Source organism: Aptenodytes patagonicus, chromosome 1 (assembly GCF_965638725.1).
Source record: "Aptenodytes patagonicus chromosome 1, bAptPat1.pri.cur, whole genome shotgun sequence".
In the NCBI taxonomy this organism is placed as follows: Eukaryota; Metazoa; Chordata; class Aves; order Sphenisciformes; family Spheniscidae; genus Aptenodytes; species Aptenodytes patagonicus.
Genome location: NC_134949.1, coordinates 122021528 through 122093003, shown reverse-complemented (window position 1 = coordinate 122093003; position 71476 = coordinate 122021528). Strand labels below are relative to the sequence as shown.

At 42.6% G+C, this 71476-nt stretch overlaps 2 protein-coding genes across 2 annotated transcripts; both read left to right on the top strand.

The window, feature by feature from the left end:
• The first annotated feature begins 21465 nt into the window (after window positions 1-21465).
• On the top strand, window positions 21466-35498 carry EPCIP (exosomal polycystin 1 interacting protein). The gene is made up of 2 exons (XM_076353160.1): window positions 21466-21545; window positions 34232-35498. The coding sequence occupies exon 2, from the start codon at window positions 34302-34304 to the stop codon at window positions 34974-34976; it is 675 nt and encodes a 224-aa protein (XP_076209275.1). The 5' UTR covers window positions 21466-21545; window positions 34232-34301; the 3' UTR covers window positions 34977-35498.
• A 3950-nt stretch (window positions 35499-39448) lies between these two features.
• On the top strand, window positions 39449-68718 carry PAXBP1 (PAX3 and PAX7 binding protein 1). The gene is made up of 18 exons (XM_076353154.1): window positions 39449-39945; window positions 41728-41856; window positions 43525-43701; window positions 44877-45098; window positions 46274-46377; window positions 47226-47446; window positions 48388-48577; window positions 53458-53581; window positions 55886-55985; window positions 56443-56558; window positions 58891-59090; window positions 61101-61245; window positions 61404-61525; window positions 62283-62359; window positions 62623-62689; window positions 64297-64443; window positions 64850-65004; window positions 67179-68718. Exons 1-18 carry the CDS (start codon window positions 39486-39488, stop codon window positions 67294-67296), a joined length of 2874 nt encoding a protein of 957 aa, XP_076209269.1. The 5' UTR covers window positions 39449-39485; the 3' UTR covers window positions 67297-68718.
• The last annotated feature ends 2758 nt before the right edge of the window (window positions 68719-71476 follow it).

Genomic DNA, 71476 nt, shown 5'->3' with positions numbered 1-71476 from the left:
CTACCTATCAACACATACACACCACTGCGAACTGTGCATCTTTCTCCATTCTGGTTTAAACAATCTGGAGCTTTGTAAGTATGAAATATTTTTCCCTCGATCTTGTATTGCTTCACAAGTAAGGGAAATAAAAATAAGCAAGGCTGATCATAACCGTGATTCTGCATGCAGCATTGCCATCCGAACGTAAAGGAAAACTCTCCCCTCGTTTGCATAACTCAAAGAAGTCTTAGGCAGGCTTTCTTTAAGGTTTCCCAAAATGGCCTCTTCCAGCTGAGATCAAACAGGAAGCTTTAGCACAAAGGAATTTCTCTGAAAACCTACTCAACAGGAAAGGGGGATCAGAGTGGAAACTACGTCATTAGTTACTACTGTGTTTCCTACCAGCAACTGGATAATAAAAATACAGGACTGACTTTTTTTTGCAGGCATCGCTCCACGACCTCCAGTCTGTGCTGGTGCCCATAACAAACAGAAAGGCAGAAAAGGTCTTCTGTATTTTCCTTCTTCTTAAAATACATGATTAGAAAGGGTTTGGCTTTTAGCTTTCAGTTCTTTTTACGAGTGTTTAAACACTCCAAAGCTCCTTGAATAAAACTGGCAAGATAGGGCAGGAAGCTTTAATCTTCTCCAGGCCGGCCACTGGAGGGGGAGCAGCATACTGAGCTGGTCAGGAGTGTGAGGTTGGGATAGAGGGTGGTTAAAGAAGTCAAGACAAGAATGCAGAAGAAAACTGAAGAAGGACTAAATTTATCTGCTCCTTTCTCTCCTCCTCCTCCAAAGGGCGCAATCTGGCTCACTCTCCCTTTTTTGTTTAATCATTTGGGATGGGGAGGGAAATAGATGGCCTGATGGCATCTGAAATAGATGGTCATCCTCCAACAGCTGTAATGAATAAAAAAGCTTGTTATTTAAACACTAGTGTTCTTCAGCACTGTGCTTTGCTGCGGTTTTAAGTCACTCTTCATATGAAAATTGCTGAGAGTAGACTTTTTTGTGGGATCTGCTTTTAACTAGTGATGGAAAGGTAGTTTACTCCTACGAAATGCCTGCGGCCGAAGCAGCCGCTGAAGCAGTGTGGGACCTCCACATGGGTAAGCAAGGGCGGTAGGAGCCACCGTGGTGGGGAAAGCACGTCCTGTCCAGGGAGAAGAGTCCTCAGGCCACAAGTCAGTCTGCAGATCTGTGGGAGATGGGAAGAGCGTGTCAACGTTGGAAGGAAGCAAAATATCAGGCCAGGTCAGAAGTATCTGTGGTCTCTGTGGGATGTGCATATCCAGCTTTTCCTTCAGGAGTATGAGTGAGACTGATCAACTGCATCAGCTGATATTACAAAATTACGCTATGTATTAAAAGTACGTCGATGCAGAAGGAGACATTGCTTCAAAAGCCAAAGTTACCAGGGCTGTTGGAAACAGTCAGGTGGGAAATGTGTGCAGTCATTTGGTCAACACAGACCAGCTGCTGAAAGCATGGGGACAACTGCTGCTGGGTCAGGCCCGGGCTTTTGAGGTGTTCTCCCGATTTATTCCTCTGGTTCCCAAGTCCTGTGCGGCTGTCTGCTGCTTGGGACATACAAAACTTTGTATGCTTGTGGAAAGATTCATCACAAAATATGCTGACATTTAGCATTTGTGAAACTAACAGAAACATGTCACAATTTGGGATAAGTATGTCAGCTACTGAAATTTGTTTTCAAACGAGGCAACTATTTTTTGAGTAGAATTAGTGTATTGAACAACTACTATGTTAATTGAATTCATTACAAACTTTGAAGGTAACTCTGGCTACACTTGAACGAACGGTTTGCAGTGTCAAAAATCAAGGCTATTAGCCTATGTCAAACATCACTCCACAGCTTACACATAAAGTCGATGCTTTTGGTAAAACGCTGAACCTGCTGATGGTATTTGCAAGGAATATATTGTTTGCTTGACTACTTTTGAAATCAAATGGCGGCAGTTTGGAAAATTATGCCAGGTGATGAAACATACTTTTTTAATATTTTGAGTGATGATGCAAAATGCCTCTGGTATAATAATGGATTTACTCCTAGTTTGGGGATAAACCGTACCACTGATGCAGAGACACCTGAGCTGGTGCTAACGCTGAGTTAATCAGGGTCCAACAGGGATTACTGCTTTCCAGACAACTTGGATATTGGCATTGTATTCCTGCAGCCAGGCAAAGAGGGGAGCACCATGGAGAGACACCTGAATTAGCGCCACATGGTCAGCTCTGGTGGCAGCAGGGCTGCCAAGGAGTCTCAGCTAATTAGTCCTTTTGGGCCAGAACTTGCTCTGTGTGGAGCTATTTTGCTAATTTGGGTACCGATTTGAACCACTTGTACCATATTCCTTAGAGCATCTCATCTTTCATTCAATGTTCAAAGTACATCTTCCTCGACTTGCTGCGATCATGAATGTTAGTAGAAACTGTACTTGAATATTTTAATTTAAAAGCAAAGTATTTTGCCAGTTGTATCATGCCATGAAATGATCAGGCCTCGCTGTATTGTGAATGGACAAAATCACACTAAACATTACTGTTACCAAGCCATTAAAATAATGCAAAACTAATCTGAGTAATATCAACACGAAAAAACACAGTCAGTATGGAAATGGACATGTCCTTTGGGTATTAGTCATTTATACAGTCCCATTTTTCTTCCCTGAGTGGGTACGAGTCCTTAAGTTTCTCATCATATTCCCCAGCTTTTTTGCTCAGCAAATCCCACTCTTCAAGGCTCACCAACCCACTTTGCCCTGTCACCTCCCTCTCTCCCTCCCAAGGGCAGCTTCTCTGCCCGGGCAGATTGAGCATCAGCCTCTCGCACCACCCTGTGCCCCTGCCCATCCACCCAAGCCCCATCTGTAACAGGGGCTTTTTGGAAGTGACGTGTCCTTTTGCTCTTTGGGGCAGCACGTCTCCCTACCTTGGAGGTGCTACCAGGGTAATAAGGAAACATCTTTCTTACATACAAAAGTCCAAAGGCTGGAAAGGACTGATGCAGAGAGAAACAATGCACGAAATGCCCATTTTACCAGAAGGCAATGTTTCTGTTAACAGACCCATGAAACCATATGAACTGTGTTTCATTTAGTTAGTCTTTACCCCGTCTCTGCTGGACCGTGACTAATCCTCTTTAGCCGAACAACTTCAAAGTCTTTGATTAGATACCCCTTGCAAGCATACAGCAGCTGCCTCTTTGCCTCCGGTTACCTGCTGGCAAAAGCTGCAAGAAAAGGTGTTATCGGCGAGTGTCTGATCTGACGCTTCAGGTCAGCCCTCAGGTTCCGCCCCCCGCCACAGGACGCTGCTCCCCAGCAGGCAAATGCCCGGGCTGACCAGGTCCGAGTTACGGAAGCTGACCTCTCGTCGTCTCATCTGGGAGGGAGCAGGGGGCGAGGTGGGAGGGCAAAAGCAGCAGGTCAAACCCTGCAAACCTCTCGCTCCCACATCAGCAGCCCCCGCAGTGCTGATTCCAGGAGAGGACGTACAGCAACGTGTGCATCCCGTGGAAGTGCTGCATGACAATTTATATGCATTTATGTATTGAGAGATTGAAAAATGTCGCTGTGCTGGGACTGAATTCTGTGATACAGAGGAATCCGTTTAGAGGTTAATTTTATAACAGTCAAGGATTAGAGTTCCTCACGTGCAATTATGCTCGGCTCTCGTAGGACACCCATGGTAGTTATACGTGCTGGGCCAAAGCAACGTTAGTTCTGGATCTCTGCTTTTCAGTATGGTGTTCAACCTCTAGTTCTCTCAGCCTGGACATAGTGTTCACTACAAACCTCACTGCGATACAGCCTCTCCTTACACCAGAAAAATACACAAAACTGCAGCAGCACATAGTCTACTTCCCCAGGAAAATGTATCTTCCACCAGTGAAACTCCAGCCCCAGACAGTGCCTGGTAACACCTCGTTTTGTACTTGTTCAACTGATAAGAAAAATAAGAAAGCCTACATCAGAGAAAAGATCTTTTTTTCTTTAAGACTTTGATATCGTTGCTACTACTACTACTCAGCTGTATTTATAGGGATGGATGTCTCTCGGCTGTCCTTTCGGTTCTCCCTTACCAGTCTGTATAAGTAAACAACAGCAATGCACATCAGGCAGGATCCGACAGTAGCTCTAAAACAACATAAAATCTCTATGTATATAACTATTTTTTGAGTTCCCTAGTTAGGTTTCATTTTACTATTTCTAATATTATGTGGAGGCCAGAGTATTAATGAGACGTCAGGAATCAGTTACTGCTTAACCATAAAAACCTCAAGGTGATGGCTCCAGAGCTGGTATACCCACAGCACGTGCCTTGTTTTGCAGCACTTCTGACAAACATGCCTTGCTGGATGTGCCAGATTTACACACCTGGGAATAAAAATCCCTGTGCGAGGCAAGTAATCCCACATCAGCCGTTTCCTGGCAGTCTGACGTGGGGTGAAAACCAGCCTCTACTCCAAACACTTGGTGCTGTGAAGGCACGCACTAAACAATAACAGATGATAACAATCAGAATATTTTGTCTTCTTATGCAAAGATTCATTACAAATTGACTTGCTCCTAGGGGTGAGTAGTTTTGGGGACAACAAGAGACCTGACCGAGATCTCCAGTTGACTCATCTTCACCCTTGTTTGGGCTTGAAGCATTTCTTTTCCTTCTGCTTTTCTAAAAAGAGGGGAGAAAGCAAGGGTGGGAGAGGGGACAAGCGGGACACTTGTAGTGTTTGGGTCTCTGCAGTACAGCCTCTTCTGAAAGAAGGGGACCAGCAGGAGGGATCTAAGGTAGGGAAAAGCCCGAGGGATGGACTGGGGTGTTTCCTCCAGGGGAGAAAGGAAGCCTCCACCTCAAGCTAAGAGCAATTTGCTGCCCAGACTGCCAAGGCGCTTCAGTTTCTGCTTAGTGTGTGTGGTCAGTAGCAGGCAGACTTTCATGACAGGTTTCTGCCTTCAGGACTGTGCAATATTTGCTCCCTACCGTTTTGCAAAGGACAAGTCAATATTTGTTACAATTTACATTTAAGATTCAATTAAAATTTCCCGAAATCTAAGAAATAAAGCACATAAAAAGCTTCTGTGGAAAGAAGGTTATCTGTCTTTGGGAATAATATGCCCCATTTCTCTCCTCTTCTCCAGCATCCCCCACAGCTCTAGTATTTGAATTTCCAGGCATGAAGTGATTTATCCTTACAACATACCTGTGAAACAGAGAAATGCTGGCAAACCCATTCTGAAGGGCAGGGAAGGCAGCAAGATGAGCAAGGGTTAGATTTACCGCACAGCATCCTCGATATGTGGGGCACGCTTTGTGCACCCCAATCCACCACAGTCAACTTCATCCCGCCGGTGGTAGCACTGCACCCCCTGTGGGCTGGGGTCCATGGAGGTAAGACAGTTTATATCTCCGCATTTTTCCATTAACTGTTTGCAGCCATGCTCTTACCCTGGTAACCCATGGGGGAAGGAAGGAAGCTTTCTGCTCCCTCAGAGAAGGGACATTTGTTTCCATTTACTGCTGAGTAATAGCCCACGTGCAAACAAATTGCCATGAAGTAGCTGTTGTACTGCACGTTAGTGGCCCAGGTTGATTTACAGCAAATTGTCCATCTGCCAATATCTCTAGAATAGACCCCTACCTCCAGGCTGTAATATTCATGTCTAGTTAGCGCAGCACTTCTGAATTTAGGAGCTGAGACCACACTTGAAATACAATGTCGTTCAGCAGTTAAATCACAAAAAGCGCTCGCTCTGTAAATAGTGGCATTATCAGAAAAGTTCGGGGCTGCTGATTTAGTACTAGCTGGAGCTCAGTTCCCTGTAGAGGATCAAAAAAGGGGATTTCCACAAAAAAAATTAAAAAAAAAAATTGGTAGAAAAAAAGAAACCAAACCTCACAGCCAAACTTTTTGCTTTGGTCTAGATAGAAGTGTTTTGTTCTGGTTTTAGGTACTTTGGTTTTAGAAAATAAAACAGAAGTAAATTTAATAAAAGAAATGCCTAAGTAATACACATCCGCAATCTCCCATTATAAACGATAAATGCTTCTGGCTCTTTTTCCCAGAGAGTTCACAACTGGGTAAGCCTGGCATAAGCTTATGACATTTAGTGAATGTCCTAAATGTGCATTTTTTTCTTTTCATTCACTCCGTTTTGGGAAGTTCTAGAACTAGATAATTATTTGTTGCATTTATATACTCCAACAGCGGTTCCTGCAAGCACCATGCAGAATCGCTGCTCTGCCCCAGCGCCCTGGCTGCCACGCAGGTCTGTGGCAAATGCCTCAGGGTCCCGGGTATGCTTCAAGCACAGTGTTCAGAAACCAGCACGTCATTAGTTTTACGGCATCTTGCATACTTTCACGCCGGAGTGACAAGGGGAGAAACACTGACCGTAGCATTTCATAACCTGAAGATGAGTGCGAGGGAGGTGCAGCGAGATTCGTACGGGAGTATTTGGGGAACCATCTGGGATTCTCCGAGGCGGGTAGGGACGGCTGATCCCTGCGACGCTGGCTGTGAACCAATCCTGCTCACGTTTCACAGCAGAAGAATGGGAACTAACTGCTAATGTTCAGTTTCGCCCGAAAAATAATCAAGTGTCAATCACCGGCTGAATATAAGAGAGCTGGTGGCAGCAGGGAGGTTGCTCTTCCTACCATATGTCTTTTCTCCTGCTTTGGATCCACGGTGGCATTTGTGAAGTGTCAGTACTCGATTCTTTCCATTACCTGGTTTTAATTAACCCCCTAAAGCCCCTTTGTGCGGCTGGTGATATCAGCTGGGGCTGTGAATAGAAGCCACCCCTGTCAAAAAATTTTGGAACAAGCTCCTCTTGAATGGGCCCAATGAGCCGGGGGGCTGTTTCCTCCTTAATCCCACATTTAATAGCACGAGCTGGAGACAATAGGCAGCTTCTCCAGCTTTTTGCGGCTTGATTCCGTTTGACATATCCAGCCCTCTTTTGTCCCCCCGGCGAGGACACGCCACCTCCGCGTGCTCTGCACGGGACGCCCTCCCTGAGTGTCACCGAGATGAAACGGCCCCGGGCAGCCTCTGCCTCCGGACCTGCGCTGCCGGCTCCATCGCTGCCCACAAAGCTGCCTACCGGCAGGGAAGGCTCTGGCCAGCAGAGCAAAAAAACCTGGATACCGCCAGTTTTGGTTGGTCTTTTTTTTTCCTTATATTCCTATAAGGATGTGTTTCCATCAAAGAAGTCAAGGATTATAAGATTTCTCCATGGCAACATGCTATTATAAATGCAAATGTAAAACTGGAAAAGGGGGAAGCCTTTATTTCTCATAATTAGATGACAAAAGGGTATAACATTGCAATTTCCCATATACTTTGAAACTGGAAAAATCATCCTCTCCCCTGTCATCTTTTTTTCTGGAGAGCTATTTTTCTTCAAAAAGAGCTTTTGGCTGGAGACTGTGGAAGAAAGAAAATTTTTTAATTTCATTTTTATTCTATTTGAGTGGTGAGACTGACACTTCACCTGAACAGTGGCTAGATCTGACTGGCTGCTGCTGCTGTTTTGGGCAGGCATTTGCTATCCAAAAGGATGAGTAAAAGATCAGTGTGATGATCAGTCTGGGAGCCACATTTTAAATCAGGAGACTTCACAAGCAGAAGCTGTTCAGCCTGTGACCTTTCATTTGTATTTACAGCACCCGAGCTGATCACATGTTCGTTAGATATTTCTTCAAATGCCTGCTGCATGTAGAATAAGTGGACTAATTAGGTTTAGTTTTGAAAAAGAAAAGTCCTAGCACGTGTATAGTTGGCTAAGCGTAAAACTCTGAGCAGCACATTGTACAGAGAACACCTGTTAGCATCTTTTTTTTACTTGTCCGTCAGTATTTATCTTCTTCACTTATGCAAAAAAACTTTAAAGAGTAAAACAAAAACAAGCAATGGCCAGCCTCAGTGTCAGATTACTCCTACCTCAGGAAGAGAAGTTTGAATTATAGCATATACTAATCCAATCTGCTTTTCACATAAAAGAAAAAAAAACCCCAAACAAAACACTATAAAGGCACTGGCCTAGTGCTGCCCCAAATTTCCACGTGTAAACAGCAACGTAAACAGGGATTCCACTTTTGGATGGTGCACTTAGGGCTCTCTCAAACAGATCTTGTTTTCACAGTAACGAGTCTTTCCAGGAAATCACAATGTCTTTGGACTGGTTACCAAAGATGAAAACAAAAATTAGTAATAACTCCTCTAATTTGTCTGTATACCATCCAATCAGACTTTTCCCCTCAGCTATTCATACAGCCCTTTTTCAAGGTCCCTTTAAAAATAAATTTCTTTAATGATGCCTGCAAACTCTCATCCTGCCCTCCGAGGATTTTTTGCTAATTTGATGAAGACCACACACGTAAAATCAAATGCTTTTGTCATTTGTTTCTCATTGTACCCACTTTCTAAAAGAAAGCATCGCCTGCGTTGTCTGATCATAAACATTGGAGTTCGCAATCTGGCACCTTTCCAAATGTTCATTTTTCAGGGTAGCATTTTAGATAATTGTTGAGCTTCATGGTAACTATCAATTATATGACTCGCTGGAAGCACTAGCACACTTTTCTGTGTCCTGATATACCTTATGGTCTATTATTGGACTGGCTTTAAATCTCTTCGTGGTTTTAGTCCTCACCAACTCAAGTAAAGCAGGATTTCATCCTGTGACTTTATCACTTGTAAGAAAATCCAGTAGTAAAACAAGTTGTCTTGAAAGTGGTATTATTAAAAGCCGCATCAATTGGTATACATCATCAAGAGTTATTAAGCCTTATTCCAATGGCGTATAGAAATACCGTATGGTACGTACTTCCAGCCACACGAGTATGGCTTGTGATCTCAGTTCTCAAGCCAAGCAGTTCTAATAACTATTTCTAGCACAAGCAAATGCAGAAGCATCACCCGTCTAGGTGCCAGAGGCCAAATCCTTCAGGGCTGTGACATCCATTAATTCAACACCTAACCCTTAGACGCCTGGGTCCTGACATAAAATCCCCACGGCTCAGCTAGGCACCCAAGCTTCCTAGGCCCTGAAGGAGGTTTGGGTTGGGGACGGGATGCGATTCACCGCACCAAGCCAGCCAGTAACATGTGCTGAAAAGGTATGTCTGAAACACAAGCTTCGTGCACTTGACTCGAGCAATCCCATATGTATTTGCACCGTGCCAAAACAGACTGTCCTGCCACTTGCATGTTGGCCAGCTTAATTGTATCACATAAACCCTGGACCACGTTATTCCTGTTCTCCTTCCTTCAGTGTTGTCACTATAAGGCAACTCAACCACATTGATGCCTTCAACTCCCTCCTGACCTGACTGACCAAGGACACAGCTGCCGTTAGGCAGACAGCGCCCTTGTTGCCAAAGAAGGGGCTCACTTCACGGTCATTGGTACCTGCTGTCTGCAGAGGGTCAAATATTGTCTGCAGGCCCCTCAAATACTTATTTGTCTCCCCTTTCTCTTTTTCCTTTGCTGTCCTTGAGCTCCTGCAATGCCTAGGACGCCTCACTAGCCTTAAGACTAGACCGTAAGATATACTTCATCCCAAGAGAAAAGTAGCTGTTTGCCTTATGATGATGGATCCCATTCCCTAAGCTCTTCTCTCACCCTCTGTAATGCCCCTGACATCCCTGTGAAATCTCCCCATTGGTGCCCCATTGCCCAGGCATCGTTTTGCTGGAGAGGCCAGAAGTGCTGGTGAGGGGAAATCCAAGTGCAGAGCCCCCAAGGGAGCTTAGCCATGGCAGACACTCAGGAAGATTCAACCAGAAAAGGATAAGACAATGAAATATGTGGTCAATAATGGTCTCAAACCATAAGGATCCCAAAAGTCTGCAGGCATCACAATATGAAATTAAATAGATTTCTCATGATTTCAGAGAAATAACTTCAGATGTGCTTAGGGCCAGTATACCATCTCATAGCAAAATAACTATCAGGACAGTAAACTTAAGCTAAAGGAGTCATCTTTAAACAGACAGCTTGCCAAGTAAAAATGTAAGGCGCTGTTGCCTCTCAAAAGATGACAATCTAAGATAATATAAACCAACCTAAAGAGATTTATATGAATACAGTTATGTATATACTTCCTAGGAAATAATTTGAAAGAATTAACAAATTTGAACACCATCCTAACTACAATTTCTCACATCTCTTCCCAAATCCTCACAATTCACTGTTTTTGAGACAATCCCTATTACTGTGTTGGGATCTATCCCTGCCAAGTAAATAGGAAAAAGATGAGATTTCATCCTAGAAAGGAAAAAAGTCTTCAAAAAACCATGAAATTAATCCAAAGGAATGAAATGGAAAAGTTGTTTTCATATTAATAACCGAGCTGATGAAGTCTGTGTGAAGTTCAAAGAATTAATATGACATTAGAGCAGCAACAGCATTAGGAGTCATGTGTGTCTCCACACTTGACTCCAGTAATTGTAATAAAGTCAGTATCACGTTTAGTCTTGAGATTTTTTTCAGGGCTTTTTAGTGATTTTACTCTCGACAGGCTGCGTGAATAAAATCCCATGTTTGTAAAATGTTTGTATTCATTTACTGTGGTTTCTTAATTCTGTAAAATGAATTGTTCTCCAGAATTGGTCAGCTGTTGCCCTCTGACTTACAGGAGTAAAGCACAGAGGTGAGGTCCTTTAGCTAGGAAGCTTCCTGCTCTCTGAAGATCCACCTGCTCCATGAAACATTAGTTTTCACATCCTCAGTCTGTATTTGAGCACCTCATTTTTTGTCCTGGGTGGATTTGTACCAGAAGCCTCGTAGGCAGGAGGGTTATCAGGAGTGCTGAGGGGAGAGCTAGCCTGCTGATCGGATTTGTTATTTAGCTGGGTATCAATGCTGGAAGCACATTTTGGGATCCAATAAACAGTAATAGACATGAGTCTAGTACTCTAAGTGTGTAAAAATGGTCACATCCAGGAAAAATGACACTTAAACTAAGAACAAGCTTCAAGCCTTTGCCTCCAGTGTTCGCCGCTGGGTATGTCATAGGAGCAGACAGAGGTCGGAGGAGATGAAGCTTGCCAGAGGCTCCGCTTCACTGAATGTTGCGCACCTCTTTCCTCTGCCTGCTCTTTCAAAGCCTGATTACACAAAGTTAACGAAAGCCCTTTTGCCTTCTGTAAAAGGATAAGGATTAAGTGGAAGTTTGCTGGTACCGAGTTCATTCAGCCACGCTCGCCTCACCTGATACAGAGCCCTGAATGATGTCTGAACAAATTGTTCGGTAGGACTGCGATATTAAAAGCTCTACTCTAAGGCTTCTTTCCTTCATTTTGCATAAGGAGCTATCGTTTTCACCGGATGGTACCTTGTTTTGTGATGGTCAGTGAATATGGGAAAAGCAATTAATCTGGAGGATCCTAAGTAGGGACATTTTACACAGGAAACAAGAGGCACTTCTCCTCAGCAAGAAATAAATGTCCTCTATTTAAACGCCGTTCCTACCTTGGGTAATGAGATAAAGGTGTGACACAAAGGGAAGGACACATTCTAGAAATCCTGCATGATACTTGGTGCAAGTGTACTGCATCAACATTTAAAAATGATTAGATGCTGATCATCAGTAAAGATACGATTGCTTCCAGTGTTCCACTTCAAACACAGAAATGTACTAAAAGGAAACTCAGAGCATCAGTAATGAGATTTATTACTCTAGAGGTGAACTTGGGGCACTTTAGGAAAAGTGAGAAAGGATGAGCAGAGATGGCCTCAAAAAACTGGTAGATAAGTGTATGTAAGAGCGACACAGTTTTGGTCTTTAAGCCTGTTTTTGATCAGATTTTTTTGTAAGGGATTTTAATGGCAATGAAAACTATTTGCTTTCTACTAGCATCACTGCCTCTGAGGGGCCATGAATTTTCCCATGAGCATATGATCAAAATGCAGTCAGGAATATCTTGCTCTTGCTTAAGCCAACTTCTTAACTCCCACTGAAACCGCTGAGTCTTAAGCACCTTCTGCCTTGTTTTCCTGAGCAAGACGTAACACCCTTCCATTGCATCTTTAATATAAATCCTGCTTTTATTTTCATTCCCTGTTACTTTCGAGCATACAAACCAAGCCAGCATCTTCCCTGAACCAGGCTCTTAGGAGAGTAATTACAAAGGCTCAGGCAGGGAGACAGGTAACAGCATTCCCTCCCTCCATCCCCCCCATAAAAATTACCTTTGCCCAGACCTAATATGTAAGCTCTCCCCAGCTTCACAAACCTCCCTGTTTCTTGGGAAAAAAAAAAGGAGAGAGGAGGGAAGGAAAAAATACGTGATCAGCAGTGCAGCCTAATCGTCAACGTGATGCGCACCCCAGGCGGTTTGAAACAGGGATTCGCTCAGAGTACCGAGGTCCCGCCAGCTGCTCTGCCCTCGGCTGTGGGAATGGCAGCTGGGCACCTGGAGAGGGGTATCGCCCAGGAACCTCTCGCAGCATTTAGCTCAAAATAGGCACATCTAATCCCAGGCAAGGCACCCCTGCCAGAGCTGGGACAGCCACAGATGGCAGTCGCTCAGTAGCCTGGGCCCAAAGCTCCCAGGAATGCATCGGCAGCGGTTACCCCCGGTGCCCCTGCCCTGTTCCCCCCACGCCCAGGTCCCGCTCCCTCCATGCCCAGGGAGGCTCCGGCGAGGGTCTGCCCCGAGGGAGGCCAGCAGTCGCCCTGGGCTCCCCGAGTATCCGTTCTCATTGACACAGGCCCCTCCGGTGCCTCCCGGTTTGTGACGACAAAGAGCTGTGCCCCAGACCCGCCCGCGGCAGGGAACCGGAGCCGCCTGGGGACAGCAGCGAGGGCTGAAGGGAAATCCCAACCACAGCCAGGACGAAGAAAACTCAAGCCATCTCCGGTTTCCCCCCAGCCATCTGTGTCCCCTCCTGGCCAGGGGGGACGAGCTGGAGGAGAGCAGCGATGCTTGCTCCGTGCTGCTGGGGGTCTTCCTCCCGCGTGGGAGCTGCTTGAGCCGGCGTGGCGCCTGGCACGGGGCAGGTGTGCCACGAAGTCATGTCCTCCACAGCCCGCGGTGTGAGCAGAAGAAGAAGTTGCTGCATTGCGAATGATCCAGCAACGCTGCTGCCCGAGATTCACCGCCTCAAATCGCTCATTAAGTTGGAGAGATGAAGTCTGTAACATAACCTGATCAAAACCAGCCAGGGAGCTGACCCTTCCCTTCGGCCAGGAAGGTCGGGTTTGCGACAGAAAACGCTGGGGTGGGGAGAGGGGCTGCAGGTCGTTATCGCAACGCCGCCCCGGTCCCACTCCTGCTGCAGCGCCCGGGGCAGGGGCGCGGAGGACCCCGCTCCCGCTCCCGGCCCGCCCCGGCCCCGCCGGGCCGCCAGGCGGCGCTCGCCCTCCGCGGGGCGGGGCGGGGCGGGCAGCGCGCGGGCAGGAGCGCGCCTCTGCCCGCCTGCCTCTTGCCGCGGCCGCGCAGCTGCCAAAGCCGCGGGCGCCGCCTGTCGGCAACGGGCGGGCGGGCGCTGCGGGGCCGGCCGCGTCCCGGGGCCGCCGCCGGCGGGAGAGGCAACACCACCCCCCGGTGGCTGCCAGTCGCTACTTCACCGCCCGTGTCACGCATACGCCCACGCACACGCGCACACGCGCACACGGAGGCATGCCAACGTAGAGCACGCACGGGTTTGTTGCGCCGCCCACCTTGGGCAGGTGAATTCAGGACGGAGTATGTTCAGCTGCTGTTGCTTGTGACCCTTGAATGCAGGCAGGCAGCAGCGTAAATGCACTCTGAAAACAGCAGCCTGGCATGGGGCTTTTGGCAAACCGTAACTTTTGATTGCCTCCGCCCTCAGCTTTGCTCTCGCATCTGTGTTTTGTTTACACAAAAGGTAAATCCCTCCTACAGTACTGGAAATCCCTCTGTTGACGCTAATTCCTTAATTTGCTGCTCAGATCTTTGCAATGTCTGCCACGTCAATTTAGCAGGTTTTTCAAACCACAGGTACGTCTACACAGCATTTTGCAGGCAGGTACAAGCTCCCGCTGCCCTCACCCTGAGGCAGCTAAACAAAAGCCAGCTGCAAATTGAAATTTGGCAGTATGCTTTCTGTCCTCTGTCCTTCCCCCCTTCCACCTCACGCCCCCCAGTGCAGCTTGGCACAGCGGCAGGGCAACCTCTCTGTTGCCTGAGGAGGACCGCAGAGACGTGCCTGCAACACCTGAGCTTCTCCCGCCCCTCCGGTGCTTTTGGACTGTCAAGATAAGCTGGCGATCTGCTTCCCTAAAGATCAAACAGGCTGTCGATTACTAGACGTGGTTTGTTATTAGCTATATTTATCGTTGCAGAATTGGCTCAGAGACTGCCTGAGGGGGTAGTTGGTGCAATGGAAGAGGAGGAATAAAAAGGAAAGGTTGATGGGATGGGAAATTCAGCCTGTGCCTCAACTGCACACCAGCTCAGTTTCACGGACCTGCCACAGGTTGCATCTCTCTGAGGAACAGAGGGGCCCAGTCCCTCTCCTCCCCTCAGAGGTCGGTGGCTTCAGCTGGCAGATGAGAGCTTCTTGCTGTCAAAGGACATGGAGAAACGGCACAGTTGGCCTGGCACATCACTGAACACCAGCGGTCTGATTCTCTTAACGATCTCTAAGCTGCTGCATTCAGTGGGAGATGGGGAGAGCTGAGCTTTATTAGGAATCTGTACCCAGCTGCTCAGCTGCAATGACGTTCACAAAGCCAAGATCAGTAGAGCTGCACGTCAGCCGAAATCTAGGCATAACCACCGAGCACCTGAATGGTGCCATACATTAAATCAGCCGGAGGTTTTAGTCCAGCTGTTAGTGGATGACTGTCTCCACGACAAAAACTACAGCCATAACTGACGGCACAGTTCCTCTGGGGATTGTTGGACGTGACCAACTCCAAGCCAACAAGAAAGCCATGACATATAGCTCCTAAAACAAACAATATTGCAGTCACCCTGTGTAATGTAAGCCCAGACCTAGACGCCCCATATTCAAGCCAGCAGAATAATGACTCTTCGTCATGGGTGAGGCCCATGCTGCTCAGCTTTTTCAAACAACATTAAAACAATGTATTTTCTCTATGGCGTGCAATGAAGAAATACAATTAAGTGCCCTGCATGCTCCTCAAAATCACCTGTTGGATTGGACAAGTCAGTATAACGTTTTCAAAGCAAGTGTTTTTAACAGGAGTTAATTTATTTTTGTTGAGACCTTTTTGTGCTGTAAAATTGCTTGTACTGCACATAGAGCAGTAGGAGCAAACATGGCTATGCTCAAGAAAGAACATTATGTCAAGTGGGCTCCACATTTTGGGCTAAGCACATTATTTTGGCTTCCTTCTAAGAAGAAACCAAAGTAAGGTCCTCTGAAATAATCTGGCTGTCAGTACAGCTAGCTTCTTTCCTTGTTTTTCATCATGTTTCTCAAGCCTTAGCTGGAGAGATGATCTCGCTTATGTGTACATAGTCCTTGGCCTGTGGGTTCAGATGAGCACTGGTTGCTGCCAAGTGTGGAAGTGGGGTTTTAGTGTTTGCTTAGAAATGTTTATGCAAAGTGAGGTTTTGGTGTTTCTTTAGAAATGTTTACCCCTTGACAACAGGACAAAACATCCAGTTCACTTTATGGATGATACTGAACAATGACTACCAACCCTAATGATTAAACTAGTCAACTCAGAAGCAAGCATCGATTTATCACACCCGATCATCATTCAATTCACATGTTTTAATACTGCTGTAATATGTGTATACATAACATATGTGTTTATTATTACTCTATGTCAGCATATGGGATATTATACTATTCCATACTGTGGGATGTATGCTCTGTTCCATAAAAACCTCTCTGCTACTTAGACTCTTGTGGAATTGCGGCTTGTTTTTATTGACCTAAGGTTGTAGCATTTCTGACGCATTATAGGATTTCTCTTCACGTTCACAGGAGAAGAATGCACAGGACAAGGGGAAAAAGCACCCCAATCTCAAGCCTTCACATTCTCCCTGGAGGAACGCTGAAACTCAGAATAATTTCCCGATTCAAGAAGCTATATATATGCACACATATGCACATACACAGAACAGCTAACAGGTGTATTTCTTTTCCTTCAAAGACAAATAGCAAAAGGTATCAGTCATCTTATGCAAGTGCTTTTGTAGCAGCCCGCTTTGCACACAGATGGGAACACGTTATCATTCCCCGTGATGACATACTGAGAGATGCCGGACATAAGCAGGAGCACTGCTGGACAAAAGCCACTTGGCTCACTTACGAGTCCGTAAAACAGAGCTGAACCCAGGCAAGGCTGATATCCATCCCTTAGTCTGGCTCTGAACCCATTAGAGGTTTAGAGTCTGATCCTGCAGTGTTGTGAGAGCCGAAATGACAGGGATGGGAGTGCCTGGCATATTTGCAGAATCTGGTCCTCAGGGAAGTAACCTACCAATTAAGAGAAGGAGAAATTGCTGTCTAATGGACTATGGTACTACAGGGATTGGCAGTTGCTTGTGGTAGCCCCTTGGCTCAGCAGAGAGCTACCCACAGGTAGAAAAGAGGGCATGCTCCTGCTGCAGGGATGCTCCTACTAGATGCAGGGAGTCAGAGGGAAAAGGCTTAAGGAAGGCTAAAGGTTGGGCTGGACTTCAGCCATCGTCTTGGCAAAGTCAAGTCTAGAAACTCAGCTTAGGAGCACGAGGTGACAGAGCTGTTTGTTCTAGAAAAGGGAAGACTCAAAATGACCATTTTAAAATTTATTTTAAAAATATGCGGCCCACCGAGAGTGAGGGGAAAAAACAATTTACTTTATTTGCAGGTTATATACTCAAGAAAACTTTCTAATGCTAAGTCTGATTAAATACTGAAATAAGTTAAACAGGAAGGCATTAGAATCTCTTTAAGTGGAGATTTTAAAAGATGATCTGAAGTTGCTTTACAGCCTAGGGAATGGAGTATACAAGGTTTTCAGACCTCTTCAAGCTCTGCCTTTCTGGGTTTCTGCGATTAATTTTAATGTGTCCAGGAGGAGAGTCTGCTAACCCGTCCACAGCTAGAGGACAGCAATGTGGGCAGTCTCTGTGGAGCAGAGCAACTGAAACAATGAACTCTTGACCAGTTGGGTTTTTTTAGTTTTTACATAGTTCAGAGACTTAGTTGGAATAGTGAGACTTTTCTCCCGTGTGGGCGGGAAAGGCTTGACGACAAGGATTGTACTCCAGGCAGACATGAAGGAAAAGGTGCTGTCACTTAAATGGCAGAGCCCCGCAGTTTCCCCTCCGCTCCACTGCATGACTTCAGGAGCTCTGCTCCTGAGTCCCTGTTTCTTTCTGGACCCTTCAGGGCAGGGACCTCCTCTCGGTTTGTACAGCAGCTTGTATAAATAGCAGTATGATGATAGCTGGGCTCAGAAGATGTTACTCCAATTTAGCTATTAATAACTGGTACTAATAGATGTTGGAGACCCGGCTTGTGCCCCGCGGCAGCCCACGGGTGGGCTGTGTGCCACAGGATGGCAGCCGTGCACCTCGCACCGAGCCGTCCTGCAGACACCGTCTCTCCACCTCCCTCTCCCCCTGCTAGATAAGCAGCTCGTAAAAAGGGTCTCTTGAGGGAAACCACAGACTTGGAAAGCTGCCTCCGCTGTGTAGCTATAGCCAGGTACTGAAATCTCACTTCACAGAAATTCTCAGCGTTTTTAGCATAGACCTGAAGCTACCAGCAGTTTGTTTCACCGTGTCATCCAAACGCTTGGGTTTGACAATTAACATTTCCAGAGCTGAAGCTATACAGCAACCTAAAGCAAACAAACGCTGTGCTGAGCTCAAAGACTGGGGTGAATAGTTCAATAACAAAGAAACCAAACTGGGGGGATGAGTCGATATGCTCAAGGGCAGGGCTGTCACTCAGGGGGACCCCAACAGGCTGCAAGAAAGGCCGACAGCAACCTCAAGAAATTCAACAAGGACAATTACCAAATCCTGCACCTGGGAAGGAATAGACCATTGCTGGGGGGGGGCTGGGGACCGACTGGTTGGGGACAGCTCTGCAGAAAAGGCCCTGGGGGTCTGGGCTGACAGCAAGCTGAGCATGGGCCAGCAGCCTGCCCCGGCAGCAGAGAGGGCCACCAACATCCTGGGCTGTTTGAACAGGAGCACAGCCAGCAGATCAAGGGAGTAGGGATTTTCCCCACTTACTCGGCACTTGTTAGACTGCATCTGGAGTAAATGCTTGTAGTTTTGAGATTCGCTGTACAAGAAAGACATCAATAAACAGGAGCAAGGTCAGGAGAGGGCTACCAGGATGGTAGCACTTGTCCTATGAGGAGAGGCAGAGGGAATGGGGCTTGTTCATCCTTGAGAAAAGAAGGCTGTGGGGGAACCTAATAGCCACCTCCCCATATCTATCGGGAAGTCATCAAAACAACAGAGCTAGGCTTGTTACTGAGGTGCACAATGGGAGAAAAAGAGACAGTGGGAAATACAGGAGGATCCAACTTGATATAAGGGACAAAAATTCTCAAACACTGGAACAGGCTCCCCAGAGGGGTTGTGCAGGCTCCATCCTTGAAGGTTTTCAAGACCTAACTGGAGAAAGCCCTGAGGAGCCTGGTCTGATGCCAGAGCAGGCCCTGCTCTGGGCAAGAGGTTGAACCAGAGATCTCCTGAGGGCCCTTCCAGCTGAGAGACTCTGGGATTCTGTGAAACTGCCAGGGTACCTGACAGTACCCTCCTGAGCGGTAACGGCTGAAGAGCTGGGGATGCAAAAGCTGGCTCTGTACCTCATAGCCTGCACAGCTGTGTGTGAAGAAGATGAGCAAGCTTTTTCAAAATGTCAAAAATCATGTGTGCAGACACAAGTGTGTGAGAGACAAATGTGTCTCTCAAAGCCTGACCAGAGCTTCCCATTGCTCCCACCTATAATGTGAAGTTGCAACATCAACCTCTATGCAAGTGATGTCTAATAAACACATTGTCCGCAAGTTCTCAGCAGCAAGACGAAATCACTTGTAAAGACTGCGTGCTTCATCCTGTTTTTCTTGCACATCAAACTCTTGGACATTGCAATACAAAACTTCTTTAGAAATCACTAGAGCAGAAAAAAATAACTGTATTTCACAGTTAGCATGAATGGCATGCACATTTTGTACTGTATATGAAAGCAACAAACAATAAGCATAAGGAAAATCTAATAACCTTTAATAAACCATGTTTTTACAATTGACAGCATCTTATATTTTCACAATGAGGTACATCAACGGAAGGACCTTTCTTTCCTTGCGCCACAACATGGCAGTAGCAACACAAGCAAGCAATGTGGTGTGTCAAGGTGGAAGAGCAAGAAGCTGGCAGTAACTCAACTTCAAACTCTCTCTCCATTTGCCCCAGGGACAGCTCAGCCCTGCACAAAGGAAGGATGAGCCAGCCTTGACAACCTGTCGTTTTCTTCTGTATTGTTTGTGCCAGATGATAATACTTTGCAAAAGATTACAGTCTGGTCAAGGGAAGACTCTTTATTGGTTTACCCTTTTCTCATGTTTTGTGCTGTTGAATGACAAGGGCAAATAATGCTCTCTTTTGAGGATGTTCATTCAGAGTTGCTCTGAACCTGTTGGTAACAGGTGTCAAACCCAGGTTCACTCGGTTTCCATAGCTGGGCTATTGAGCTGGCTGCCAGCTAGGCCCTTTCTTAAATTACTCGACAACACCCAATGGACCCAAAGGAAAACTGAAATTACCAGAAATAAAGGCACTTTGTGTTGGCCCTAAAGGAAAACATAAAGCTAAGGATGGTTTGGAGCAAAGAAGGAACAAAGGTCTTCCCCTATTAGATGCATCCAAGAAAGGCAAATGGGTTTAAAGTCGAGTTTATCCTGAAATACAACAGACTTTCTGGTAAGTGTATACAGGGTCAAATTCGCCACTACCTTACGCATGATATAAGTAAGGCAAAGTGTCTCTTGTTGTGTAACATTAACAACAGAGAAGTACTCTAGTGAACAGATCCTATGCGCTCCTCATGTTGCCCGATGCACAGCCCATGCATTTATTACAAAACAGGGTTCCCCAGAGCACCTCTCCTTCAGGAGCTGAATGGGCATCTTGGGAATTCAGGTGTCTGAATGGACTTCTGACAGGCAGAGAGCAAAATACTGCTCCTTCAATTCTGAATAAGGGCGAGAGGAGACTGAAGTCTGTCACGCACCAGCTCTTCCAGGAAAAAAAAGTACAGTCACAAATCCCAAATTTACAAATCAGACAACTTGCCTGAAATAGCTATAGTATAATTGCTTGGATTTTTTTCCTTTACATTTGCATATGCAATATGTCTCATAAATGAGTAGGTAGGGCTTGAATCACAGCAGCATTTTAGTGTCTAACTTCCGTTGGTTTCAGTGACAATAAAATGCCCAAATACTTCTCTGAATTGGGCCTAAATGACACTCTGACTCCTCGCTTTGGCCAAATGCCCTTACTGAGGTAACAGCATCAGCAGTTCCCAGAGGGCTCCCAGGCACATAAAGGCCAGGCGTTGTTTTTGAAAAAGCAGCAAATATCCTTTCATTTGAATCACAGCAATTCTTACTCTTCGTTCCCCGCGGGTGCCCTGCCAGAGTACCTTTGCCCCGCAGCATGTTGCCTCATGGTTTTTTTAGGATGCTCCTACTCCATTTCCTTGTGAAGCTGCTTATGACTGGCCTGTCCTTACAAATAATCCCGCTGGTTATTCAGGCTAGTTAGTACCAGGCTAGCTGTAGAGATTCTAGCTTTCGGTAGGTACTCTCCTGTGGTAACAGTGTTGTAAAACATGCCACAAAGATGTTGTTTTCCATGCTGGATCATGGAGAAGCATCCACAGAGTTTGAGCCGTGGTTGAGAGCCATGTTGTGCCTCTGCTAAGTTGTGACTGAAAATTTCCAGTTACTCCTTCCAGCTGGGTGAGGCGGCTTTCAAACCGGACCTGGGTTTTTTCTGTTTTAATCCTACACACAAAGCCCCCAGAAAGCAGGCAGAGCAGAATATGTCCCATGGGGATGGTCACGGGGCTCCCCAGGTGGAGGGCCAGCGCAGTGCCAGGTGGGGAGCACAGCACGCCGGAGGTCCCGTCTCCCTCTCTGCGCACCAGGCTGGCCATCCCCCTGCGAACACGGGTCACCAGCTCCCACTGCTCGGCTACACCCCAGCTCCCCTCCGAGAGCAAACAGGGAGGCTGTCGGTCACCTCTAAGTATTTCCAGACAGGCCCTTCATGTACGACGGCACGCCCGACGGCGTGGGAGCAGAGGTAAGAAAGACAGGTAGGGATCCTGCCGCGGTGGCGTTAATGATAGTGGTAAACCTTGGACCGCTCTCCCTGTTGTCAGGGGAACGGCATGGGTTGCTGGCCTGCGAAAACATAAAAGAGCGGCAGCGAGTGGGAGAGGAGGCACTGCCGCCTGCCCCACGGGCTGAACCCGCTCCCAGACGCAGCCGAGCATCCCTGCCTCGGCAAGCTCAGCCAAGCGGGAAGCCAGCCGGCGACGAACCCATCTGCCGGCATCCGGAGAAAGAGTAAGTCGCTGTCTTTGTTTCGTCTGTGAAAGGGGGGGCGTAAATAACAGGGGAACGTTTGCTAGCTTGTATTTTTATGAATGAGGCCGTTTCTCTTCCAGCACAATTATTTCCTTGCCAGTAACTCTGTTCCTGGCAGGTATTTTTTTTCAGATTTGTTGTTTTGTAATCACGGTGAAATAACAGATTCTGCAAAGTTTGTCTTTCATATGTTGCAATTGTTTATACGCTGTATCTGTATGCCTTAGGTAATAATTAATAACTCTATTAATAATAACCACAAAGACTGGTGGAATGATTTTGCTCCATTTTGCAAATACTTCTTTAGGCAAATCTTTAAAGGTGACAGAAGTGTTGGTGGGAATTATTCCAGCTGACAGGAGTTGAGTCATTTTATTCAGTTAAAACTGCCTTGAGAAGAGCACTGGAAAAGGAGGATCAGGGAAAGAGCAGCTAGGACCTGTGTTTTATTCTGCCATTTAATTTATAAATCAAGCCAGTGATACAGTAAGGACAAAACAAAGTAAATACACCGTCTCTATATAGCTCTGGAGTCTCAATGGCAATGACAACGTCCACTGAGTGAGTGAGTGAACGGGAGACGAGATACCCGGCACCAGGAGGCCCTGCTCCAGAGTTTCAGTCTCCAGCTGCTTAGTGACCATTAGCATTTCGTAACAGCTTTCTGTTATGCAGCTTTCTCCTCTCACAACTCTTTTTCTTAATTTAGGATTTGAACAATAGAGAATAAAGTGTTAAAGTATGCTTTTTATACCATTTTCATTAATGAAGTAAGCATTATGTTTTGGGCTTGGCAAATCTTTAATTTAGCGTAATGCTTAACTTGAACATTTGTCCAGGTAAGGTTAGAAAGGGCACCGGGAAATAATAACAACAAGTTGCAGTCAAGCTTTCTTTACTAAAGTTCACTCATTGTAAGTACCCTTGCTCCAGGGAGTAGTTGATTTGACATAAAAAAATGAGAATTTTAAAAAGTGGTTTTAAAATTAATTTTAGTACCTCAGTGTTCAAGTGCTCAGCTTGAGCCACCAAGGATAATTCTGGTTTTCAGGCAGTGCTGACCACCCATCCTGGGGACACCTGATTTCCCAGAAGGTGTCCCTTTCCAAGGACAGATGAATAAACAGGGATTTGATTGCACATACCTTACAATTACAGAAGTACTTGTATGAAAATGTGATACACTTGCGCATTCATGAGCATACAAACTCATGCTTTATGCATGTGTAGACACTTTTTTTTTTTTGAATACTCAGACTTTAAATGACAGGAAGCACAACCCCCCTAACATTGTAGCTTACATACATTCAGTGCATTCAGAGTCAGCACCAGTACTGAAGGAAATTATATTTGCTAAGGCTTCTCTTTTACAAGAATAAATAAAATTAGGCTATCGGAAGGCAAAAGGCTAGATCGTTCAAGAAGCGAACGAGGAAGTTATTGAAAAGTACTAATCTGTAATTTAGACTAGAAGTAAGATCTTTGCACAGTGTAACATATAACTGTGTACTCTGGGGTTTCTCTTTAACACAAAGCCATGGCATGATTTTATCTTCCTGACACCTTTTTGGTACAGGGCTCTCTCATAAGCATCAGGACAAGAGTTCAAGCCGCTAGTGCTTCCATTACTTGAAAGCTGCAGAAGGCACTGCGGAGAAATATTAAACAGCCAACAGACTGGAATAGCTGCCTGGTTAGATAGCAACAGGAAGAAACTGATTTTTCTATAATGCCTTCCCTCTGAGACTCTTAAAGCACTTTATAACCACTGAATAGGAAACCGGGACTGGTAGTCATAGGTTGTACTAGCAGGCAGGATGGAGACACACTGCCATAATAGCACCGCTAGAAAAAAAAATTCTGATATTCCATTTCATTAGATCAGATATATACCACCAATTTCAACCCAATTACACAGGTGTAATGACAAATCCTGCCTATGGTGCTCAAGTGGGTAAGGTATGTTTGATCTGCTGCTGCTTTGTAAAGCTGTGCAGAACAGTGCTCTCCTCCCAAGTTGGTAAAGCTTTATACCACTTACTTCTCACTTTTCATTTATGTAAATGCTTATCCTGGTGCAATTCAAAGGTGAATACCCAGATCAGTGTGTGTCAGCCTTCCCGGACAGCATGTACTGTGCACATCTCCAAGCTGGAATAGCTCCAGGTCTGTTCTGGCAAAGCAAATCCTGCCACTCATCTTGGTCCCCCGCTCTTTATTAGGAAAACTGCAGACTGCATGTGTGAAGCGGGGCGTGAAAATGAAGGCCTTACACATGCATCCTTTCTACTCTCTCAGGGTTGGGAATAATCAGGCTGTGACCTGCTGAGGGTGATCTTCATCGGGGAGGAAAAAGGGAGGTATTGCCACTCCCAATTCTTTGGGAGGACAAGACTTCCTCCTTTTCCTTGAGTTTTCTCCTATTCATCTGCCTCCCTGCAGTTAACATGTCACAACCTTCCCCGCTGTAACGTTTGCCTCCGGTATGGACAGAAGCTTTGCATGGGATGGACAGGCTTGATGATTTTGCAGAGGTCTTTTTAGACGAATTGTCTGTCCCAGAGTCTGTGTACACCTGAATACCAAAATACCCATATGGGAACATTTTCAAGGGTCTGTGTGTTGTTCAAGTTCGATGCAACAGAATTGCCTATTTTATCTTGCATTTTTGTCATTGCTGGGAAGGAATTTGTTCCGCTACACTTGACAGCACCACTGCTACAGCACTGGCTGCTCAGCCTAATGACAGCAGCCCAGGCTTTTGCTGCACAAGCAAATGCAAATACAATTTTCAAGTTATTGACAACAAGCACGGATCACGCTGCAGCCTGGAAGTCTGTAGAACGTCAGCTTTTATCACAAAGTTATTTTCCTACATTTATCTGTGGAGTAACTAAATAAATATGGTAATTGTTCAAACAAAGAGACGGAAAACAAAATACCTCTCTCTCTGCCATCAGCCCACTTAGGGAACTCCTAAAACTCCCACAGAGTAAAAAGGTCAAATCCAGCATTTTGTTTCCCTCAAGGCCTGAGCCTCCCTAGGGCTTTCTAGTCAGATAATGTAGCTACTCTGCAGTGAAGACTCAGACTAGACTTATTAAGGGACTGACTTTTTGCATTTTACATAAGCCTTTACATTTTCCTGTAATCTTGTATTTTAACACCTCCTTAGTTCAGTAGATGTTAAAAGCTAACCTCACCCTTTCTCATGTGCATACCTCTCTGCAAACCAGAGATGTTATTTTTTTCAGTTACAATTTGACAACAAAAATTTTTTTTCCAGAAGATCTGATAGACTTTCAAGCAAATTGTTAGCATTATCTTTGAGAAAAAAAAAAAGTTCAGTTTACTCTTTCAAATGCCAAAGAAATGCATTTCAAAAACCTGCAGTTAGTCACGATGCGAACACAGCACAGCCACCCAGCAGTAGCCCTGTGCAGTCTTTAAAAACCCCTTTTCAACAAACATTTCACAGGCTAGACCGGTATTAAATATCACCGAAAGAGTACAGAGATGAAGGCAAGCCTGGGGCGTGCTGTGCTCCTTAGAGTAACGGGAGCTTGTCTGCGCTCCTCTTCCCCCTGCCTCCCTTTGGAGGTTTCTGCGCGGCAGGCGAGTGATGCATTGGCCCCGGTGAGATCAGCCCAGTTAAGCTGCTGTACCTACCTCCTTGCTGCCACCGTCACTCTGAAATGCAATGTATTTTTTTACACATCCCTCCCATACCTGCATGCAAACAGGAAAAGAAAGAGGGAGTCTTCGTAGCTCTTCTAAATCCTTTTGGCATTGTCCAGCCTTTCATGCTATTTTGATCTAAATTGGGTGGTTTTGGTATTCATCCTGTGTACATTACTCAAGCTGCACAAGATTATATGGCTTTAAGCTCCTCTTTGCTTAATACAGCACTTTCACATAGGCACATGTTAACACAAGTGATCAATGAGGGGTTTTAATTAGGTTTTTTTCTGAATAGAGAATGGAAGAAAGCACCCTGTGGAGAAATTCATTGTATAGGCTTGGGACTTCCATTGAATAGGATTAACTTTCCTTGAGACAATAGCATTCTCACACAACAGTCAAAGGCTTTTTATTGCTTTTTTGCAGTTTTCTTAATACACAGATCTGCAATTAGCAAAAAAAAAAAAAAAAAAAGTGGAATGATCAAAGCAAATTCAGAAACCTGAAATGACATTATTACTAAATAAGCATTGAAAATCGCCTTTAGCTATCAAAACCTGCGAAGAAAAAGGAGCGGGGATGGAATCTTGTGCTAGAAAACTTTTGGGATAACATGTAATAAAACGGGGGTTTCAATGCTGGAAAGAGGATACACATCTAAAAACATGCACGGCTGAAGCCATCAAACTGGAATAATTTTCTGCTGGTATCTATGTCTAGTCCGATTTTCACTTGAGAGGCCCCCCCACTCAGGACAAAAATGAACAAATGATTTGCTAGATTTAGATCACTCAATTTTTTTCAGAAGCAGGTTATTGCTACCAGGAGCAAGTAAAATTTCCCTAAAATCATTAGGAATTTTGTTTGCTGCTAAGCAGAGAATGCAGCTTCTCTTCTCCCCTCCCTATCGCAGAGATCCCAGCTCCAAAGCAGCGGCTGCCCTACCCCTCCCCAGGCCAGCACTGCAGGCTGGAGGGACTCCGAGGCAGCTGCTGGGATCTAGTTCTTCTCCAGTTTTTGCATGGAAGGAACAACTCACTACTGAACAACAAATACTGGTTTGGATATAAACCACACAAATCAGGAGCCAAAGCAGAAGCAGAATGGGTGGCTCTTCTAGAGAGATGTTGTTCCTTCTCTTTTACTTTCTGTCAAGACATGCTTGTAAAGTTAGCAAAAAACCTGCCCCGGGACCTCAGTTTTGTACTCTTTCTGTATGTTCTGCCCTATTAAAGAGCTTCCTGATTTGTTGAGGAAGGCTTCCTACTCCTTCCTTCTCCTTCATTCCTCCATCCCATCTCTGGGCTGCACTTGCCTCTCCTCCACCAAGCCCCTTATCACCACCTTTCCTCCTTCTCTCTACAGCTGCCTCCTTCGCCCACAGCTACCTCCTTGTTCCACCACACAGGCTGCTGTGGTTTCCTCCTCATCCACCTGTGTCTGCTGAGTCTGTGCTCTGGGGTCTAGGTACTGTGTCCAAGTACTCCTAGACATGCTTTACTAAAGACTGACTTAGTTGTTACGGAGTTGCTGCTGGTGCTTAGAGCTGACCTTTCTTCCCTGTTCTCCAAGTATTCAGCTAAACAGATCTGGTTATAACAAAAAGTCCTCCAATTTGGGGTGATGCAAGAGCTTCCCCTCAATGTCAAGGAAGGCTTTTCTAAAGGAGTCTATGAGGAAAACTGGATGGTACGTTTGGACTTCAGGAAGCTTAAATGCCAGATGAAAATCAAGAAGATGATACCAATCACCAAAGCCTTCTTGATGATTAACATCTTCAGGCCAGTTAAGAATCTCTTGATCTTGAACATATCCCACTTCCACCTCTCCATTTCCCAGAAAGCCCTTGCAGTGGCAGAGTTTCTATCAGTACTCTTTTTGTAATCGCTGAATCTTTGCCTTCTGATACCTGAACTGAGGTCTCTCTTCAATTCATAGAAACCAAAATCCACTCTTCAAAACCTTTCTGAGGTGTTTTAATGCTGTAATTGGCAGGTAACCACTGGGGAAACACTGTCGGTTGTTTGGAGGAGAACTGGATCAACTATCACCAATTCCCATGGGGTAGTGGTACCCTACCACTGCTCAGTGAAGTTGGGTGACTGCTTACCCAGGCATAAGAAAAAGCAGGCGTAAGAAAAGAGCTCTGGGGCAATACAGTCTAATTACTATTCAAGGCACTGAGTCGTTCTCATACATGGATTTAATTTTTCACTTCATTCTCAAACACTAAATGCTTACCACATTGTGACTCTGGACAGCAAGGCGGTGTGGGGGGGTTGACTCAGCAGCTATTTATCTACTAGTTTTACTCCCCTCTTGTTTTTTCCACCTCTAATTGTATTTCCAAAACTGGACTATGTAAAGATGGAAAGGGAAGGAAAGTAGGCTTTACCTCCAATTTACCTATGCAGGGGGCAGATTTGTTGAAGCAGGGGGTGCATATGTTGAAGGTTGCAGCCGTAACAAAAACTGACCAGTAACTGATAAAAGGAAACATTACAATCACAGTGCATAATTTCAAAACACTGTGTAATTGTTAGCTGACTGTATGAGACCAACTTAGAAAAAGTATCAGTGCAGTTGGGTGAAGGGCATGTTATTATATCCCACCTATGCCTCATTTGAAACATGGTTGTTTGGGATGTTGTTAGAAATAATACCACCGTAAAGAAACCACGTTGTTAGAATAAACCACCATCTGTTTGGACAAATTATTTCTTTGCTGCATTGGACAAAGAAATGAACCCAAGGTGGTATTACTTCTGCTGGAGGTCATCTTGCAGCCTGGTAGAGCTCTAGATTCTTTTTACTCGAAAGTTTAAACCAAACCTTCAGCAATAGCACAAGACTCCTATAGCGCATACCACGTTTAGGCTACAGATCCATTTTGTGTTTTAATCAAAATGTATTTATCCATCAGCTCACTGCAACTGGTTAATGAACAAGTTCAATCACTTCTGGTATGAAAACGTGTTACCGTTTTTATTACGCCAGCCACTTTCAAGGACTGATGAACATTGGGTATAAGGTTGGACAAGACTGACTGTCTAAAACAGCTGAATTGAACAATTACATGGAAATAAAATGCAGACCAGCTCCTTCTTAGCTTGAGCTTCTGTAGACAAAGGCGTTATTCTTTGCACCAGAACAGATACATAAAAGCAGGTAGGTTTTGGTTACCCATCTGTGAGGGAAGGGCATTCAGCTAATTTGCCAAGTTCAGATTTGAAATACCATTCTCACTTCTTGAGTTCAGCAATCCTCTAGTATAAACTGGAAAGCTGAAAAATGTTTATATGATTTTTACAGGACTGCTATACCTGCTATGCTATGTTATGCAAGGAAATGTCAAATGGCTTATGCAAACAAGTTGCAAAATCCATTGTGTCAGGTGGATGAGTCTTTAAATAGCTATAGATTTTAAAAGTTTTAAGTAGAAACAACACCCAGAGATGTTTTCTTCATAACTGTATGATAAGCCTCCTTTTGCCAAAGTTGGTAGCATAGTAGAAGAGTAAGACATAGACTGAGTCTGTTGGGTTGTTTTATCACTGAAATAGCCATAGTCAAGGAAGAAGGCTGCAGAACTAGATGAACGCATGCATATTAAATGCATATGATGAGACTGTTGCTTAGTCTCTGAATATGTACTGATTATATTGGAAGTCTAGCTAAGCTTGATTTGAAAATTAGGGAAGAGAAGGCGGCATACCCACCAATTTTCCCTAGAAAATCGTATGGAAATTCTTGACATTTAGCACGATCTGATGCATTCTTTGGGTTTCTATAGGTTATATCTAAAAATATTTTAATGAGCTCAATGGATAAATTATCTCTGTTAAGGGAGCGGGTAATGCTCAGAGAGCGAGCATGGTGGAAAGATGTAGCCCACAGCCCAAATTCTCCAGTTTTCTGAAGATACTCCGTTGTTCTTTGTAAATTTGGAGATGATGGAGAACACAGACCCACAATAGGCAAGAGAATCACCCCATATTTTCTTTCCACTTAATGGCAATATTACAACAAAGGGCTTTTGTGTATCTCCAAGAGCCCTACTGAAGGCATCTTTGCATTACAAGCAATCCAAAATATAAGGAATCTCTGCAAAGGAGGAAGATTTTTGAAAATAACTGTTAGCTTTTGCAACTTCAAAAGTACTTCCTGAGAGACAAAGGGTTTATTCTTTGTGTAACTCACCATGACATCAACACAGCAAATTAAAAAAAAACATTAACAATTCTGTGTTTCAGTCCTTTCAATGATTAAACTCAGATCACTTCAACCATTTTGCTTCATAATAACAAGACGTCATCCTGCAGGTGCATACATTCAGACCCTGGCCCTGTTTTTCAGACCCATGCTCTTCTTTGATCCTCTTTTTTTCCCCCCCCATCTTCTACCCTGGCAAAGTCCTGTCCCTCAACTGCCATGTCTGCAACTTTTGCTTCACATTCTTCATTATCTTCTGTACTGAAACTCAGACTCTTCTGAGCCACGCCTAGGGAAGACCTCTCCCCAGACTTTTAGTGAAAACAACCTCTTGCTAAGTTGTGACCCTCTCTCCTAACAGTGCCTTGACAGCAGTAATAATTCAAAAAGGTACAACTCAGAGACATCAAGCTAGTGCGGTTGAGTTTTATCTATGCTTTAACTCGCTTCTTCCTTGCAAGGCAGCTCTTCCCACCGCTAAAAATTAAAGCCAACCTTTTTCCAAGCCTTAACCCGTGCAGACAGCAAAGTAATTTGATTAAGAGCCATATAATGCACATTTTTCTGTAGATAATTGGTAGCTTAAGTAAAGGTGCATCGCAGGTGACTGACACTTCACAGACAGACAACCTGCAACATGTATTTCACTGCTTGCATATCACTCACCAAAGCCACACAGAAACTAAATACTGAGAACTGAATTGATAGGAATGTTTCTGCATTGCAGGGAGCAGAAGAGGATAGCAAGTATTTCTGGAGATAACATTTCCTGGAACGCCAAGGTTTAGAATTTTGTTTGGATTTTGATGGACGGAGCCCAAATGCTATCAGCTAAGCTAAACTTGAAAGAGAATTTTCTTTGGTTGGCTGCAGGAAAGTAGAGAACTAAAGGTTCTCCACTCTTCGGGTACTGAAAAAAATATGAAAAGGAATCAAGAGTTAAAACTAATGAGGATGCATCGAAGTATTTTATTCTAACGTTTTATGACTATTAAGTCCTCACATGTTATGTGGAAAAAGCAGTACTACCCCTTTTTACGCGGGTGGGAGTTTGAAATGCAGAAGTGCTGAGTCTTCAATTAAAATCTCTTTTACTTAGTTCAAACTCATACTGTTAACATTGTCTAGGAATTCTTCTGGCAAATATTACCTCCAAATCAGATAAATCCAAATAATTTCATTGAATTGTGAAACAGTGGTGATATTAGAGATTTCTGATTTATCACAACTGTTAGCCACGGTTAAGGGCTGAGAAAATAAGCACAGTGTGGAGGTTTAGTAATAGGATTTTCATTGTGATGCATGATTAGATGCTTAGATACTGGAGACCAAATTAATCTAGGAGTAACGATACCAGAACAGCTACAGCTTATATGAGTCTGACCTTTGAAGTTAAACATTAGCTAACAGTTGGACTGGTATTTCTGGTATGTTCTACAAGATGGATTAAATATTTAAGTATTAAAATGTCTGTATCCTTCATTTAAGAAAACAACGTACTAAATTCAGGGAGTACATACAGAATTAAATCACGCTTGAGTCGGTTTGCGTACATTTACACTATACAGGTCTTGTTTAAGAATGGCCACAATCTGTCAGACCAAAGATCCATCTAGCCTAGGGGTGTTGGTCGACAGCCGGCTGAACATGAGCCGGCAGTGTGCCCAGGTGGCCAAGAAGGCCAATGGCATCCTGGCCTGTATCAGAAATCATGTGGCCAGCAGGAGTAGGGATGTGATTGTGCCCCTGTACTCGGCACTGGTGAGGCCGCACCTCAAATACTGTGTTCAGTTTTGGGCCCCTCACTACAAGAAGGACGTTGAGGTGCTGGAGCGTGTCCAGAGAAGGGCAACGAGGCTGGTGAGGGGTCTGGAGAACAAGTCTTATGAGGAGCGACTGAGGGAACTGGGGTTGTTTAGCCTGGAGAAAAGGAGGCTGAGGGGAGACCTCATCGCTCTCTACAACCACCTGAAAGGAGGTTGTAGCGAGGTGGGTGTCGGTCTCTTCTCCCAAGTGACAAGCAATAGGACGAGAGGAAATGGCCTCAAGTTGTGCCAGGGGAGGTTTAGATTGGACATGAGGAAAACATTCTTTACTGAAAGAGTGGTTAAACATTGGAAGAGGCTGCCCAGGGAAGTGGTTGAGTCACCATCCCTGGAAGTATTTAAAAGACATGTAGATGCGGCACTTAGGGACATGGTTTAGTGGGCACGGTGGTGGTGGGCTGACGGTTGGACTCGATGATCTTAGAGGTCTTTTCCAACCTTAACGATTCTATGATTCTATGATTCTATTCTATGATTCTAGTCAAGTAGCCATCTCCAAGATGCGTAGGAGAGATTTCAAATAGGACAAGAACATGTGATACTTACTGCTATAATTTTCTTTGCCTCCAACTATTTTCAGCACAGGGCCTTCTGTAGTCAAGTGTGGTGCCTGTGTACATCATAACCGCAGTGGATTTCTCCTCACTGAACTTACCCAGTCCTGCCTTGAATTTGTGAAAACTTTTTGCACCCCCAACATCATTTGATAAAGATCAACAAGTCAGCTGTGACCCTACTGGTTTTATTTGACACGTCTTGCTCTTGTTCTTGGAAGCAGTGCAAAACCGATCTTTACCTGCCATCTCCATATTATTTGTGCTGTTATAGGTCACCACCATACCCTGCCTCAACCATCTCTTTTCCCACCTACAGTCCTACCTTACCTAGTCCCACCTTACTTAAAGGGAAGCCCTTCCATATCTCATCACACTTGTCGCTCTTCTCTGAACTGCAGTCCTTTCTGAAATGGTGGGATCTGAACTGCACGCAACAGGCAAGTATCAGCAAACAAGTGATTTATGCAGTAGCTCAACAGCACTGTCTCTTTTTTCCCATCATTTTCCTGTTACATCTTAACAATTTAATTTCTTTTCGACTGCTGTTAAGCAATGAGCTGATGTTTTCATGCAACTGTCTATCACAAGCTAAAGATCTCATTCCTGGAAAGGATCCGGTGGTAATGTCTGGCCCAGAGTCCGCCGTTTCTTACGTGCAGATTTTTCTCCCATGTGCACGTAACTTGCCCTTTTCTTCCTTTTCCCATGGATGGCAAAGTCCTGGTCATTTATGAACCATCCCAGTTTCTACAAATTCACTGACAGGAGACCGAACTTCAAAGAAAAAAGGTGGACTAGAGGACTGTATCTTCTGTAAGTGAGAAATGTGGAAAGTAGGACATAAACTATTCTGTCAAGATGCAGTTTTATGGTTTTTTTTTAAATTTAATATTAGTCAAAGAACACTCTCACTTGAATTTTCAGCAGAAATTGAGCTTAAAACATTTAGATCTAAATCACATACCTGGTAAACTACCATGCATATGATAGTGCTAATGACTAAGAGAACTTTAGTGTGCTCCTAAAGACATTTTCCTTTAATCGTCTGTAAAATGACCATGAGGTTTATAGCAGAAGATTCCACTGTCTAATGATGGAAGATTGAATAACAGACAAAAACAATTTGTATTTTTATTATATATACTATTATTTTCCTGTTTATCTGGTATGTTTCTCCAAAACTGTAGGTGTATTGCCATGTTTTCTGAGGTGCTGGAGACATGCATTCTGGACATGGATCAATCTTTTCACATGCTAAGGACCAAAATCTGCCCAGTGCATGCCCTACTGCTGCCTTCACTAGGACCTGCCACCTTTGGTCAAAATTTGGCTCTCCTGTCTCTCGGTGCTTCAAAACAATTACAGTCAAAGCAGACAAACTTTCCAACATCTTACAATTTGTGTTGAGAAATGGCATTCTGCATTGTTGCTTGTACCTAATAATATGTACCTAATAATTGTACCTAATAATATGCCAGGAGAACCCAGATGCTCCTGGTAAGATCCAACCCTGCTCTGAAGAACAAAGGGCTGGTAGCTGAGAATCCAAGAGTCCCCACCAAACACGCTCCCAACCATTTGAGGTAGAGCATGGCTGGGATGGAAGCTTGCTCCGTTGTCATAAGCATGCGTGGAGGTGCTACTTTGCTTTGCCAGGGTAAATGAAGGCAAAAGCAACCAGCAAAGCCAGGATCTATCCTATGCTAGTTGCTGTGCAGAGACACAGTGAGAGATGGTCCTTGGTCCCCAAAACTTACAGACTAAGGCTGGAGCAGACATAGCTTCATATGGACCAAAAGCAGGTTTTATCAGCATACCACATAGCTCAAAAGCGTATGTGCTGCATCCAGCAGTGCATCTGCCCTTAACCACCCTTTCTTTCTTTCCCTTTGCCCAGTATATCCCACACTCAGTTTAAAGGGAAGGTTATCACAACCCTTACTTAGCAATTCAGGTGTAAAACAAATGCTTGTCTTTAGCCCTTCTCAGACTCCCTCACTTGGTGAAGTGGAGAACAAGGTCATTTGTCACCCCTGTCTGTCGGGAAGCGGACAAAGAGAAAGCAGAAAGCAGAAACGAGCAGTAGTCCTGCCCTTACCTTCACACTGGGCAGGCTGAGGACCCGTCTGGATAGAGAAGAGGGTGTCCAAGCTGTCCCATAAGCAGATGAAACTATTTAGAACAAAAGAGGAGTGAAAGAGGAATCCCAAACATGAGTCACAATTCATTTTTCTGAATCAGTGTAGCTGTGCTTCTGCCTCTAATGCAGGGCAACCTGCAAAACTGCAATATGGTTCTGAACAGATGAGACAAATAATGAGTGGGAAAAGCAAAGTAATATTAACCGTCGAGTGGTCTTTAGTATAATAAAGAAATTGTTTTTCCTCAGTAGGTAAAGCCAAGTGATATAATTCACTGCGTAAAAGGAGGAGACACTTGGCAGCTTGGCACCAGTACTAATGAAGCCAATAGCCTTCTCTGCTTTCTCCTTTTGGCTGGCTCTCATTTTGGCTGGCTTCCTTGGCATACACATCACTGGCAGTTTTGTGAGAAGTCAGAAGAACCATACGCTAATTTTCACCAAGGAAAACACAATTCGCAACTGCAGCTGCTCGGCGGATATCCATGATTGTGATTACTGCCTGGCAAACTTGATGTGCAATTGCAAAACGGTGCTGCCTTCTACCATGGAAAAAACTACCTACAATAGCCACCTGACCATTTGGTTCACAGACACCTCTGCGCTGGAGATGCTTCTCAACTTCACAAGGGTGTGGGATTTGAAGCTGTCCTTCTGTGGCACCACTCCTCTCCCAACAGAGTACTTGGCCATTTGGGGACTTCGAAAGCTCCGGGTAAACAAGGTCAAGGGACAATTTCCAGAGCAGAGTGTAACCATCTACAGCAGCAGCAACAACGAAAAAGAAGACTCGCCTGCGGTGCACAACAAAGACAGGCAAATGCTTGTATATATTTCTTTTCTGGATACCTCGCTTTTCAATGGATATTCTTTGCTGAAGTCGTACAGTGTGGAAAACATCTCTAGTATCACGGAGCACTTTCCCAGCCTGCTGCACTCTGATGTTTTCTCAACCTCAGATAACAAGAGCTATGTTGTAACATTCATTTACTGAGTTATTTAACATACTCAGTAGTCAGAGGCATGGCAAACTGCTAAGAGAGAGATGGGACTTCTTCAAGTCTATTTGGTTTGGCCAGGAGGAGCCGTTATGGGATGGACAGTTCTGACTGTGATAGCACTCTACAAGGAGGTGTTTAAAATAAGACAGACTCATCAGACTAATTCAGTAAACACTTTCTTAAAGAACAAAGAAGATGTGAAACGACTGTTTTAGAAAGCATCGGTACAAATTCTTTTTATATATTGTAAGCTAAGAATTGAAATCTGCGGATAAATTTTGTTTTAAGGTTGTGCCTCAGACAGAAAAAGACATAACCGTGTACCTCCAGTAGAAGAACCTGAGCGCCTCCCGGAGGATCACTCGGGTTAGACGGCAGCTCAGGAGGTCTCCAGGCCAACCCCCTGCCCCAAGCAGGGCAACCTCTGGGATCAGACCAGGCAGCTCAGGAGGTCTCCAGGCCAACCCCCTGCCCCAAGCAGGGCCACCTCTGGGATCAGACCAGGCAGTTCAGGAGGTCTCCAGGCCAACCCCCTGCCCCAAGCAGGGCCACCTCTGGGATCAGACCAGGCAGTTCAGGAGGTCTCCAGGCCAACCCCCTGCCCCAAGCAGGGCCACCTCTGGGATCAGACCAGGCAGCTCAGGGTTTTCTGCAGTCGAGTCCCCAAAACCCCCAAGGTCGGAGCCTGCACAACCTCCTTGGGCAACCTGCTCCACTGCCTGCCTGTCCTCATGGGGAAACCTTTTTCCATGTATTAATCCCAGCCTTCCCTTCTCCAGGCTGAGCAAGCCCAGTTCCCTCACACTTTTCTCAACAGTCACATGCACCAGCCCCTGACCATCTTGGTGGCTCTCCACTGGACCACTTCAGCTGATCCATATCCTTCTTGCACTGCGGGGGGCAAAACCGCATGCAGTACTCCGTATGCAGTCTAAGTGCCAGGACAAGGGGAATAATCCCTTCCCTCCATCTACTGGCTGTGCCCCTGTCGATACAGCCCGCTGCTGTCAGGTTCAAGGGGTATGAGGCGGCTACAGGTTACTCAGACTGGGAGTGCTGGGTTGTCATTGCCCTCTGGTACTCGATCACAGCTGGGAACCCTCTGCTCGGGCTGGGTGACACAGCCTCTTATGAAAGCAGGGACGGGCTACGCAGGCAGCCTCCAACCTCAGTGCACAACCGAAGGTGTGTTTGGGGGATGACCAGGAAGCTGTGTTCTCTGCCAAGCCACGGCACACATCATGGGAAAGGACTGGGCAAGAGGCCACCTGACAGATGAGACACCATGCTCACAAAGGTGTTTTTCCCAGGGTGTCTCTTGCACACTGGGTGTGCTGACACCTGCAATTTCCCCAAATGCAGGGAATTTGGCTTCATTTTTTGTGATAATGGCAAGCTCTGCTCTTGTTCTCCCCTATGAGAAAGCAGAAAGACCCCATCCAACGACTCTCGTCCAATAAGGGAGGCGAGGCTTCTGGCAGACATGTAGCAAACAATTTTCAGACGCACTGCAGGAGAAAGATCGCCATCCCCTGAAAAACATACGTCGGGACTATTTATATAGCCCAAAATCTGCTCCTTGCCCATGTCTGCAGGACTCGCATTCTATGAGATATGATTAAGGCCGGGATCCATCCATATAGTACAATAAAGACTTTGGAATAGCAAGTCCTAACAGTCTTGCATTGCCAGCAAAGGATTACATGAAACTGGGATAAAATATGTGTACTGAGGGGAATGGCTATCAAGATTCTGAGGAACCAATGAATTTGCCTCAACAACTTTAAAGAAAGACTTTTTCTATAACTGTAATCAACGATGGAGCAGTTTTTGCTAGGAAGCAAAACTTAATTTTTCAGAATACTTAAATACACGCACACCTTCCATTACTGTGAGCTTTCCCACTGAAATCAACAATGTGGCAACTAATGAATTAATGGGGTCCATTTGCAATTGCAAATTAACAGATTTAAGCACACGGGTGTTTGAAGGCTGGGGAGTGAACTCGATTTAACTCAGAGAGAGAACTATTAAATCAGCTGTTGTAAAGACATCGTTTCCTTTGTCAGCACCTTGGCAACAAACCATAAGCCTTCTCCCCAAATCACAAGTATTTCTAGTGATACCTCTCACAACTGTGTCACACATTACAAAACGGTTAGGAGCTGGAGCTGGGCTGACAGAGACTGGCAGCAGGAGGGTGCGCGTGTGTGTTCTGAGCACGTTACATGCCTGGAATGTATTACAGACACAGGCTAGTAATTCATAGTCTGCCCAGGAATCCCATGCTCTGTGCAAGAGTACTAAGCTTGCCTTCACAAACTGGCTAGTCACTAATCCTGCACAGGATAGTGTTGTAAAAAAAAAAAGAGCTGGCACACACAAATATATTGATTTCTAAATGTTACCAACCCTCTCTTTATAATCTGGGAAAATCAAACCTGAATGATCTTCAGCGACTTCACTAACTGAGGCTCTGCTGCCCTCTAGTAAAAAATGTGCTGAGTAACAGAGTACTTCCACATTGCCATTGACAGCAGTGGTTGGCTGCTGTTACTGTTCAAAATTCACGCATGTAGCAGTAACTGAGAATGTATGTGTTCTGGTCTTGTTGGGAAGAAACCACGAGATTAATAAATTAATAAATCCATGGGCTTTCTAACACTGCAAATTACAGTTTCAGTTACTTTTGCCACTGCAGTGTTCTGAATAAGGCTGACGTAAAAGACCTTTTGTTCCTGTGCCCTAGTAAGCACTGCAGAAATTTTCCTGGAATCAGGAAAAAAAAAATCCTCCTCTCAATTACATGCAGAGCAGAAATCCACAGCACCAATATTGCAGTGATCTTTTCAACTCCCCTGGTCTTCTCCAGCAGATACCAAGAACCTGATTCTCCCAATTGCAATTTTATATGGCTTTGTGTTAGAAGCTTGCAGAATTTCTTCAGAGCAATGTATACAAACATATACCACATACGTTATTAGTTCTGTTGGTGGAGGTTTCTTTTGTCTGCATGTGAACTACACACAACGGTACATTAAGCATCACTCTGCATAAATAATTATGTGATTTTGTGAATCTGTGTTAAATCCCAGAGTAAGATACTCACACTTAACCACACTCAACACCCTACAATGTTTGACCATGTACTTATAGCAATGAATATTTATATACACAATGATTTCACTCTCCATGTATCAGGTTCAACCTGTATGTATTTGCCAGTCTTTAACCTTGATGTATGATTACTGGACATGCCAATGAATGGAAACCGAGGCGATGTTTTCATATCAGAAAAATACGGAGATAGGAGCTGTAAATTTACAGTTTTCCTTCCCTCTAGTAATTCTGGTGTGACTTGGGTAAGTCAATACAGATTGAGAACAGCACAAAAGTAATGCAATGCAGGGGTTGATCTTGCTGTGCAGCCGCAAGGATAGCCCGCAGGAGGCCAGCCAGGCCCCCTGCACCGCCTCCCGGGCAGACTCCCAAGGTGGCCGGCTGCAGGGGAGCCCGGCCCTGCCGATACGGCGGGAAGGCTGAAAAGAGCTCCTTCCAGTCCCCAACACTTGCACTGGGAGAGGCCGTCTTCAAAAAGCCCGGCGATCTTCCGGCATCTGCCACCAAACTTGCCGTTTTTCTTTTAGTCGGTGCAGCGGCCGCCAAGGCTGGCCGGACCGACTTCTTAGGATGCCCCCAGCCCAGACGAAACCGAACCCCGAAGGGCCCTGCAACCTGAAAGACAGCGACTGCCTAGCGCTGGCGAAGACGACCGCCACGTTGCTCCCCCCCTCCGAGCCAGAAGCCAAGATTTCCTCAGGGAGAACAGGGGCTTTTCCGGCAGAGGCCGTGCACAGCCGCGGAGCGAGACCCGCCTCAGGCGAGCGCCCTGGCCGCCGCCGAGGAGATGACGGGGGCTGGGCGCCGCGTGGGCATTTGCACCCTCTCCGGAGGCCCGCTGCCGCCGCCGCCCCCGAGCTGGTGGTGGAAAACAGGCCCAGGGGGGCGGGGATGGGGAGGCCGAGGCTCGGCGCCCCGCCTGACCCCGCGGGGACACCGGCCCCGGCCCCGGCAATGGCGCACTTCCACGGGGGCCGCGCGCGGCTCCTCCACCGCCCCGCTCCCCGCTCGCGCGCTGCGCGGCCACGTGACGAGCGGCGCTGGCTCGCGCTGCTTTCTCGACACAAGATGGCGGCAGCGGCGACCGCTGGGAAAGGAAGGGGGGGAGCGGCGGGTGGTGAGGCGGGCCGCTCTAGCCCCGGCTCTCTACGCTCCCCGCCGCGCACGCTCTATCCCCCGTCCCCGCCTCCTCTCTATGGTCGGGCGGCCGCTCGCCGTTGGCGGACGGGCGGCAGGGGGCGGCGGGCGGCAGGGGGCGCTGTGGCCGCCGGCGCGGCGGCTATCATGCTCGGGGAGCCGGGCCTGGGCCGCGGCGCGGGGTGGCGGGAGCGGGCGGTGCCGGTGCCGGAGCGGCGCGGCGCGGGGGGTCGGTGGCCGGCGGGATGTTCCGCAAGGCGCGGAGGGTGAACGTGCGGAAGCGGAACGACTCGGAGGAGGAGGACGAGGAGCGCGACGAGGAGCCGCCTCAGGAGCCGGCGCCGGCGGCCGTGGCGGGGGGGGAAGGGCCCGGCGAGGCCTCCATGGCGCTGGCGGCGGGCCCCGGGCTCTTGCCGCTGCCCGCCGGCTGCGTGCCCCTCGCGCTGCCCGGTAGCCCCGCGGCCTTCGCCTGCGCCGCGGGCTACGGCGCGGCTCTCGGCTTGGGGCTGGGCTTGCTGGGAGGCGACAGGGCAGGCCTGGGGGCTCTGCCGGCGCCCGCCCTCCTGCCCCCCCCGCCGCCGCCGCCGCCGCCGCAGCAGGGCAACGGGCTGCCGGGGGCCGGGCGCTCCAAGGAGAAGAAGCGGTCGCGGGAGAACAAAGAGGTGCCGCGGGCCAGCCTGCTCAGCTTCCAGGACGAGGAGGAGGGTGAGGCGGGGGGCTGGCCGCCCGCGGGCACCGGGGCCGCGCGGCCTTTGGCTCGCTGCCTGCAGGGGTGGAAGGGACCCGGAGCTGGTCAGCCTGCACAGGGCCTCCGCCCGTCGTCTGCGCACCCCCCGTCCCCCAAGAGAGCCGGGACCCTTCTTTTATTTATTTTTTAAGGCAGTCGGGTTGCCCCGTCTGACACGGGGGTGACGAGGGGTCGCATAAGAGGGGGAGAGCCCTGGGTGCGCGCTGCGGGGGGCCGGGGATGCACGGGCAGGGAGCGCCCCATCGGCAGCCGCCATCGGCCCCGTTCCCTTCCCGGGCCCGACCCGGCTCCTGCGGGGCCAGCGTGCTCCCGGCACCGGGGAGCAGCAGGGTGATGTCCCGCGGGTTTAATTCCGGTTTAGCCGGGTAGAATGCCTCTGCTTCTGTATTGCTGGTGCCTGACTTGTTGCACCCGTGTTGCGCTCGCTGCAGCTGGGTGGCTTGCTGGTCAGGATGCGTTTAGCCTGACCTGGCTTTGTGCAGGAGCAGGTACTAGGCCCAGCGCCTGTGTAGCTCCCCCTGCCTCCCCCCAGAACCAGCAGTGCTGGTTGAGGGGCATCTTTCCTGCGACTTTGTGTCGAGTTTCTCTTCATCTGATGTGGCTGGTGTTCACAGGTCACGTCGGGCTGCCTGTTGTCCTAGCACACTCCATGTGAAGTCACTGGTGTTCTGTTGCAGAGTTAGTTCATCTAGCCGTCCGCAAGGTTTATTAGATTAACCTTCGCAAATAGTGGAGAATGTGGTTGAGCAGTTTCTGGACCTCAGCTTTTGGAGAAATAGCATAGTTGTGTTTGTACAGTGCTTCAGCTAATAATTCTGCTGGACTCCAGCAGGTACTGCACTCACGAGTTGGTCCATTCACACTCAGATAATCTGATTATGGATAATAGTTACTACGTGTTAAAAATTATCAAAAAACAATCAAAAAACATTGCTCAAACTCTGGAGTTCATTGCATCCCAGAAGTTCAGGGTGAATAAAATGAGCTTATTTTTGTGATGCCTTTTGTCAGGAGAGTTAGTATGCATTTTGAATTTTCTTAGAAGGAATTCTCTTGTAATCATTGGAACTTGGATTCTAAGACTAGTGATTTGAAATCTTGACAGAAATACTGGAAACATGGAATTACACTATAGACTTAAAAAAAACCCAAACCCTTGTGGATTTCCTACATCAAACTTTGATTTTTTTCTGTGCTGTTTAGTTCTTTAACTTACTGCATACCTTTTGGTAGGTTGTAGTGCTGCAGGCATTTGAACTGGTAGTACAACCGAAAACAGCCATTCCCTTACTCATTAGTTGTGTGTATGTGTGGCTGAGAAAAGACTGTTGACCCAAAATGTTGGGGCTTTATGTCGTTTTCTTCCAAATTTGTGGTCACAGTGAAGGATCAGCTGGTGTGTGTGTGTGTTTAAAAAAAAAAACCCAACAAGATTACTACAGTCAGATAAAAGCAGGCCATGTGTGTACACTTTCGTGTAACTTCTGCCTTGCTTTTCTGTGGTCGTGCTGTGATTGGGATGAATCCAGTTGAAAATGACCACAAAAAGACGAGGTAGACATGAGTCCACATGAAAGGGTATGGGACTGGTTTTGTTGCAACAGTGCAAATGTAAAGTCACGTTAAATTATGTTGTTAGTGGCATTTATTAAGTTCTAGGTACAAAATTAAGAGATTTAATAGGTAAGTATACTTCTTGGCAGATCTAATGTAATGTTTTCCAACTTCTTTTTTTAAAGAAACTGAAGAAGTTTTTAAAGTGAAGAAATCAAGTTACAGCAAAAAGATTGTAAAACAATTGAAGAAAGAATACAAAGAAGACCTTGAAAAATCAAAAGTTAGAACAGAGGTCAATTCTCCAACAGATGGTAACTGCAAAACTAACAGTAACTTTTGTAATGGAAGAGATTAAGTATTGTAAATACAAATTACTTGTTTTCAGGATGACTTGTTAGTCTTTTTAGAGGATTTAGCATTTAGAACTGAAGTAAAGCATGCATTAAATGTGTTCATTTGAACCTAACAAATGCTATTCTGAAGCTGGTAGAGTGTTCTTTGATTCTCCTGTGGAACTGAATGTTTCATCCTTCTAGGATCCTTCATCCTTCTCGGATGAAACTTCTTGGCTACGTATACTGTTGTCAGTAGACCTCAGTAGTTTCTGTATTTCGGCTCTGTTTATGTCAGATGAGTTCCTTCCAATTGAATTAGGAAGGAATTAAACTAGTTTAGAACTGTGTCTGGTCCTTATCTGACAGGATGTGTCCTTGTAATGCATATTCTCGAAAAGGAAGATTTTGGGGTGAGGAGAATGGTGTTCTTTGTTATTAAGTAAATTATTCAACAGCTGCTTGTTTCAGGACTTGGACCTTAGAGTAGACTTGATGATTAAGATGACAGGATGAGAGTGTTGGAGCAGAAGGATCTTTTAACAATGTACAGTCCTCCAGAGCCTGGAATAGAGCCTGGGATTTCAATTTCATTGTACTTCTGCTATTGGTTTTTGGGAAGCTCATTGATAAAGCATAGTGATTCCTTTTCCAGTTAGGTTTTTGTGTAATAACCTACAACGCTATGAGCACAAGCTGAGAGGCTTCTGATCTAAAGATTGCAATGGTATAGCTGAAGCATATGAGAGTTGAACATGGTCCCATGCAGAAAATTGCCCTTTTTTAAGTTAATTAAATTAGTCTTTTAAAAATCTTAAAGATTTTTAAAAAGGCTTTGTCTTCATTTAAAAAACCCACAAATTCTTTCTTATTAGAATCTTCAAGTGGCCTGTGCAGTGGTACGGGGCATGAGAAAAAACAGAAATGATCATTTCTGTGGCTAATGTTCAGGTGATCTGTGGAAACCTGGATCTCAATTCTTGCTTCTGTCTCAAAGATCCTTTAAAAATGGTGTTTTGCACATGAATAATGTGTGCTTATTTTCTGTTTGCTTGTTTTGCAGTCTCTGTAGTTGGTTTGGTTGTAATGCAAAGACCTCATGGCTGCTACTGAGTCAGTAGTCTGGATTCTCTAAACAAATGCTAAAGTCTAAAAACTCTGCTATGTGCAGTTTGGATTGGATAGCTGGATTTAACATGCGTTTTTTTGCATAATATTTGTATCTGCTGCCTGTATGTTACCCACCTACTGTGGGGTAATGTTGCACCCAGCCCAAGAGGAAAATGAAAGGGTTCTTTTGAAATGAGTCCGTTCTTGCGGAAAGATTTGGTGTAACACAGGCAGTGCTTTCTAATTACATACATAAGAGGCTGTGTGAAGGTTGCACATATGATCTTAATTATTAAGTTGCCTCATTTATGTAGAAATTTTAGTGGTGGTTGGGGTGTCTGCTTTGTCAAATTTTATTTTGAGAGGATGTAAGTGACTTAATCACAATTAAGAAGGCGTATTTTACTAGATCTCAGACAATAAAATTATCATTTAACACTTTCATTTGATTTTTACTTTTGGTTGTTAGACCTTAAAAAAATACTTCCGAGTGATCTGTATAAAAAGAGTAAAACATGGGCTTTGTTGTCTTACCAGTCGAACCACCACTAGAAAAGACAGGACAGATTAAGGATATAGGTCAAGAAGATGGGACTGCAAACAGTGAGCACGGTGAAGAAGAAATGGAAGTTGAAAGTGAGAAGGAAGAAGAAAAACCAAAAGCTGGTGGGGCTTTTTCAAGTGCTCTGTCATCACTGAATGTTCTCCGCCCAGGTTGGTTATTGCAATATGTCTGATACGTTAACAAATGCTTTAGCCAGTGTTTACAGCAGACTAATATATTTGAGAGATTAGGAAATATTTTCCAGCAATATATCCAGCATCTGAGAATGAAAGCTGTGCAATTTTACAGGCCTTATGAGAGAAAACGTTTTACTACTGAATGCTTCATCTTGATGTCAAAAGCAGGAATTTGTCTCTCAAAGTGATGACAAACTGTAAGAAAATCTAGATTTGGAATAGGTGACTTAATGTGAATTTTAACTGCCTTCAATTAAAATTCTGTCTTTAGTTCGAATGTCTCAGTTACAGGTTTGCAAGGTATCTCAAATGTTTTCCTATCTCATTTTGTCTAATGAGGTTCTAGTCAGGCCCTGAGACCAAAGAAATCGGTCTGAGAAAGTATTTTTGAAACTAGTTTACTAATTGTTAGCTAACTCATGGTAGCCTGCTCCCCAAATAGAAGATGAATGTCCTGGGTCCACAGACTTGGCCATGTTTCAAGGGAAAGAGAATTTCCTGGTTGACTCCCAAATCATTTTTCCTTTTAGGGGTAGTTGCAAAGTGGTGCGATATGTACATTATTGCATCTCTAAAGACAGCTTGAATAGAGTATTTCATGTCAAGTATAAAGAGAATCTGAAATTTAACCTTTTGTGCATGCCTAATCAAGTTAGTGGTAAAAATTATTCATGTTTCAAAAAACTGATTTTGCGGGACCATTCTTGTCATCATCTGTTGAAGTGGCCGATGTTTTTTGTTCCCGCAAAATAAGAAGAGTTGGGAGCGATATCAGGACAGGAAGTGACACAGTCAAGAACCTCATTTTCTTCCTCCCTTTGCAATAGTCAGCTCCTGTAAAGGGCTTCCTCTTTAGGACTATTTCCCATAGGAACATTGGGCTCCTGCTCTTACAGCACGTGAGCTGCTGGAAGCAGAGTGAGACTTTTTGGGAAAGATCCCAGCTTTGAGGGTTTCTGGTCAGCAAGTTTGCATGTGCAGCTTGTAAGTTGCTTGCAAATGTTTCTGTGAGTACGGATTTTTTTTCCTCTCACTTTTTTTTTCTGTTTGCAAAGATGACTTGATAGGGTGGCAGCGATGAGTAATAAGAAGTCGTAATACCTGTTTTGTTGCAGTGCTTGTTTAACGGTGCAAACATCTGTCTCTAGGAGAAATTCCAGATGCTGCTTTTATTCATGCCGCTAGGAAAAAGCGTCAAATGGCTCGTGAACTTGGAGACTTTACCCCCGTTGACAGTGAACCAGGTAAAGGCCGCCTTGTTCGAGAAGATGAAAATGATGCCAGTGATGATGAAGATGATGACGAGAAGAGGAGGATAGTTTTTACAGTGAAGGAAAAATCCCAAAGGCAAAAGATTGCTGAGGAAATAGGTAAAACCTTTTTAGAAGGACAGCTGATAAACATTCACACTGTTTTCATTGCAAGCGCTCCCATTCGACATTTTTAAACAACACATTTTTCAAACAGGCATGAATCTGGAGTTGTATTCTGTTTCTAAGGAAAAGTATTGCATAATGGAATCTGCGTGTAAAATTTTGAGCACAAACTATGTTCCCGTGCTTAGAAGCACACAACTCTACCAAATCTGGTGGAAACTTACACTAAGGATCAATTCGTATTGTTCCTGTACTTTGTTTTTCAGGAAGGTGTCCTGGTTTCGGCAGGGATAGAGTTAATTTCCTTCCTAGTAGCTGGTACAGTGCTGTGTTTTGGATTTAGGATGAGAATAATGTTGATAACATGCTGAAGTTTTAGTTGTTGCTGAGCAGTGCTTACACTAAGTCAAGGACTTCTCAGTTTCTCATACTGCCCTGCCAGTGAGGAGGCTGGAGGTGCACAAGAAGCTGGGAGGTGACACAACCAGGACAGCTGACCCAAACTGGTCAAAGGGATATTCCATACCATGTGATGTCCTGCTGAACAAAAACTGGGGGTAGTTGGCCAGGGGGGCGTGGCGGCTGCTCAGGAACTCGCTGAGCATCAGTCAGCAGGTGGTGAACAGCTGCATTGTGCATCACTTGCTTTGTATATTCTTTTATCATTATTGTTTTCCCTTCCTTTTCTGTCCTATTAAATTGTCTTTATCTCAACCCACTAATTTTACCTTTTTTCCGATTCTCTTCCCCATCCCACTGCAGGGGGAGTGAGCGAATGGCTGTGTGGCGTTTAGCTGCCTGCCAGGTTAAACCACAACAGAAGTATATAGTTGTGAAAAGAAAAACATTAGTTCTTTGATATAGCATTCTTCTTTCTGACAAGCAGGTAAAAGAACCTTTTGGAAAAGGAGAACTAGTAAGGCATATAGGATTTTAACATTAGAGGGTTTTACCAGCAGTTAATTGCAAATTTACCCATTGGATTTTTTTTTTTTAAGTGGAACCTCTGTGATAATAATTCACAGGCTAGCTAGTCTTAATTCCTCGTGAAGAGGAAAGGAGAATGCACTGAGATGTTCCCACTGAAGCATGGTGTCTCAGGTTTTTGAACTCATGGCCCTTACTACATTATCTTCTTTTTGTTACCTGTCTGTTTTACTCGTATTAAGGTATTGAGGGAAGCGATGATGAAGCACTGGTGGCAGGGGAGCAAGATGAAGAACTCAGTAGATGGGAGCAAGAACAGATACGGAAAGGAATCAACATACCTCAGGCACGTATTTAGTTGTGAATTCTTTTTGGTTTGTTTCTGCATATATTGGCTAAATCCATTACAAACTTGAGTAGCTTACAGAAGGCTGTTTCATCTGAGAAGTTCAGTTGTAACTTCTGATATTCTTTAAAGAGAACTGAGAGGTCAGATTTTAAGTATCCAGTGGTATCCGTTTCATTAGTCTTTCTGTCCTGGGTAGGTACTGATTGGTTGTGGTGCTGTTAACCAGCATTTATTTGCAGCCTAAAACAGAGCTAGAATAATGCTGCTTTGAAGAGCTCTGTTCTTGTTTATCATTGGGTTTGTAGAGTCTATGTAAACAGTGTGTGTTTTTCTGTTGTTTCTGTATCTTCTGTTGCAGCACAGAGTTGGAATTTGTAGCAGGCTGTAGCATATATTGCCTGTGCATTCATAGTGAAGTTGCCACTCAGTTGAAGAGGACATTTTAAAAAAAAACAAAAAACATTTCAGCAAAATCACAACCAGACACACTGACTTTAAGAACCTATGTCATTCTATTAAATAGTCTTATTAGTATAGTCCCAAACACTTGGTTATTGTAGGAGTTACAGGCTGGTTAAAATTGTCATTTAATAACTTGTTATAAGTTTAAATACCTAGAATGATAACGATACTAAAAGTTTGTCCATTTAAGAAGGTGCTTCTGAGGGAATTGTTTCTTCCACCTTAGGTGTTGGAAGTTCTACGCTTACATCCACTTGATAATTACATTTTGTAAATGTACCTGCCTACGTTTTTCACTTTATAACATTTGAGATGTGATAGAAAATAAGTTTCTCCTTTCTTTAAAGTCTAATATAGTACAATTGCATTTCCTCTTCCATTAGGTTCAACCAAGTCAGCCTGCTGAAGTGAATAATCTGTACTACCAGAACACTTACCAGACACTGTCTTATGGTTCATCATACGGCATTCCATACACTTATGCTGCGTATGGATCATCGGAAACCAAGTCTCAAAAAACAGATAATACAGTTCCTTTCAAAACTCCCAGTAATGAGATGACTCCTGTTACTATTGATTTGGTAAAGAAACAGCTTAAAGACAGGTAGGACAGACCATCTTTTTAGACTTAAAGACCTGTCCCCTAGCTTTCTGTTCCTCAGGCGTCTTTTAGTCTCGGTGAGCAAACACAGAGTTTCATCGCTGGAAAAGTACTGACTGGCACATCCATTAAAAAAAAAATAAAAAGGCAAACAAAAAAGCTCAAAGTGAAGATGACACTGACACTTTGTTCGAAAATCTCCTTGGATTGCTTCTCTGGAAGTGAAGCTTTAAAAATGAGGCCATTGATCTTGTTGAAGACAGGTCTGAGTTGCATCTTCTGGACACTGCACAGTCTTATAGTCAAGAATTGAAAGGCCAGTGAGGTGTTTAGCTTGTCAAGTTGCATTCTTTTAAACTGTGAATCAGATTTTTCCCCTTCAGTAGATAAAGAATTTAAATTTTAGTGTATATGGGGTTTTTTTTGGTTTAAACACTGTAATCTGCTTGTCAGGTACGCAAAAGGTCCTACTGAATGAACAACCCAATTGCAGTGAGAAATCATTTGTAATGAACAACTTGCACTTTACATGTCTTCAAAATTGGTTTGTATGCCCCTTGTAGTGTTACAACTTTTGACAGTGAGTTAAGTTAGTAGAAGAACAAGACCGCTTTGTATAAGCTATAGTTCTCCCCCGCCCCAATCCTTTCCTCCCAATTTTACTTTAGGGCCAGCCTTGCACCGTTCTAAGTGCTATCAACTCCTGTAAAAATCTGTGGGAGCAGGCAGTTTAATGCACTCAGCATAGTCTAGCAAATTAATTTAAACCATTAGCCTTGCTGTTTATGTAAAGGGGAGAAAGTGACAAATGAAAGTTAGAGAGTATGTCTTTGCAGTATTTCCCATATATAGACTTGGTACTTGCACTGTCTGTTTAATATCTCAACGGTCTGAAATATACAGACTTTTGGATGTAAATTTGCTATTTATCCGTTGCCCTTCAGGTTGGACTCTATGAAAGAATTGCACAAAGCTAATCGGCAGCAATATGCGAAACATCAGCAAAGCCGAGAGGACTCTACCAAGGCAATTGAAAGATTAGAAGGGTCTTCTGGGGGTATTGGTGAACAGTATAAGTTTTTGCAAGAAATGCGAGGGTATGTCCAAGACTTGCTTGAGTGTTTCAGTGAAAAGGTAAGGATGCAAAAACATTCATCTTTTTTCAAAAAAAAAAAAAAAAAAAAAATAGGGACTCTTAGTACATGCCAAACACCACATCTCCCTCTGTTTTCGAAAAAAGTCCCCTGAGAACGTATTCTTCTAAAGGTTTGGTTATTCGAGAGTTGAAAAGATAACTTTTCATCATGCTAAGTTGGTTATCAGAAACCTCTCTTTCACAGTGTAAGAGATCACTGACTTTAGATTGCCTAAAAACGCTTTTAGATTGTATGTCTTTAGGATTTTGGTAGATATTCTGGCATTTCAACTTCACTCAGGTGCTGCTTTTCACTTGTGTTGGATATCAGGTTAACAAAAATATGGGCTGAATTACAACTTTGCTAGTTTCTGGAATGCTTTATGAACACAGTAACAAAGACTTGTATTTTGTGTGTTGTTATAAACTTCCTCCTGCCAGCAGTTTCAAATACTTGGTATTGCTCTAGTGTCTGAAGGAGAAAAGTTTTTAAAACTAGTGTAGCTGTCTGAAGACACCCAAACTTAAAAGTATACTTCTTTTCATGTAGTGTGATACTTTTGTATATGTCTAACTTTAAAACTTAGTCTGTCTTTCTTATGTTATTCATTATGCTTTAATTACTTTGTTGTAAATACAACAGGAGCTCCTGAATATATATATATTTATTTATATATATATATATTACACACAGGAGCTGTAAAATTCAGCTAGCAGTACATAGGCTATTTCTCCATTGTCTTCTGACTTGAATACAATAGTGTAGTATCTTCTTAATACATTAGCTGTCAGAATTACTTGAGTAGTTGAAGCTACTGCTTACCTAGCTTGTTAGGTGTGGGAGAGGAATATTAAAAGCATTCCGGTTGCTCATGGGTTAGACAGTAATTGTCCAGCATTAGTGGTATTGGGAGATACCCACCTTCAATCCTGTAAGTTGATGTCCTGAACAAACCCAGGAAGTGTGGACCAGTTAATTCACCCACCTAATTGATTAGTTACAATAGATACTGTTCACTGAAGAAGCAGTATTCCTGAGTCTGTATTGGCATTAGCAGTTGAGGGGTGGTAGAGGTACTTTCCTCTGCAGCTCTGTAAGTGCTGGTTGCCCAGATGCCTAAATTCCTACTTAAAGATAACTTTTTATATTCTTACTCTGAGATAAATTTGTATTTCAGAAGACAAGTTAAATACCTGTATCTCTATTCAGCATTTGCTTTCTGAAGACCTCTTGTTAAATTTCTTTTGTGATAACTAAGCCATGTCTGGAGGTTCTCTTTGATAGCCCATGCTGTCTTGTTCAAGTATTTTCTTTAAACAAATTGTTTTAGAATGCACCATTCTGAGTATAAACCAAGCTGCCTGGTTTCCCAGATTTTGTGTAAACCAGGAAAACTTACTGTTAAGTAATAGTGTAACAATTTCAGTCTAGTATGTAGGAAGGTTATTGACCCATCTAGCTATACTAGTAAATAAATCAATTCCAGATGTTATACAGCAAATTAGCTGTTGATAATTTAACAAACAGGCTTGTTAAAGTTGCTTTCTTAGAATATACCTTTGCTTTCCTGGTAGTTGGTCTTTTAAGGATTCTACAGCTGTACACCTTCCTCCCCCTTCCCACCCTCCCCATACCCCACCTGCCATGCCAGTCCATTGAACTTTTAAGATGTGATTTTTATCATCTCATGCTTCTTGGGGGCATTGACAAGAGTTTTGCTGTTTTCATTTGGAGGCTGCTGCAGTACCTGTATGTACAATGAGTTGCAAAATTAGGAGGTGACGTGGTCAGTTTCAGGAGCGTTTCATTTGTTATGATGTCCTATATATTCCTTGTTTCTTTGGCCAGATAATTGGTTTTGGAATTCAGTGCTTTCAGCATGGCAAAAGTACTATCAAATTCAAAAACAGGAGCCCACAGGACATGGCAAGGTTTTCTAAAAAGGAGGCGGGGGGCGGGGACAAAATAAAGTAATAAAATCAGTATCAGTTTTTATTTAAGTGAAATAATGAAATGCAGCAGGAGAGTAAATTCTTCTTATCTTTTGAGCGTAGAGATAAATTACCTTCAGCTTTTTTGTAGAACCTGTGGCCCTGACTACTTCATATTTAAAGTGTGTGTGTGTTTATAATGTATAATGTATGTAGTTGTTATGATTATAATATACATAAGCATATAAAATGTGTATCCATATGTGTAATAACAATATTGTGTGTGTATGTGTGTGTGTGTATATACACACATACATATATGACCACATACCCTAAATACGTATAAAGCTAGGTCCCTCCCTATCCTTTCAAATATGATGCTTTGATGCTTTCTCTTTATTTCATTAGGACTAGTCATGGTTATTAGTCAAATTTACATTGGTACAGATCTGAATGAGAAAGTGGTTTGCTGAAGAAGCACTAATGGCTTTACAATATACTTGTCCACTCCAAAAGAGTCCATTCCCCTAGAGTTTTCTTGTATGTCTATTGATTTAGTTTTGGAGAACAAAAACCATCATCACAAATTAGACTTTCTTCCCCCTACCATCTTACTTCTGTACCTGTTCACCATGATCAACCCTTCGTGACACCCAACCAAACAAAACCATTTTGTTTGTATTCTGTTTTGAAAAGATTCTGAATGTTAGAAACACTTTGCTCATTGGTAAGGTGCAGTGGAGAGTATAATGAGGCAGCTATTGTGCAAATTTTAGAAACAAGCAATAGAAATGTCAAATCCTCTGTGATTCCCCCCCCCCCCCCCCCCCCCCCCCCCAAAATGATAAAACCAATGGAGCAGAAGATGCTTGCATGACTTCCTTCACAAGTAATTACTGTCAAAATTATGCTTTCTGAGAAGGCTAGAAAGTGGTAACGGTGTCTTTGCGTTTTGAATGTAGGAATATGCAAGGGATACTCTCGGAACAATTTAATCTTTCTGTATCTTTGACAGCACAGTTAGATGAACTAGATTAGTTAGATTTTACCTGCAAAAGCAAATTATCAAAACACACTGTGTCAGAGCGGGGGACTGTAGGTTGAAATTACACTTGTCATCTAAATGTTCAGAGAGCTTTCCACTTTTCCTCTTACACTGTTTACGGTGAAAGTGAAGAAAAAAAACCACAAAACACTGAATTTAAGGTATTGACTAAACAAAACACAATTAATGAGGGCTGTAACTTTATAGTAGTCAGTGAAATTGTCATCAACTCATCAACCACAGTATTTATTATAGAAGAATAATGGCTTCTAAGTCTCTTGTGTTTTAAATGGGAAATATTTTGAGTGGATTCATATATCTGAATACGTAGCTTTTTTTTTTTAATCCTGAGGCAGTTAGAGAAAGAACCTCTAGGGATGCTTTGAAAAATTTTCATATAACTTCAATTTTAGAATTCCCTTTATACGCTTAAGAGAAGCAGCTATATTTTCTATGGTAAACTGCAGTAAAACTAGTATTTTTTTAATTATTATTTCTGTTTTCAAAATTGTCTTAAATTCCAAATATACACTTCCAGTGCTGGGATATTCCCTCCTCCTATTTCTCTCTACTCTCTTTTCTCCAAACAAAAGTTGTACGTATTTTGAGTTCGTGCAGAGTTGCTTTCATTTTAATCCCTGTAGCCCCGTTTATACCACAAAGAGCTAATACTTCTTTCCTTTTAATATCTCCTCTGATCTGTGTGTCATTCTCGGATAGCTGAAATGGCCCTGTATCTATAATCTCATAATCTTATATTTTACTGGAGGAGGTTCTTTAATAGCTGCTGAGTCATGTTCTAAATTACATCAGGAAACAATTTCTGATTTTTATCTTTTGTTTTGAAAAAAAACTTAATCGTGGATGGTAGGCAGCAATGAAATATTTGAGCTAAAAGGCTGGAAGACTGTGGACTAAGCATATGTCTTGGAGGTAAGGAGGATATGGCTTAAGTGTTCATACCAAAAGGACTTGCCTTTCCAAATTAAGAGATTGTGAAAAGTATTGTTTTGCATTTGAATATTTATAGTAATCTAATTTTAACTTATCCTGGGAAAGGAACTTTTGCAAAACTTTTGCAACGGTGAATCTGCTATTTAATATCAGGAAATTCCTAGCTGTTATAACATCATCTATTTTTGTTAGAGTTGCTACTGAAATTTAGTCCACTTAAAAAAAAAAAAAAAAAAAAAAAAAAAAGAAAAAAAAAGTGGCAGGTCTGATCTGACTTAAGTCTGTATTGTTCAAAGGTTATACTTAATGCATAACTCACACAAATTGTACAATTTTAATTTTAATGATAGGCTAGAGTAACATTTTACTGATTTGAATTACCTGTTGGCATAACATGCTTATGCAGTGTTTTATTGCATTTCAGTAATAGTATTTCAGCATATGCTAATAAGAGTTATAGCAAAACAGTATCTGCTGGCTTCAGGAGGTTAGAGTCACGGTCTGGTTTTTCACTGTATACAGCCAGGTTATTTTCTCATTAAAGTGTAGAATACTACTTCATTCTTACTTAAAGATAGAGAGGAAACAATGAGGTCTGAGAATTCTAAGCACTGTAACACAATATGTAACATACTTGATAGAGAAAACGAGTACTTGAAATAACATTTCACACTCTCTGAAATGGTTGTCTTACTGTGTAGACTCATTCAATCAAGAGAAATTACTTTCAGAAAGCTATTGCTACGGTTGAAAGCTGTCAGCGTTGTTAAATGCATGCATTTTCTTCACGTTGAAATATTTACTGGTCCAAATGATCCAAATGGGTAAAAGGAAACAGTTTGTGCTGCTAAAAGTACAGTGACAGCATTATGCTTCGGAATAGTATGGTACCCCAGAAACTAAGCACCTGAAGAATTTGATATTACGTAGTGTGTTGTATTTTTACAGGTGCCTCTGATTAACGAACTTGAATCCGCAATGCACCAGCTGTACAAACAGCGAGCTTCCCGCCTTGTCCAAAGACGACAAGATGATATTAAAGATGAATCTTCGGAGTTTTCAAGCCATTCAAGTCAGTCCATCTTGAAGGTTTTTATTATTCATTAAACAACCTTGTTTACTTAGTATGGCTTAATTTAAATGTAAATGTTTAAAGTATGACTGTCTTAAAGTTTATCCTTACTCTTGAGACAGGTACAAGCAAGTTTAGATAAAAGTTCTCTAATCTGTTTTGTTTTCAACTCAAAGCCACTCTAATTCTGACTTCATCTCTCCTTTCTGTTGCTCTTAACTATATTTTCTCTTCCCTAGCACTGAAAATGTATGCGTGGTGGCAGTGGTAGTAGTGGTAGCATGTGACTCCAGATTTTCCTTTTATGTCAAGGCTTTTTTTTTAAAAAAAAAAACCTTCTTGAATCTATAAATTTCCTGTAACATCTACAGTTAACTCAGTACAAAGCCATGAAGCACTGGGGTAGAGTTGACTTTTATCTAACGCTCTATTTTGTAGGCAGCATAAGTATTTCATTTCAGACACTTAACTGGTAAAGCTAAAGAACTGGAAGAGATTGGTGCCGTTGTTAAAAATCAGACTAATACAAAGTGACCCTATATGAAATACAGCTTAAAATTAGCCAGTTAAAATACCTGCTTACTGTGAGCATGTGGATGGGGGATCCTCACTGAGGAGTTTTCTTGTGGTGATTACTCTTCAGCATGTAAAACTCTACAAAAGTATAAATGTTAACTTGGATGGAAATATATGTTCCTTGGAGGAGGTTTTAATCAGCATGTTAAACGACGGGTAAAATGTCATATTAATAGTAGTCGTCTTTCTGCTTTGGAGAGCTTCCCATTTTTAAAAATGGCTTGTCTGTCCTATTGCTGACCTAAAATCCTATAATAAAAGCCATTTCCTATTCTGTCACAGTGTGTCCAGAGATGAAATTTTGTTAATACCATTAGATAGAAGTTACTGAGGGTGATAAAGCATTAGGTCATTCCTTTATGGAGTGGTTAGCATACATATTCCCTTTAGGACTTTATTTGGAGCCCCAGGCATCACATGTAGGCCTTGCAGTTTTACCATGAAAATGCTGTTGTGAGAACTAGAAACCTAATGTACTAGAAACATATTTCCTAAAAGAAGCTTAGAATGGATTATTTTAGACTGGAATTTAATGGTGGGTTGGGAACAGTTGTCATTGTCAAGGCTGGGTTTTAAAGAGAGATCTTATTTAGTATCTGGGAGTCTTGAGAATGAATTTCAGTGTGTCTAGAAATAGTTCAGTTCTGTCCCTCAAATTGTCACAGAAACTAGGAATTGATGCCAGCCTTTGATTTGATGTGTGTTGCGGACATAGACGATCTGCTTTTCTTCATACAGTGTCAGAACACTAAGGGGCTACAAGTGAATTTAAGTTTGTCTGCCAACTTTTGCTTTACTTCTGCGTAAAGACAAGTAGCTCGACTTCAAATAACATTTTAAAAAATTGGACAAATGATGGCTTCATCTGTATGTTAAGGCTCTTAGTAGTGCTGGTATAGAATTGGAATACTGATGTAGATCGTCATTAATATTTTTAATGACGGATTTGTAAATAGATTTAGTTAGAACATGTAAATTTACTCCTGAAATTTGGGTAGGCTTTTGTTTAAATTTTGATGTTTATATTTTAGTGAGTGGACTTGATCACTGGCTAACGCTCAATCCACTTTTAAAAATTTTCCTGAAAAGGATGAACTGGAAACACTCTTGGGTCTGCCTGCTGGTTGCTGATCAGCTTCACTGGTTAGCTGTGTTGTTTTCTATAGTCAGGAACATCTATAATGAATCGCAGCTTAAAAAGAGGAGGGAAGATGCTTTATTTTCCTGTAGATTTTGACGTGTTTTAAACTTCAGGCAATCTGAAGCATATGAACTTAGAAAACACTACGACTAGAACTCTGAAATATCATATATTCCTACTCTGGTCACTCTTCTCTGCCTTTCTTTTTGTTCATTTTCTTTTCAAAAGATACATGGTGAATGTGTTTATGTAAGGAGCACTTTTTGTCTTGGAATGTTCAATTTAAGCAATTTCTGTTAAAACTGTTGACTTTTATATAGTTAGGCACTGTTGTGAGAGGGACAAGAGTGAAGTATGGTGAAAACTATTTGACATTTAAGTGGAGATTTTTCCAAACTCCACTACTTCCTCTTTTAACCTCTACACTTGCAAATTCAGGCTTCTGGGTGCATCTTTTTGAAAACTTCGACTTTCTACTTCAAATTACACTTAGTTTAAAGTAGGTAAAAGGCTCTTATGAAACTGCCTGCAACACATTTATATAATCGTAGATAAGCATTTTAATTTTCGTCCATGTAATTTTACAGATAAAGCACTGATGGCACCAAATCTTGAATCTTTTGGACGAGACAGAGTGATCTATCAAGAACAAGTGAAGCGTCGGACTGCAGAAAGAGAGGCTAGAAGGTAGAGTACTGAGATCTCTTGTCCATTCGGAGTCTTTGCCTGCTTGCAGAATACAATTGTCCTGTGTGACATACTAACGTAAGTAGCAGTGTTTGCTCCTTTCCTGCAAAGGGAAGAAAACACTTAAGCTGGTATGCTGGGCAGGGGTATTCTTATATATCCCAATTTATCATGCAAGTGTGCAAAACAAGGCACCGTTACATGATACTGATTTAAAATCGCCAAAAGAAAGCATAGTAAACCCATTCCGTATCTATATGGTCTCTGCTGGTTTCTCTTCCTTCCATTGTTTGAGGCAGCAACATAGTGGAATGTCTGAGGTGGTGACATAGTGAAAGGTTTTTTTTCAACCTGGATTTCCTTGCATTAAAAGTTATGACAAGCTTAGGTGGGTCTGTTCATTATATGGGGAGGGGGGGGAAAGTAATAGCTGGTTTATACTGCTGATTCTTTTCAGAGCTCGTCGTAGACAAGCAAGAGAGCAAACCGGGAAGATGGCAGATCACCTTGAAGGCCTTTCCAGCGATGATGAGGAAACTTCAACAGATGTTACAAACTTCAACATGGAGCGAGGTTAGAAAAGCTACTGAAGCTTTATGTAACAAAATACAGAAAATTCGGCAGAAAAAAAAAATTGATCCAAATGCAGCCCTGTCCGTATATTTCACCGTATTTCGGAGAAAGTGTAGGAACTGTTCCTTGCTGGATCATCAACGTGACCAAAACAGTCTCTTTCACCAACCTGTTGTGCAGCTTGCAGCTAATTAAATACCCCATCCTTAGTGAGAGTCTTTTTATTTAACTCTAATGTTCTTTTGCTGGCAAGCAGTAAGCTTTTGTACCTTCAGTGGATACTAAGTCTTCCTTCTAATTTGTAATGTGGTTTATCATTCTTCAAATATCTGTTTGTTTTACATATGAAATTCTGAAAACCTCAGTACTTTAGAAACCTTTTTTTGCTTGATAGGAATTATTTTCTGGAGTTTTGTGTAAGCATCTAGAAATGCAATGACTAAAGTTTTGCAGACTCTTGTTAAAGCCTGGCAAACTTTGCAGATGACAGAAAACAATGTTGAATGCAAACATTGCAGAAAAATCTTGTGGTACTGACTTGATTTGAAATACATCTGCAGTTTTATGATGGTTTGCTTAAAGTAACCATTATTATACAATTATGCATAACCCTAATTATGCAATAAATGGGGTTGTCAGTTAAGCTAATGCCTCTAAAGCACTGGGAGAACTGCAAGAAACCCGAGATCTGGGTGAGTATGGATAGTTTGATGGAACAGTCATCTTTTACAGCAGCAGTTAAACGGAAAACAATTCCAGTGGTTATTGTGAAACCAGTACCGAAGAAAGCAGAACATCACTGTAGTAATCCTGTTACCTTCTCATTTTGAACCAGAGTAAAATTATTCTCTCTGATTAAAGAGAATTTAATCAAATTAGAAGAAATGTGGAGAAGGGGAGCAGCAAGGATCACATATATAGAATTGTTTATGTTGTATGTGAAGAGGGATTAAACAGTTTTGGACTCTTTGGCTAGAACGATGTCGACTTTTCACAGTATGAGCGCTACAGGGCATGAAATGAAGCGATAGGATAGGTTTAAAGTAAACAAGTCACTCCCCACAGAGAGCGTAATAAAAACGCCAAAGTCATTGCTGTAGGTGGTTGTGGAGACCCAAAGTATGAACATATTAAAAAAAGCAATTAGATGAACTGTCTTAGCAGTTGGATCCTTCAGAAGTGCAAACAGTTTCCACACCTTTAGTTGCTGGCTGATTTGCCAAAATTGTGGATGCAGGAAGAGTTCTTTGATAAGCAAAGCAACTGTTTAGGGTTGTTAGGTGCTATAATTAACTTTGCTAAGTTAAATGGTCTAGATTAAAAATTCAGTGTGGCTGAATTGCTCTTTGTAACTTGGCATTTTTATGTGTACAAAAGCCTTTTGTAGGAGTTTCATCAGTTTCTGAGTAAGCATAGTATTTCTAAAGCTTTTTTTTATCATTCATAGCTCTCATGTTAATCCAGAATCAGCAGTGAGCTATATGGAACAGAGGGATGCACTTTGGACCTGCTAACTTTATTTATAGCATCTCTTCTTGATCCCAGTGTGAAAAGTGTGTTTATGTGACATAATCTCATGTTCCCTCAGCCCTCTCTCTACCTGCTGTGTGTACTAGTTATGTTAGTTGTGTACAGGTTACTACTGTAAGTGAACATTTAAAACAGTAGCTGCAGCAAAAATGACTGATTAAACTGAAACTAACCCTGGGAAGTAGAAAAGATGAAGGGAAAATAATATCTAGAGAAAAAGTTTTGGACTGCATAGAATACTGGTACTGTAAATACAAAAAAATGTAAGGAAGGTGCTAAGGAATTGTAATGGTTGCCCAGTGCTAACAGCCATGTAATGTTCAGCAGTTTAGCATGGTGTCTGCCAGGACCCACTCTGTCTGAAGTGCCGATTCAGTTGGCTTATCTGAGATGCCCTCCTGTACTTGCACCTGGATGAGCAAAGTTGTAGAATAATTTGGGTTGGAAGGGACCTGGAGATCAGCTGTTCCAAACTCCCATGCAGAGCAAGGCCAGCTTTGAAGTTAGATCCACACTGAATACAGCCCAACACATCACCAGTCCAATGTCTGGTAACTGAAAACCATCGTATGAAATGTTTAAAGCAAGACCTGTGATAAAACAGTATATCAGAGAGTACTCATGTCCTTGTGTTTTTATCGCTTTGTATATTTGAGGTAGAAGTAACAGAACTTTTAAAGGTGATGTTTTTTTGGTTTTGTTTATAGGAGTTAGCTTATGCCAGTGAGCATCAAAGTCCATCTTGAAAGAGGTATTACAGGGAATAGGTGATTAACTTACTACTCTTTTTCTCCCCCACCAGATCGTATATTGAAAGAATCCAGCAAAGTTTTCGAGGATGTTTTGGAAAGCTTTTACTCAATTGATTGTATTAAGTCACAGTTTGAAGCTTGGCGCTCAAAGTACTTTGCTTCTTATAAGGATGCTTATATTGGCCTCTGTTTACCAAAGCTGTTTAACCCTTTAATCAGACTTCAGCTGCTTATCTGGACTCCTTTGGAGGTAAGGTCCTCTGCAAGCAACTTCTACGTAAGCTTCTATACAGTGGTTCTTTCACACTTCTGCAGAGCAAAGTAAATTGCGCCTTTGGTGCATGCTTCTCATAAGTGCGTGTTCTAGGCATGAAGTTTAAAATGGGCACCTCTCTTGGGGTGAAGCTTTTCTGGGAAGTTTCTGGACTGTTGTCCTCTGTGTTCCCAGCAGGACAGAGTTCAATTCAGCACATGCCAGTACCTTCTCAGTGAGTGGTGTAGACTAAAAAGCCAAACAGCTTCTTAAATAATACATTTAGGTTGTAAAATACTTAAGAGAAAACTGTGATTCTAGAGATGTTGTTTCTTCAGAAGTGGAACTAAGAAGGCTGTTTTTATGTTGACTTAGAACCTATGTCTCTACATTATACATCTTTCTTTCTCTCACCTACACCTTCATACCCTGTAGAACTCGGGCTGGCAATTTCCAAGTCTTCCTCATAGTACTCATTGCCCAGTTATTAGGTAGGGCCCGTGGGAGAAGCAGGACAGCATTGTTGCAGCCCAGTATCCCTGGCACGTGTTCATTGTCCAGCCTGCATATGCGTGCTGACATGAGTAGCCATCAGGACAAACAGTTCAGGTAGTTTTTGACTCCCACTCTGCTCTTCCTACCAGTGAAACTCTTGTGAGGTATTTCTGCTGCAGTCAGGTCTTATTTTCACAGTATTGGTAGGAACTTACTTTTTTCTGCCATGTTGGCTTTTACTGGGGAATGGGAGTGGGTCAAGCCACAGAGTGAGCGCAGTTACGTAAGCTTGGGGTTTTTTTAGGAAACTAGGCTAATAAGGCAGATTGTCCTCTTCCCTTCAAAACTTAGTTCATCTACAGCACCGTCTGCAGATGTGTCAGCCTATCTCACAAATGACTGAATCTCCTTTTTTCAGAAGTGGTTTTTTTCTTAACTACTAAGAGAATATTTGTGGAAGGGGATCTTTTGCCTCTGCTCTGATTGCAGAGGAAGGGAAGCACGAGTCGTCTTCCGAGAGCAGAGTATTTAATTTGAATAAAAGAGGGAAAATCTATGAAAGGTGTCCTCACTGAATTTAAAACTGTTTTTGTACATTTTCCCTTCTGCCATGCTACTTCTATGTAGGTTCCCAGGCTGGCAAAACAAAGCTCAAGTCAGTTGGAGACATGGTACAGAATTCTCAAATCTAATCGTTTTCACTACTCCGTGTTACTGGTCCTGTTAAGCATTTTATTAAGTTAGAAAAATTATAAGGCATTCATAAAAAGAGGGGTTTAATCCAGAAGCATAACTTTATAATGCAGCACAAATGAACTATACTTCTCACTCGTACCCTAATCTGTGGGCTTTTATTTGGCTCAGGTGTAATTAGAAGTTAAAATCTGTAGGGCAACAGCTGCCAAAAAAAGCAGTCGTACTTCCACCATTCTCGCTTTCATTAGATCTAGTGATTGTGTGGTTGTAGAGTGAATTGGTTTATTTGGCTGATTTATGGAAAATTGACCTTGCTCCCCATCCCCTCTCAGGTTTTGGTTGGGTTGGGTTGTCCGTATGCACTAATCTGACCTGTGATGGCATGGTTAGTAGCGTCCAGGCAAAGAGGCAGAACATTTTCTTCGCTTCTCAGGAATCGGGCTTGTCTATGTTCCTGAAGGAAGTAGTATCACTGCTTCAGAAGTAGGGGAGCCAAAGCAGGTGAAGTAATTTGCCCATCCTTGTGCCAGGTTAAGAGACTGTTTGGTCTTGAGGCACTGTATCTTTTTTTTTTAATTATTATTTCTAGTGTGGATGAGTACCTGACATGTAGACAAAAAGGACTAGATTTTTGAGTTGTTACTGTGCTCGATTGCTGCTTACCCTGCCTGCTTAGCACACTTGGTAGACTGTTTTAAAGTAGTTTTGTTCTGTTTTGTGAGTGTATCATACTTGCATATATAATACTTTTTTTTCTTATTGTGTTGACTTTGAATCTCTGTTTAGGAATCTAACCTCAATTCTTTTTTTTATTAGGGCAAGTGTCGAGATTTTGAGACTATGTTGTGGTTTGAATCATTGCTATTTTATGGCTGTGAAGAACAGGAGCAAGTGAAAGATGATGCTGATATTTCACTATTGCCTACCATTGTAGAGAGAGTTGTTCTTCCTAAATTAACAGGTATAGTCTTAGAAAGAAAATGGGGGAAAAGGTGGGGGTGTGGAAGCTGACGCTTGTTTGTGCTTTCAGATTTTACTGTTTTGTAAATTATTGCCTGACTGTCTTAGTACCTGTATTTGAGTATTTGCAAAGTGGAGTAATTCCTTAATCCCTTACAGTGATTTCTGAAAATATATGGGATCCTTTTTCTACGACACAAACATCTAGAATGGTGGCAATTGTACAGAAACTAGTAGATGGATATCCTTCAGTGGTGAATGCAGAAAACAAAAATACACAAGTAAGTTCTTTTTTCTTAAATATCTTGCATAAGTTAAGGAATTTGAATATATTTTTAATACACAGTATCGGAGAACACAGCATGCTTAGTGAGGAGCGAGAAAGAGAATTTTGCAATTATTTGATGCTCTGCAGACTAGTTATGGAGAGTCAAGTATGGTGATAAATTAGGAGGAGGAACTCAGTGAAGTCTCCCCAAAATAGATGTTAGAGATAAAAAGAGATACCAAATGTACTAAGACTTCTTGGTCTGCAGTTTTGCTTTAAGGGTCAGCTACAAATAGTTGGGCTTTTCTTTTTTAGATCTTTGTAACCTTTTCAAATGTATTGCCTTGAAATTTGATTGATTTACTTACCTTTGAATACGATAACCGATGTCATGAGTTCAGGTGCTGTAGCTAATGCAATGTATGCATTGCCTTTAGAATAATGGGAGATAGGCCAAAGTGCACGTGTGTGGGGAAGTTACCAGAAGATTAAAAATGACAAAAGCCCTGACTTAACAGAAGCTAATTGTATAGCCAAGCTTAACCATAAAGTAATTCCATTGCCTTCAGTTTTTATTGAAAGTGTCAAATTTCAGCTCTGTTAATTATTATAGGCTTCTCTAAGACTTTATTTATGTGTGTGCTTAAGTATGTATGACTTCTACTGTTAGGGTCATAAATGTTCTTTGTTGCTTTGAAAACCAATTTCTGAGTGGTTAACTACTAAGCAGTGCTTTGGACGCTTTTAAAAAAATAATTTATCTGTTTCAGATGCTTTTAAAGGCATTGTTGCTAAGAATGAGGAGAACACTAGATGATGATGTATTCATGCCCTTATATCCAAAAAAGTAAGTTTGCTTTCAACTATGGTGTTAGACCTTTATTAGCAAGTCGGTGTCTTCTATTCGTAGTTAACAGGGGTTTTTTCCCAGTATGGTTCACTGGCTGGATACAGGAGATCTTTCGTTACCATACTGTGAGGATTTAGCAAAGACAAGCAGGATGGAAGGGAATGTTTATAGAAATGAACTGTGTGTGGGAAGGAGGAAGCCAGCAAACTCCAGACAGAGGTGGTCTTGGTTGCTCATTAAAGAAATCTCTTACTTTCCAGCATCTTAGAAAACAAGAACTCTGGTCCATATTTGTTTTTCCAACGTCAGTTTTGGTCCTCTGTTAAGGTAAGTCAGTAAATACATCTGGTAAATCTTTGGTCTAGACAGTGTAGCAATAAAATCCTCTTCAAATTTGTGGAAAATGGTAGATGGAAATTGCTTTAACTTTATTTGAAAGAACTCTAAATTAGGATTCTTAGTCTTTGATAATGCACTGTGCCCTCTTCAAAAGACTGCCAAGTGAAAGCACCATCGTTTTAACTTGTATGTTGTGGGTTTACTTAGCATACTCAGCCCAGTTTTTTTAATGTCATTGCGCTTGTCAGAATGAAATATGCTGCTTTTATTTCACTTACATGGGAGTGAGAGAGCTTGGTTTGTTGGGGTTTTTTGCATATATATATAGTGTGAGAATCTTCATGAAAATAACTTGGCCCCTCTTGGAAAGCTCACTGCTATTTGTGAAGTCTAAGAGCATTTGTAATCCTAGTTTAATTGAAACGATAGTGAATGTGAAAGAAAGTGTCTCTGTGTGTGGAATGTGCAATATAGAGTTTGCAAAGATCTGTAAGAAGCTATGACTGTTGTAGTTTATGTCCAATAAAAGGCTGTGAAGAAAATTAACTCCCAACTAAACAGGAAAGTAAAGTATGAGACCCGTGTTGATTGAACTGCTGATCTCCATGATCACGCAAACAGAACTCTTACCTGGAATTTTCTGTTTAAATTGCAGCAGTGAGGGAGACTGTATTCTGAATAGGTTTGCAATCACTTCATTTACTTAAAAAATTTGGCGCTGAATTCTTTCACTTTGAAATAAAAGTCAACTTCTTAAATGCTCTCTAGAGCAAAAAATGCATAAAGCTCACTTACTAAAATGCTGTTGTTAAAAGTGAAACAGATCGCTTATTTAGGGCTTGTGTCTCTTAAGAGTGGAATTGCCTGCTTCTGGCAATATCTATCGGAGCCTGGGCAGTTTAGAAGTGTGCGTGCTGTTACCACTGTTTTATTTTAGGGAAGCGTTAAAAATACAGCTCTCTTACGCTAGCAAGTCAGTTATAGCATCATGGACGAGCAGAAATAGAAGCTGGGAGACAAACGCTCGTTTACTGTTTCCTGATGATCTGCCTCACCGGTAAACTGCTGGCTGCGTTCGTTGGTACGAGGCTGGCAGCGATTCTCCACAGGCCGTACGCCAGTGGGGAATAACAGCTGTACAGTTGGCTTAGCCAGCACTCCCCTGTGACACTGTCCGTGTCTCTTCTGTCACCGTGCCTTGGAAATCAGGGTGTGCTGACAGCGTAGCTGGGGATTTCATTGACAAAGGGGGCTGTGAATTCGCCCCCATATGGCACATGCTGGGCCTCACTTGGCTTGACATTGACACCAAATTTTGAGAACGAGATGTCTTAAAACTTTTTAATTCTTTTTTTTTCTGATTTCTTGCGCAAAACATGAGCAAAGTTGAGGTGGTGGTAGTGGTTGTATGAGAATTTGTAACCCTCTAGGCTGGTACTTTATGGATTCTGAATAGTTTCGAAGCTAACAGAAGGCGTATTTCCACTGCTTACCTTGGCCATGCTGTTGCATTTGAAGAGGCTCTAGAGTGTTTGATCAACTTCCTGGTTTCAGTACATTTTTAAATACTTATTTTCCCTGTGTTGTATTTTCAGTTATTAGGAAACTTTCTCCAGTGGTATGGAATCCTTTCAAACAAAACTCTCCAGGAACTGTCAATAGATGGTCTGCTAAACAGATATATTCTTATGGCTTTTCAAAACTCTGAGTATGGAGAGGACAGCATTAAGAAAGCTCAAAGTGTAAGTAAAATCAAACAATGTTTAAAATCACTTGTAATTCACAAATTTCAACTGAAGGAAAACTGTAGTTAGAACTTGAGGTTACCTATGAAATCTTGACTTTAATATCTCAAAGTTGTGATGTCAGTGAAAAATAGATTTTTTTTTTTTTTTTTTTTTTTTTTTAATACACAAACTAAAAAAAGAACCCTCTCTGGCTCATACCTGTAGATAGTTTAGGTATAGTGTAGGTTTCAGTGTTTTACTGCTTGAATTTTGGAAATTTTTTTTTTGGTAGGTTTCTCACTGTTTCGCTCAGTTGGGCCTTGTCACTGCAATCTTACCTGGCAGACTTCACAAATCATGTTAGATAGCTTTTAAAATTTTGTTACGTTGTGTTTAACTTTCTTTTTCCTGTTGTGTCTAGGTAATTGCTTGCTTTCCTAAACAGTGGTTCGCTAATCTAAAAGGAGACAAGACTATTTCTCAGCTAGAAAACTTCTGTAGATACCTTGTTCATCTGGCTGATACAATTTATAGAAACAGCATTGGTTGCTCTGATGTAGAGAAAAGAAACGCGAGGTAACTGGCTTTTGAGTTAATGCAGTTGCAATTCTTGTGCTTTGTGTTATTTTGCTGATGCATGCAACCACGGGTAAATATCTCCATACTGCTGCATGTCTTTTGAAACTTCTTCAAACTTAAAAAATGTTACGGTGTGGTAGATGGGGAGATTTTTAAGGTGTCTGGAAACAGCAGCTGCTGGAAATCTTTAAACATTCATAATATATTCTGCACTACTGCTTAGCGTCACTGATTCTGGCAAATTTTGTAGTTACTGGTTTTGGATCTTTCCACCTTGTGAGCCTGTTGCAGATTCCTGCATAATGGCTTCTAAATTACAAACCGTGCTTTTGTATATGGTACAAAAGTTCTGACTTTATTTACACAACCAACTAGATGAACCTGTTTTCCCCTAGATCGAAGAGTCAGTTTACTTGTATCTGATAACCAGCATAATTAAAAGTCCGGATTAGATGCATGAATGTTACTGCTGGCCAAGTAACCTGAAATGCTGTGGGTGTATCATTTTAAGCAATGATGAACTTAAAAACCAAATTGTTGCACTGATACGCAGGAATATAACAAGACTGGAAGATTGTTTATTCCTGTGCTGTTGCATGAGGAGGAGAGGGTTTCAGGCCAATGGTTCCGTTGTTCCAGCAAACTAAAACTTGGAAAGACGAACCCCCTTGCTACCTGCATTAGTCATTCTCGATAGCTGAACTTGCTTGAGCCATTGTTGAGTTACTCTTCAATTCTTGAGGCTCTCCAGGGGATTAGATCCTTCTCCCTTTTTGATCTTATGCATGGCACTGAAACGTAGACAGATGTTTCCCTTAAACCGTAGCAGAAAAATCTTGGTTAAGAGGTTCGGGTTTTTTCTGGTATCAATTTTTTTTCCAGTTACCATGTTGGTTATTAGACACTTTTCTGTCTTTAGAGTCACTTTTGGCTGCGGCATATGAATCATCTCGTTTTCAGAGAACACCGAGCTTTGTGCCACGCTGGGTTGTGCTCAAACAGCTTTTTATCCACTCTCAGGTTATGCCTCAGAACTTTGTGTCCAAAGTATAATAGTAGTGTCACATACCATTTTAAATTTCCCCATGATTCAAATTCAAAATAGACTTGTTACTCCTTCCTTTCTAAAACCAAAACGCCTAGCCTAGCACGATACTGGAATTGAAATGAAGGAGCTGAGAGAGAATCCAGTGGAGATTAAACTTGCTCTCTTTTGGTAGCCTGTTTCTGAATTTGAAAGAACTTTCTTTACCAGCTGAAATGATAACTTGGTAAAACTTTGTATTGGAAGAGAAACGTCCGATTAATCCTTTTTTTCACAGTGAGCTCTAATTTAATTTCTATCTTCCGTCTTCCTGCTTTTTCCCGGCATTTAACAAATCTGTTGCCGTTGCCCCCATTAAGCAGATAAAATGTCTGCAGCAGAAATACTACTTTTTATAACTGAAGAATGTCATGTCTTTTCATATAAAACCTGGTGCAGTTGTTTGAAACAAAAATGCATTAATTTCTGCCGAGAGGGAATTGTATCTTTACCTATGTCTGTTGGTGCTAGTTTTCCACATGTTGGATGCTTTTTCACAGATCGGCTAGGTTCATTTTTAAGACTAATTTTGAACTTCTAGTATTTTTTGTGACACTGGTCTAAATTTCATGTCCATCCTCCTAGCAAGATACGAGAATTGTTCTTGACAGCTGAAGTAGTACAGTCCTCCGAGCAGTTCGTTCACTCTGAGCTTCCTAGATTGACCTGAATTGGCATGCAGTTCGTTGGTGGCAAGCTTTATACCTTTTTAAGGCATGCATTAAAGCATACTTGCTGCCTTGATGGTTTTTTTTTTTTTTTTGGCTTAAACGTTAGTTACCAAGGGAGCTGTGACTCACTGCACGGTACCGTAAGTAATCCGAGGCTTTTTCTTGAGATTATACTGCATCTAGTGTTAAACCATATTGTATGATTATTTCCTACTTCGAAAATAATTTTTTTCAATCTCAGTACAAAGCTGATAACCAACTTATTTTATCAGACTAGGCAAGTGGAGGAGAAGGTGATGTGAAGTTACCTGAAACTGATTTGCTATATGGATTCACAACGTAGTCTTCTGTTGAAATATTAATACTTGTACTTGATTGTTCCATTCCTGTATTGACTTCTCCTTCCTCCTCTTTAGGGAGCACATAAAGCAGGTCATAAAGCTTCTAGCAAGTATCCGAGCGCTGGATCATGCTGTGACAGTTGCAAATGATCACAACGTAAAAGAGTTAAAGATTTTAATAGAAGGAAAATAGACTTTTCCAACAACTCATTTTGAGCTTTAAAACCATTCCTGATGTGTAATTTATGTACATATGTAAAGTTTCTTAAACTTGTAAAGTATTGATCTTTGTTTTAATACAAAGTGCATTCTTATATACAGCATCCTTAAAAAAAAAAAAAATTTGACTTCTTTGAAAACAAAAATGGAATCCCAAGATTGTCATCTTTCCAGAAATCAGATTTTCCTTAAAGTTTCTCAAAATCTTGTTTACAAAAATACTTTGTACCCATGATTAGTAGTCACCTGCTCCTGTTAATTGTTCCATGGTTAACTGGAATGTGTGTAATATTATGTGTAATACAATGTATGCGTATATTTATACCACCGTGTTGCTTTCACACTGGATATAGTGATCTTTTACTGTTGGAATAAGCTTTTCATTTGCTAAAAAAATACTTACTTTGACATTAAGATGATCATATTATTGGTCAAAAGGGCTGGCAAAACATTCAAATATGTGAAAATCATTTGAGCTAAAGAGTAGAGATGCTTTCAAATGGAACCTGACCTTTAAAAAGCAGCTGTGCTGTACTCAAATTGGAATAGCTAAAAAATTATTTGCATTCAGAATATGGAGCTCTTGAGACTGTTCTTAGAACCAAAACAGAAAGGAAAACCCAAATCAATGCTTAATTATTTTTTTTAATACAGGCGTACAATGAGAACTTGTGATGATTGTGCAAGTGTACATGACAGCACTTCCTAAGCCCCAAACACCTTTCATTTTGTAGGAGTAAGAGTTTACCCATGAACTGTAGACCCTCGTTCCTTGTGCAAGTTGGTTAAATTCACTGTTTGTGTCTTTTTGGGGTTTTTGTTTGGGGTTTTTTTTTTGCTGTTTTTTTGTAACTTCATACATGGAACCTGTTTGTTCTGATTGGTATTGCTAAAGATGTCAAGCAAAATGAAGGTGAAGAAAATTTTATATCCTATGATTTGAAGTATTTATGTTGTAGTAAATATTCAAATGTTACACTTCCCACTAAATACCATCTAAGAATAGTCTTGCAAAAGAAGCATTTAATTTACATGTAAATTAAAAAGAAAACACTTTAAAAACCTGGTGGTTTACATTGGAACGATAGTGACTTGATCTTGGGGTCCAAGGCGTGGGAACAGCTGTAATAGCCTTGGATTAAGAGCTATTTCCAGATGTGCCCTACTTTTTCGGGGAACTGCAGCAATAAATTGGCATACTGAATAACATAAGAAATCATTGTATTTTATGCTCATGTCATGTGGTATAAATGAGTATATTAAAAATGTACAATTTGTAACATGCAGACTTCATTTGGACACTGAACAGTTGTTTTTCTGAACTGTTGGGATTGATGGAGTACATTCAGAAATACCTGCTTTTAAAAATTGTTTCAATAAACTCGTCTGTCAAGGAGCTGTTGCAGTGCAACTTGGTAAGCTTTATTCCTTTAGGAAGGTGGTAAAGGAAATGATACGCATGCTGGCTGACTCTATTTCAGTATGTCAGAGAAAAAAAATGGTCCTTAGAAGGTGGATTTTTGGAGAGAACAAGTGTGTCTTTACTTTGAAAAAGCAATAGGATAAACACTGGAATTCATATACCTACATAAAGAGTAGTTAAGATATTTTGAAAGATTATCGTGCTGGTAGTTACATGATTTAATAGTGACAGATGTGACCTTTTCTGTGCTTAAAATTTTACTGATTTTACTGTTTCATTAGACTGAAGAGGACAAATAATCCACGCTGCCAACGTTTCTAAAAGAGTATTTATACTCCAGTGACTTAATCGTCAGAGATTCAAAGTTGTAGAATGTTTGGTTGAGGGAGGGGGTAATCAGAAATATGCAAAATGAGATTTTTAATTTTTTTTACGAGGAGGAACAATACTGAACAGAGACTTCGCTGCATCTTAACGCATGCCTGCCTTCTAGTCACAGGATCTCCAGGGGTGAGGATGCATAGTCAGACACCTTTCGCACAGTCTAGTTTGGCTACACTTTCTGGTCTAGCCCCTGCAGTATAAAGCTCAGTGAAGGTTAACTTCCTGGCTTTAGGATAAAGTCTTTAACACAGGCTTTTATGGCACAGCAAAACTACTGCTGGTATTCAGAATAGCTGCTGCCCTTACACCTGTGATTGGGGGGGGGGGGGGAAGGTATATTCTGTGGACAGAATGAAATACGCTCAAGCAGCTCTAAGACCTAGAGGTCGGTTGTCCAACCGGATAGTTAGTGTTACTGTTTGCAAATGAATGTAAACAGCTAATATTACTGCAGGGGTGGAAATGTACTTTATTTCTACTTGGAAATTACTGAAACAGTTGCAAAAATTTAGAAGCCTCTCCTCTCTGAATGTATTAACATAAGTGCGCGTTGTGTACTGTCAAATTCATTCAGAATCACTAACAACCCCAATTGCCAAAGCTTTTCATTGGTTTTTCCTACATCCAGAATTTTGACTGCCGTCTAATATTGAAGTCACCAGGTGGCAGATTCAAAGATTTCAGTGCTGGAAAATAAGGAAAGTACTTGACCAGGAGGTGTCAGCTTGGATTTTCAATTACGAAACTTTCCAAACACTGGGGGTAATAAAGCTGGAGAGTGCAGGAAAAGGGTTGGAGCCGTCTGTTCTCTTTTGGTGCCGGGTGCCTCTGTCGAAAAAGGCGGCCCCTTCACAAAAGGCGGCCAACGGTAATCACCTGCTCTGAAAGCCCTCTTCAGCCTTGCTCTGCTGTCCGCCCCATCTCCCTGTGGTGGTGGCGTGCTGGGCTGGGCTAATAAAACAACGGTAGCCGGATTTGTCTTGGAAATCATGTTTATTCACACCCGGTACTGCCTCTCTGGGAAGATCACTTGTAATGAGTCATTCCCTCACTCTCTCCCTGGCTGTAGCTCAGGGAGGAGAAAAGCTATAGGTTCAAGCCGTCGGCTATCATCTCAAACTTCGCTTTTCTTCTAACACTGTGTATATGTATATATATAACACTACAAAACTTAAATGCAGGTTTGTAACTGCAGTTTCAGTAGGTGTACGCGCCACTAACGGAGCTCCAGACTAGTGGAGCAGCAAAGCTCAAGACATTTATTATTAAAAATACAGGCATTGTGCTCCAATTCGGATTGTGACTAGGACTGTAAGGGAGGGAATGAAGATAATGTCTCCTCCTTGTAACCTCATTACAAATTATAGCTACAGAGAATCTTTTTTGAAGATAGCCTGTAGTCATTTTCCTAATTAACTGCTGTGGAAGACCAGCTGTTCATATCACACTTAGCCCGTCCTCCCTCTCCTACAGTGACACCATGGGGCTATGGTGTCTAAGCCCTGGCACGCTTGAGGAGTTTCTCCTTTCTATCCCCGCACAATGCCACATTTGGAGAACAATAACATGAAGAAATTTGCAGCAAAGTATACTTATGGGTCATAAGTCATCTAACTTCTCATTTTGGGCAATGTGGTGCCTTTCCTATGTATAAATGGTTAGAATTGTATAGGCACTTAAAGGCTTTATGTTACCCAAATTTATTTATAAACAAAGTAACCACTTTCCTTTCTACCACTTCACCTGTATCTCATTTATTGATGCAAAGTAAATGCTAGTAGCAAAGTGGTCATACTTTATGCAATGATCTTTAAACAATGTTACACCACTGCTGCTCGGTTGAGGTATAATCTGAGGACAACTGCTTTAACGTTATTCTCCCAGAGTTCACCGCGTGTATCTCATGGTTCACTACCAAAATTAACGAATAATTATAACATGTTAAGAGTCTGATGTCCTAGACGATGATGAAATCCCACGTGAGAAGGTACTAACACATTAAGTGACATGGCAATCTTATTTCTGCTCAGAACTCTACGGGGACTCTTGAGAAAAGTCCAATATCCTCTTTAGCAGTTAGCGTTGCTCAGGGAAAGGAAAGATGGAGAACATGTAAGAAAAAATTGCGTGTAAAATTGTCAGTCACTGGCAGTTTTATGAATAGGATAATACATTACAGAATTATTAGTTAGTTAATTATAATTATATTGTTATACAGTTATGTATGATTACAGTTATTACAGAATTACCTTTACCCTAAAGGTCACCAATAGCAAATGGAAAACCTTGTCTTTTGCTATAAAGGAAAACAAAATGAAATCTGAAAGGTGAAACGGAGAAGTTTGAG

What these genes read in the sequence shown, in the direction of transcription:
- EPCIP (XM_076353160.1), top strand. Translation starts at nt 34,302, where the DNA reads ATGAAGCCAATAGCCTTCTCTGCTTTCTCCTTTTGGCTGGCTCTCATT.
- PAXBP1 (XM_076353154.1), top strand. Translation starts at nt 39,486, where the DNA reads ATGTTCCGCAAGGCGCGGAGGGTGAACGTGCGGAAGCGGAACGACTCG. An exon ending in TTGAGTGTTTCAGTGAAAAG is followed by an intron (nt 48,578 to 53,457) that starts GTAAGGATGCAA and finishes GTATTTTTACAG; the next exon opens with GTGCCTCTGATTAACGAACT. An exon ending in TGTTCTTCCTAAATTAACAG is followed by an intron (nt 61,246 to 61,403) that starts GTATAGTCTTAG and finishes AATCCCTTACAG; the next exon opens with TGATTTCTGAAAATATATGG.